The 72,089-nt window shown below is 36.4% G+C and overlaps 2 protein-coding genes and 1 pseudogene across 3 annotated transcripts; 1 reads left to right on the top strand and 2 right to left on the bottom strand.

The window, feature by feature from the left end:
- Positions 1–31,688: 31,688 nt before the first annotated feature.
- On the bottom strand, positions 31,689–34,570 carry LOC145952867 (transcriptional corepressor LEUNIG-like). Its single transcript, XM_083065931.1, has 7 exons — positions 34,452–34,570; positions 33,998–34,095; positions 33,752–33,861; positions 32,332–33,383; positions 32,104–32,239; positions 31,862–31,989; positions 31,689–31,737 (listed from the first exon to the last, which is right to left on the bottom strand). The coding sequence occupies exons 1-4, from the start codon at positions 34,481–34,483 to the stop codon at positions 33,192–33,194; spliced, it is 432 nt and encodes a 143-aa protein (XP_082922057.1). The 5' UTR covers positions 34,484–34,570; the 3' UTR covers positions 31,689–31,737; positions 31,862–31,989; positions 32,104–32,239; positions 32,332–33,191.
- Positions 34,571–53,250: 18,680 nt separating this feature from the next.
- LOC145952679 (uncharacterized) lies at positions 53,251–56,279 on the bottom strand. Of its 2 annotated transcripts, none has more exons than XM_083065571.1 (5): positions 55,563–56,279; positions 55,378–55,461; positions 55,098–55,182; positions 53,661–53,830; positions 53,251–53,551 (listed from the first exon to the last, which is right to left on the bottom strand). In XM_083065571.1, the coding sequence occupies exons 2-5, from the start codon at positions 55,393–55,395 to the stop codon at positions 53,420–53,422; spliced, it is 405 nt and encodes a 134-aa protein (XP_082921697.1). In that variant the 5' UTR covers positions 55,396–55,461; positions 55,563–56,279; the 3' UTR covers positions 53,251–53,419. The 2 variants fall into 2 exon arrangements, with proteins under 2 accessions (XP_082921697.1, XP_082921698.1); XM_083065572.1 differs by having other exon boundaries at positions 55,664–56,279.
- On the top strand, positions 55,713–57,688 carry LOC109794492 (NADPH-dependent aldehyde reductase-like protein, chloroplastic pseudogene; annotated as a pseudogene).
- Positions 57,689–72,089: the final 14,401 nt, after the last annotated feature.

The raw sequence follows: 72,089 nt of genomic DNA, 5'->3' as shown, positions 1-72,089 counted from the left end.
AAGATGTGCTCCCTTCATCTTTCTTATTGGCCTTCTTGTTGAACTTGTAGGGGAAACTCCTTTTCTTTCTTAGGAATTTTCTGAACTTCTTCACCAGCAAGTTGAAGTTCTCTGAATCAGAATCTTCGGAGCTTGAGTTTTTACATTTTTCTTTGCCTTTGACTAATTTTAAGGCTTTTACAGACACTCATTTTCCCTTTTTATCTTGTTGTTCATTTTCTTCAAAAATGTGCAGCTTTTGCTCATGCTCTCTTAGCTTTCCAAAGAGAGTTGCAAGGGTTAATGAAGTTAAATCCTTTGATTCTTCTATTGCAGTATCCTTTGCTTGCAAGATCTATCCAAGCTTTGTAGAACCTTCAAATTTAGTTCTTCTTCTTCAAATTTCCTGCCAAGATCAACAAGGAGATTTATCAAGTGTATAAACCGTTTTTGAAAATAAGAAATTTTATATTTTGAATCCCCACACTCACTTTGTACACAACAGAACCTCATGTCCATTGCATTTTACATCTTGAGTCTTCATGCTCACTCATTTTACATATTGGGTCCCCATGCCCATTATTTATCAAATCTTGACTTCCTGTACTCACGTTTTTTACATTTTGAGTACTCGTGTTCACTCATTTTACATATTAAGTCCCCGCGCTCACTTTTTATATTACGAGTCCCCGTGCCCATTGTATTTTACATATTGAGTCCATATGCTCACTTTGTTTAAATCTCAGGTCCCCATGCCCATTACATTTTAAATATTAAGTCCTCATGCCATCGTATTTTACATTATAGGTCTTCGCATCTATAACTTTTAACTTTCAAGTCCCCGTGCCCATTATTTTTTTATAATTTTGGTCTTTATGTCCAATACTTTTTACAATCTGGGTTTCTATGTCCAATGCTCCTACATTGGGTCTCCACACCCACAACTTTTATCTTTTGGAACCTCATGCACAATGTTTTTACTTATATTTTAATTCCAGAACGAGATTGGAGTTTTCTTTACTTATATTTTACTACAATAATATGAAAACATGAGTTGTTCATATTATTTGTTAAAATCAATTAAAGAGGGACAACTGTAGTAACCTAATTTTGTCTGAAAATATATCAAAAATTAAGTAAAAAGAATATGTAAAATAAAATGTAAAAAAATGAAAAATTAAGTATAAAATTATAAAATTGAAAATTAGAAAAAAAATGTGAGTGCGTAGATTTTTTTTCCAGATTTTGTGCGACAAATATCTTCTAACATGCATGCCTAAATCTTCAGGTCATAAATGTTTTAGGAAAAAAAATTGGAACGTTGTCCCTTCATCATGATTAATTTGACATTTAAAACAAAAAAAAATTCTCTCAGATTCACGCTTTAAAGGCAGGGACACACTGAGGGAAAAAAAAGAGGGGGGACACATGACTCTCTCCCTCACATTCATCACACTCACACCTAAGTAACATACGCGCACACCAAATGGGAGGGGAGGCTCAATCTTTCTTTCCCTTCCTATATTCTCCCCAACACCACAAGTCACAAATCATGCATATTCTAAGAATTTTCCAGCTTCCCTAAAGCCTTGGTAATGTACCAACTATATAGAACCAACCATTCCACATCCACTCTTTCCTCTTGCTGAATGAAAACCTTGTGTTTTTGCCCTCACAAACTTGACTTACATAAATCATGTAAGCACATCCCTGCACCAAAGTCTAGAACGTGCTTCACATAGTATAGCATAACCTTCCAACCAGTTGTGTACTGAGTCATATGACAAAAAGCACCAACACTAAATATATGACACTGAACTAAGGTGTTGCGCGTGTGCAAGGTATAATGACCATGTCACAACGTAAGTTTTTTTTTTTTTCTTTTCACTTCTAAATATTAATTTATTATGCTCATTTCCTTTGTTGTTGTTCGGTTTTATTTTACTTGTGATATTATGTTTCAGAGTTGAGCTTTGATAAATTGCTTTTGATTTGTAAAGGTTTGTTAGTCGTATCTCTTTTATTTGCGCATGCATTGGTTTTACTAGATGAACGGTCTAGTGTCTTTCTATTACCATCTATAATTTCTTTATTCTACTTTCATCTTATCATATATGTGTATAATAATAAAATGAAAAATACACTCCTTCCACCACACTCGAATCACACCTAGCATGAGTGCTTTTGGTTATGTTTTGATTCTCCTATTCTTTATCTATTTTCTTTTGGCAGGTGTAGTAGTATATTCAGATAAATGATTATAAAATGATAATAAATAATTATAGTAATCAAGATACAAATATTTTATAATTTTAAGGAAATAATTGAAATTAATTAGTTTTCTTGACTAATTATAAATATTACTCAATAAAAAAATTAACTAGATGTAACATTTTTTTGGCTTTTAAAATCTTTAAAACATAAGTTAAGACAACTTGATAGTTCTAAAACTCTTATAAATAAAATATAACTATTTATAATTCAACCGATAATAACAAAATTATAGTGAAATTTCTTAATAAAAAGATTAATTAGACGTAATGCTTTTTCATGTCTAAATTTTTAGGACAAATTCTGACAAATCCATGTCTAAGCACATAGAGATACATAGGAACAGGAAATCACTCCTATTGAGCCAAAAAAAAAAATAATATCTCATTTTTTTTATCAATAATAATAACAATAATAATAATAAATAATATTAGTATTCATTAAAATAAAGTAAATTGATGGAGGAGCATGGACCAAAGGTCCAACCACTAGAGCTATGGCAAGGAGGCTACTTGCAGATTTGACTGCTTCAGAGCTTAGTAAGCCCAATGGGCTTGGTGGGCCTAGGGTACTCTTCACATGGACTTTACATGAATGACCACCTTTTATTATATTCTTGGTAGTGTAGGATTTCATATTGTTTGGTCTTCTATTATGGGCCACTAGTATAAGTATTTTGGGCTTTAGGCTTATTGGGCCTAGTTTTAGGCTCCATAGGCCTTTGGGCTTTTGGTACCCAATATTGGGCTCATTTTAATCCTTTTAATTTTTCCTTTCCATTGTATTTGATCGGCCATTGTATTTAGGCCATTAGATTAGGAATATAAAAAGAATTCAATAATAGGACTATTAGGCTTAATCTAAGTTTAATTTAGGAGTCATTTGACTTGAATTTGGGTCACATGGTTTAAGCATTGTTGGTACTGAACATGTGCGCCCAAATTCAATCCAAATACACTCTAAATTAAACCTAGATGAGGGCTAGGAGCATCACTCATAGATTAGCACATGGGTGATACAAAATTTGAATTTCAAATCCCATTTGAAATTCAAATCTTGGCTCCTAAATTGCTTGCTTGAGTTGGCGCCACTAGCTAGCTTGATCTGGTCCTATATATTTCATACTTCACTCATTTTGTATTCACTTTGAACATTATAGAGAATTATTTTGAAAATTGCTTCAGCTTTCTCTCCTCTCAAAGTCATTTGGCCGAATAGTTCTTAGAACTCTTACAGGAACTAGGTATACTTTTGTGAGTAATCCTTTACTCACTCGGCATTGGTGCTTCCGGTTCCTTTCTTGTTTCATCTTCATCTTCATCTCTGTGGTTGGATCTTCATCTAACCTCCTCAAGGAAGTGATCAAGAAGCCGTGCAATTTAAGGAGTGAAGAACATCAATCCTCTTCACTTGGAATTGCCATCATTTTTTGTATCAAGAGCTTAGGTTCTTCTTTGAGGTTATGTGCTCATTTTCACCTTTTGAATTTTGTGATTTGTGTTCTTGATTGTCTCATATTGGTTTTTCTGTTTGCATCTAATTCTTTTGCTCAAAATTTGATAGATCCAATTGAGTGATTGTAATTTGTGTTCAATCCGCAATCACTAAGGTGTCTAGGCTTCTACTTGTATGGTTTTTGCTTTTATTTGAGTCTTATTCATTGATTTGATTCGGTCATCCTTTGAGTCTTGCATGTGTTTTTCCATTTTTGGATCTTATAATTGTCTAGAGTCATGTGTAGTTCATTTTGAATGTCATAAACTCAAGATATCCGTAGTTAAACCTATAATGTTTTCATTCAATTCTACTTGATTTGCTTTGGTCGAGAGCTTTGTTGTTGTGTGCCTTGCTTATGTGCTTTTCATTTTGCTACTTTGAGTTCATATCCATCACTAGTTCATTGGTGGATTCTTAGAGTTAGGTTTCTATTGTGTTTCATTTTTGTCTTGAATTTGTTTCTAAGACGTTTTTTTAAAAAAAATTGTGATCCATTTCCTAGAAATTTTGGCTAATTGTAGTAGTTATGTTTTGGTGCATGATTTGAAACTTATAAATCTGAAGAGAAAAAAAGTACTTAAAAAACAGAGGAAAACAGAACCAAAGGTGTTAAAACAAAATTTGAAGAAGTGTTGATTTGAAACAAGCAAAAAGTGACTTAGAGAGTGCACCAAAATTGCTACAAAAGTTGAACTACTTTTATCTGAAATTTTTTGTACTAATCCAGATTTGTTTCCCTGAATTAGTGGCTGGAAAATTATCTGGAAAAAGGCAAGAAACTCCTTAAGTGATTCAAGAAAAGAATTGATGGAAGAGCATGGATCAAGGGTCCAACCACTAGAGCAATGGCCAAGAGATTACTTGAAGACTTGACTGCTTTAGAGCTTAGTGGGCCCAATGGGCTTGGTGGGCCTGTAGACCCCTAAAATTGTCCGGGTCGGAAATAAGACTCAAAGACTCTCGAAGACCGAAGGAAAGTCAGCCGGAAGGACTCCTGGAAGACCCTAGGATGATTCTTTATAGGTCTAGAAGTCTTAGAGTAGCTTAGAATAAGGGTGTGTGAGGATTGGAGCTCAATATGCCCTCCTAGAGGTTCAGTACGACCGTACTGAGCCATTTGAACTACAATACGGCCATAATGAAATCAATACGGCCGTACTGAAGTTTTTGAACTTCAGTACGGCCGTACCGAATTCAGTACGGCCGTACTGTAGTTCAAAAACTCAGTACGGGCCGTATTGACTCCTTAGGCCGTACTGCGCCTCAATCCTATAAATAGGACGTCATTGGCTCGTCCTTCCACACATTTGGAGCATTTCTCCACCCTCTTGTTGAGTATTCTTGGGTTTTTGAGCTATTCTCTGCCCTAGAAATCTCTCCGAGAGTTGATCCGACTAAGTTCTTGAGTTCATGAGCCATTAGCTTGAGACTCGAACAAGTCGAAGGGAAATCTCTTTGATTTCCGGAGTTAATATTTATTTTTAGGGAAAGGAGCGAGCGAACGTGTAGTGGGAAGGAGCGCCAAAAAGCCTCCTAACTCCTTTTTTGAATATATAAAAGCCCGCTTCGAAGGTTTCTTTCCAAATCCTTTCTTTTACCGCTTTCATTTATCGCTTTTTGATTGTTGCATTGCACGTTTAAAGCTTTCATCATGTAGATAGTTTACTTATAATCGTTCTAATAAATAAGGGGTAGTTTAGTAATTTTACGCTATTATTTATAAAATAATCCGTCATAGGGAACCCGAAAGGGGCGTTGTGGGGTGCTAACACCTTCCCCACGCGTAATTGACTCCCTTACCCAACTCTGGTTGTAATGGCCAAAGTTGATTTGCGAAAATCAATTGCCATATGTCTTTTTCCAATGTTTTGAGTAAAACATTGGTGGCGACTCCAAGAACCCTTTTTTTTGCAAAAACCACCAATCCATGGAGGGTCCCGTTTGGGATTAACATGGATTGGTGAGAATCATTTAACAAGATTGTTAGCTCAATGAGGTCTCAGTTTGAGAATAAGTCGTTCTATCAATCCATCATTTTTCAAAACTAAAAAGAGTCCAACCATCGTCGCGAATGCCAATGTCCGTTTCGGCGGGTGGCGACAGATGGCGACTCCACTGGGGAAGCCTCAAGAGTCAGTCCCATTTAGTGATGGATTATTTCTAAAATGATAGTTTGAAATTACTTCATTACCCCTCGCTTGTATGATAATATGTTTTACCTAATTGGCTTTAATAACTGTTGGGTGTTTAAATTTTCGCAATTGTTTGAAATATAAACTGCACACGAACCTTTGCACACAACAGTTCCCTCTATACCCGGGGGCATGAGTGGAAAGCCATAGGGAGTGGATGTTAGTACGGCCGGTTGTCGAATGGGTCTATAGGTGCCCGTAGACCGTTGTCGGAAAGCATCACTCAAGGTGAAAACCATGAACTCAAGTCCGACAGTGCGTTGGAGTTTTCCATCGACTTACGACGAGAGGGATTGGGTTCCTATAATGGGGGCACCTTGGGGGCCTTAGACCGGTGAGAACAGTTAGAACCTCCTTGAATATGCACTTGTCTGCAGGATACCCCTACCTCGTGATTCGTTCGTGACTGTTCGTGGATGAGTGAATTGTTTGTGCATTGTTTATGTGACATTGTTTGAGCATACATTGCATTCTTTAAACATACAACATTCCCCTTTTAGAATAAGAATAAATAGGAATAAGAATCTTCCATTACATGGTGTTAACATCTACCCTCATCACATTCATGTAGGTAGTTTCCCTTTTCACCCAAAAAAAAATACAAAAAACAAAATACCCAAAGAAAAAAAAGTTATTTATCCAAACCAAGCAATATCATGCATCATCTTAGGAGCATCCTAAAAACATGATAATGCTTAGTTGAATAAACACAATGCATGCATATTCAACTCCATCATCTCATATCATGCATTCTTATCGAAGATCATGGAGGGATCTAGGGGAGTGCAAGGGCAGTTGAAGAAAGTGGACTTCTTGTTATACCGTGCCGAGAGGTTGGACCACCTCTGTTCTTTGATGCCACATGAGGCTCGTGTTGAGTTCGAGAAATCATATGGACGAGTCCTCGATTTGATGAAGATATGTGTGGATCCGGCCTTTCTGAGAGTATTGGTTCACTTTTGGAGTCTCGATCTGCATTGCTTCGAGTTCCCCCAGTTTGACTTAGTTCCTACTCTCGAGGAGTACGAGCTCATGCTGCGATGGCCCAAATCAGCAGTGGTCTATGTTTTTCATGGTAATTATGTGGCCGTGGAGAGGGTCGCTACTCAAGTCAAACTACCATCACGATCATCTGCCTTAGTGGGGAACGGCAGTATCAAAGGTTGGAAGCTCGCTATGATTGAGGATCACCTTTCTTCCTTAGCTGGTGAGGGAGATTGGTTAGCTTTCAACAAGACTCTAGCGTTAGCCGTGTTTGGGACAGTCCTATTCCCCTTTCACGCTAACACAGTGGTCCATACGCAAGCCGAAGCAATGGCCCATCATGTAGAGGAAGCCGAAGTTGAATGGAGAAGAAACATGAACCCGCCTGTGGGTTTCTATCGGCTTTTCTCATTTTGTAAAAATTTGCTTCGAAGCATTGTATAATGAGTTGTACACTTTCTTTGATTAATAAATCGAATTTTTGAGATCTATGAAATCTTTCAATTGCCTTTGCATTTCATAGTCATTCATTTGCATACATCTCTCCTAGTAATTCATTAATAACATTAATAAAAAGAAAGGATTAATCGATGCGTATGTTCAGAATGGATCGCACGCCGTTTGTTATTAAGTGTAAGCCAACAACCGCGCCAAACGAACGCACATCAACTCCGTTGCTGGTAATCAAGACGAATAAAGGGGAAGGTCCGACACCGTTGAAGATCACTACTCCAAGACCTTTTCCCTACGAATCGAATAAAGCTGTGCCATGGATATACGACATCCATTCTTCTGCCGACAGCGATATCTCTAACATCGCTGGACTTGGGGGCATGACTAGGAGTGGCAGGATCTACACTCCCGAAGATCTTCATGATAAAGCTCCCAAGAATAAAGGAAAGGAAAAAGAAAAAGAGAAAACCGAGGAAAATAAAGAATCCGAGGAGGAGACTGACGAGCTGTTAAAATATATCCGACAAAGCGAGTACTCCATCGTGGATCAACTTCATAGGACGCCAGCAAAGATTACTCTGTTGTCGTTGATCTTAAGCTCCGAATCGCATCGGCAAGCTCTGTTGAAAGTCTTGAACGAGGCGTACGTGTCGCACACTATCTCCCAAGACAAGTTTGAGGGGATTGTTAGTCACATCACGGCTAATGATCACCTCACTTTCACCGATGAAGAAATCCCCGCTGAGGGACCAAATCACAACAAGCCCTTGCACATCTCTGTAAAGTGCAAGGAATATCACATCGCTAAAGTCTTGGTGGATAATGGATCTTCCTTGAATGTGATGCCAAAAAGAACGTTTGATCAAGTGGCAATCAAGGGAATCCAAATGCGCCCGAGCAACATGATTGTCCGAGCTTTCGACGGTTCTAAAAGAGAAGTGGTGGGAGAAATCAATCTTCCAATCCAAATTGGACCCACCATCTTTAATGTCGAATTTCAAGTGATGGACATTACTCCCGCGTACAGCTGTCTCCTCGGCCGACCTTGGATTCATGACGCGAAAGCTGTTCCCTCTACGCTCCACCAGAAAGTCAAATTCATAGTGGGTGACAAGCTGGTGACCGTACAAGCCGAAGATGACATACTCATCAGCAAGCCATCTGCCATACCTTACGTGGATGCAGCAGAAGAAGCTCCAGAGACCGCCTTCCAAGCATTGGAGATTGCCAATGTCGAAACGTTTCCCCGAGAAATGAAGAAGGTAGCCTACATGCTCACCAAGAACGGATACTTGCCTGGACAAGGACTTGGCAAGGATTCCCAAGGAATTCCCGAGCTACCCATTATTAAGGATAATCCGGGAAAACAAGGGTTAGGATACAACCCTAATAAAGATCAAAGGACGAAGAGGAACCAAGATCCTTCTCGACGTTCTCTAAGCCAGATCTTTAGGAAGGTCGGTTCACAAGCGTCAAGGCCGGTCGTCGTCATCAAGTGCTCTTCTTCTTCCGATAGGGATGTATAGACCTGATGACTGTTAGAGATCACTCCTCGGGGACAGCCCGACCCCCGAGCCTCGATAGGGCACATGTTCCCGCTAGAATTATAATAAAATCGTTCTTTATTAGTTCTTATTGCTTCTTTTCTTGCTTGCAATAAATTTCTAGACTACATTATTTTTAACCCTGTTTGAATAAGCATGAATGAGGTTAAAATCGTCTTAATAACAATAAACCCGCATCATTTTTATGTGGAAGTGTGTGTGACAACTTGGAGCACCTTTCCTTGGCCTCGACAAGTGCCATCATGGATAAAAAAAGAAATCCTTTAAGGACAAAATCCTAAAAACAAAAAAAGCTCGGCAGGAAACCCAAAAAGGGGGCTGCACAAAAATAAGAGCAAAGAACCCGCTAGGAATCCCACGAAAGGGTGACCTAGGCAAAAATTAGGGTTGCAAAAATGAACAAAAACAAAGGTCCGCTGAGACGCCACAAAGGGGTGTTTTAGGCAAAAATAAGGACAATCAAAAAGCAAAAGAAATCCATGATGGTACCATGAACTGAATTCAAAAAGAAAGGTTCAAGGGAAACTATCTAAGTTGTCGAATCACAACGTCAATAACAAGACTTTATTAACTTCATAAGTGTTTAATCAAACAAAGCCTAAACACATGAGCCTACCTTGGCCAGCCATTCTTACAAAAACCGTTTTCAAAACAATAATAATCCCCTCTAAAACACAAACTTTTGAACAAAAATATCTTTCCTTTCTTTTCTCTTGTCCCAAACAATTTTAGAATAATCTAGTGGAAACATGGAGATATAGTGGTCAATAGGAAGGTTGATACGTCTTCTAAAGGAAGGGAAGGATCACTGGGTTGATGACACCAATCTCGATATAACACGCATCATTCCTCGGTTACAGAAATCGGCAGCGCACAGCCCGTCTAAAGGAATGGCAAAATCCAAGCAAAGAAACGCATCGGTTAATTCTTTTGAAAAATAAATCAAATAGAATTAGGTGCATCATACTGCATACATGCATACAGATGATAGGTGTACTGGAAGATCACTTATTCTCTGTTTATTCCAACAAAAAAAAAAAAAAAAAAAAAGACCTTATCATGAGGCAGTCCTATAAAATCCGTAATCTCCTGCGTAAGAGGCTCACAGAAATCCTCCCTCACGTCAACGACAGAAATTCCTCAAAGAAGAGGAGGATAGGGAGAGCCATTCATTTTTCTAAAAACATTAATAAAATGATTAAATTTGCATTTTGTGCATCACACACACATTAGTTGCGCATTCAAAAGACCTTATCATGAGGCAGTCGCATAAAATAGAAAAATAGGAAAAATTTCTTGTGTATGACAGCAGCCAGCAGAAAAAAGCTGAAAAATCGACAAAAAAGGCAAAAATTCAAAAAATCCAACAATCGTACAGAATAACTGAGCCTGGAGAGGCTTGCCGAAATAATACTCCCCAGAGACATCTCAGCTTGCACTCTTGGGCCGAATTCCCAGTGAAAGCTATCAGAGCAAGATCAGCAAGATTCCCCAATGGAAGCATGATCATCCAAACAAAATATCCGAGTCAAAGGACTTAGACTTCCTCAGCAGAAGATAGCTTTCCAACTCGAGCGACGAGTGAAGCTAAGCCTGAAGAGGCTTTCTAAATAATGCTCTGGGATACATAAGATCCTCAATCCCCATTCGCCTACTCAGAGGCACTCCTTCAAAAAGAGAAAATCCGAAAAGATCAATAACCATTCCCCAAGCGGAATTCGGTATTCAGCTAAACACCGAATGTCAAGATGATCCGCCTAACAGAAGAGGCCAATCAAGATCAATACGACAGAATCTCCCAGTGGATAACAGCCTACGCAGAGGCAACAAAACCAGAAAATCAAAAAAATCACCCGAATAAGGATAACCGGGATACTCCACCAACGTCGAAAGGACATCAGCCAATCATAAGGCATCGTTCACCTCAGAAAGAGCATCTTTGTGTCTGCATCCCCAAGGAATTAGAATTTCCCCAGTGGGCACCAACTATGCAATGGAAAGTTGGGACACAAGAACCTATGAGTAACTGCACATCCCCTAGACGGATCCCTGCGTTATCCAGCCCTCAGCGGCACCAAAATTAAAAACAACTGTCAAAGCAGCATCGTGGACTGTGGAGACAAAATCATCACAAGTCCCTGGAGAGGGCAAACTCACGCTACCAAAGTGACCAGAAGCACGGAGGTATGCAACCCTGGGGAGGGCAAACCGCAGACCCTGGAGAGGGCAAACTCACGCTACCGAGGTCGTCAGAAACACCGAGGTATGCACGAGCCTGGAGAGGCGACGACTAATACTCAGCTACCGACGTCGTCAGAAACACGGAGGTATGCAGCTGCCAACATCGTCAGAAACACGGAGGCATGCAGACCCTGGAGAGGGCAAACTCAGCTACCGACGTCGTTAGAAACACGGAGGTATGCAGCTGCCAACGTCGTCAGAAACACGGAGGCATGCAGACCCTGGAGAGGGCAAACTCACGCTACTGAGGTCGTCAGAAACACCGAGGTATGCACGAGCCTGGAGAGGCGACGACTAATACTCAGCTACCGACGTCGTCAGAAACACGGAGGTATGCAGCTGCCAACGTCGTCAGAAACACGGAGGCATGCAGACCCTGGAGAGGGCAAACTCACGCTACCGAGGTCGTCAGAAACACCGAGGTATGCACGAGCCTGGAGAGGCGACGACTAATACTCAGCTACCGACGTCATCAGAAACACGGAGGTATGCAGCTGCCAACATCGTCAGAAACACGGAGGCATGCAGACCCTGGAGAGGGCAAACTCACGCTACCAACGTCGTCAGAAACACGGTGGTATGCACGAGCCTGGAGAGGCGACGACTAATACTCATGCTACCAATGTCGTCAGAAACACAGAGGTATGCAGACCCTGGAGAGGGCAAACTCACGCTACCGAGGTCGTCAGAAACACTGAGGTATGCACGAGCCTAGAGAGGCTACTCAACAATTTTCCCACCTGAAGACACTACAAGTCGGAAGGATGGCTTACTCCCCGGACAATTGGGTCAACTCCTTTACTTGTCATCCGGTACACCAAAAAAGCCGTTCGACTAAGTAAAGGGGGGGCAGCTGTAGACCCCTAAAATTGTCCGGGTCGAAAATAAGACTCAAAGACTCTCGAAGACCGAAGGAAAGTCAGCCGGAAGGACTCCTGGAAGACCCTAGGATGATTCTTTGTAGGTCTAGAAGTCTTAGAGTAGCTTAGAATAAGGGTGTGTGAGGATTGGAGCTCAATACGCCCTCTTAGAGGTTCAGTACGGCCGTACTGAGCCATTTGAACTACAATACGGCCATAATGAAATCAATACGACCGTACTGAAGTTTTTGAACTTTAGTACGGCCGTACCGAATTCAGTACGGCCGTACTGTAGTTCAAAAACTCAGTACGGGCCGTATTGACTCCTTAGGCCGTACTGCGCCTCAATCCTATAAATAGGACGTCATTGGCTTGTCCTTCCACACATTTGGAGCATTTCTCCACCCTCCTGCTGAGTATTCTTGGGTTTTTGAGCTATTCTCTGCCCTAGAAATCTCTCCGAGAGTTGATCCGACTAAGTTCTTGAGTTCATGAGCCATTAGCTTGAGACTCGAACAAGTCGAAGGGAAATCTCTTTGATTTCCGGAGTTAACATTTATTTTTAGGGAAAGGAGCGAGCGAACGTGTAGTGGGAAGGAGCGCCAAAAAGCCTCCTAACTCCTTTTTTGAATATATAAAAGCCCGCTTCGAAGGTTTCTTTCCAAATCTTTTCTTTTACCCCTTTCATTTATCGCTTTTTGATTGTTGCATTGCACGTTTAAAGCTTTCATCATGTAGATAGTTTACTTATAATCGTTCTAATAAATAAGGGGTAGTTTAGTAATTTTACGCTATTATTTATAAAATAATCCGTCATAGGGAACCCGAAAGGCACGTTGTGGGGTGCTAACACCTTCCCCACGCGTAATCGACTCCCTTACCCAACTCTAGTTGTAATGGCCAAAGTTGATTTGCGAAAATCAATTGCCATATGTCTTTTTCCAATGTTTTGAGTAAAACATTGGTGGCAACTCCAAGAACCCCTTTTTTTGCGAAAACCACCAATCCATGGAGGGTCCCGTTTGGGATTAACATGGATTGGTGAGAATGATTTAACAAGATTGTTAGTTCGATGAGGTCTCAGTTTGAGAATAAGTCGTTCTATCAATCCATCATTTTTCAAAACTAAAAAGAGTCCAACCATCGTCGCGAATGCCAATGTCCGTTTCGGCGGGTGGCGACAGGGCCTAGGGTGCTCCTCACTTGGGTTTTACTTGTTTGACACCACGTTTTATTGCATATTCATAGAATAGGGATTTACTTTGTTTTGGTCTTGTATTTTGGACCATAGATTAGGGATTGTGAACTTTGGGCATGTAATTGGGCTTTTGACACCCAATATTGGGCTTATTTTCTTTCTTGTAATTTTTCCTATTCATTGTATTTCATTGACCATTGTATTTAGGTCATTAGTTTAGGATTTAAGGAGGAATACTTGATTAAGAGGATTAGGCAAAACTAGGTTTAATTTAGCTTGCATTTTGAGTCACATGGATGGCGCCACCTTGGCTGAACATGTGTGACTCAAATTCAACTCTAAATGCAAATTAAATCAAACCTAAATACACTTAGCACCCATGGGAATCTGGTGATGCATATGGGTTAAGATTTGAATTCAAATTCAAATTTTGAATTCAAATCTTGGTGCCATATGTGAAGCCTCCACAGTGGCGCCAAGTGTCTCCTAATTCCGAATTTATAAAAGGTTCCGTCCTAACCTATTGTAGACACTTTTGAATATATGAAATTTCTGAACATTCTTCAGCCAAATTTCTACAAGAGTCACCATGAGAGAGTGCCTTCAAAACCCTAGGAAATTCCCTTAGTTTCCTACCTTTGAAGTGAGCATTCCTTTGAGCCTTCAAGCTAGGATACTTCCTTCTCTAGCCTAGGCTTTCTTGCTTCGTGTTCTTCAATCAAACAAGCTCCATCTATTCAGTTCAAGTCTCCAAGAAGAGGATCCTAAGCTTGGTGAAGTCAAGGAGTGGTTCATCCATCACTTCTCCTAGCTTCTTCATCAATTTTGGTATCAAGAGCAAGGTTTCTTCATTGTTGATAAGTGTCTTGATTTTGGACCGTTTATTTTTGTGTGTTTTGGTGTTCTTGTTTGTCATACTTTGAGTTTCTTTTCGTATCTATAAATTTTTGAAAACATTTTATCCATAGATCCAATTGTTGATTGTATTTTGAGTTTCATTCCACAATCAACACACTTAGGTCCTATTTGCTTGTGCGTTTTTGTATTTGCTTGAGTCTTCTCCATTCCTTAACATGTGTCTGTGATTGGACTTCATTCACATTGCATTAGTTTTATTTTTGAATTACTTGTTTTGTCTTAGAAAGTCATGTGTAGTCCTTTGTATGTTGAAAATTCCTAGACTAGTTTGTTTAGCCTAATTTTGTTTTGTGTTGTTTGTGTCTACTATTGGTCACGGTTTTAGCTTATATTCTTTGTGCCTACTTATATGTGCTTTTGTTTTACATATTTGAGTTCATGTTCACTAGTAGATCATTGGTGAACTCTTAGTGTTAGGTTTCCTTTGTGTAATTAAGTTTTCAAATCACTTTCCATAATACTCTTGAATCAACTTTGTGTAACTTGAAAATTTAAGTGAATCATCTTACTTCTAGTGCACTATTTGTTTTGGATTCAAATTTTAAAAGTTTGGTGGCTGGAATATAGAGAAAATACAGAGCATTATCATTCAAAATAGTTAAAAAAAAAGAACAAAAGAATCCAACCAAAAGCTTAAAACTAGTGCACTAGTTCATCAATTTTCACTTGAAACTTTTCATTCTAGTAGATCCGGTTTCTATACTTTGGAATTGTGAAAATTTTGAAATCAAAAGGCAAGTATCTTCTCTGGAATATACATTTGAATTCAGAAAAAGAAAAGAATTAAAAAATATATATAAAAAGAAAATATAGTAAGCAAAAGCCGAGAAGAACAATTAAGAAAATACACTTGAATTCCACAAAATTTTTGAACTACTAGTTTGTTTGTACTTGTTCAATTTCTTTCAAATCTTTTTAGTTTTGTTAATCTACTCTAGTGCTTATCTAGGAACCTTCCTAATTGTGTGCTAGCTTTCTTTGGAGTCTTATTTTTCAGCTTTCATTTTTGGCTATCTTTGAGTCTTGTCTTAAACACTTTACTCTTCAATTTTTGGTATAAGCTTGTTAAATTGTGCTTTTGTTGCTTGTCTAGTTTTCTTTGACTAAAAATTTTGTGCTGGAAGTGGCCTCAAATCCTTGCTTAAGGACCAAACATTGACTCAACAAAAGTAGGAAAGGAATTGGACATAAAAGACTTTGAAACTTGACCTAATTTAGTGACCGAAAATTCCTAAACCTACCTTCACAAGAGTGATCTTTCCATTAACCTTGTGAGTAGCCTACATTCATCACTTTGTTGTGTTATTTGTGCAGGGTCCAGGAGCAACAATAATCAAGGATTAGTGGCGGATTGGAACTCTTAAACAAGTGTTAGAAAACTTGGACAACAAATCCGTCACTAATTGGTCACTAAAGCTGCCACAAATTTGTTTCTAGTGTAGTTTAAATTTTTGCAATTTCTCTTGTATTTTTAATCAATTTGTAAAGCTTGGAGGGTGTATTAAGAAGCTAGTCAGGTATATCTAACCCTGGGTAGTTCACTCACGTGTAGTACTAGTGGAAGTGGCTTGGAAATTTCATATGTTTCAAGCTTCCACTTAGGGCAAAACGACTAGTTACTTAACCTTGCTTCCTTTGAGTTGTTGGTTCTTTAAATTGTTTACTTTGCTGCCTTGTTTCGACTAGCATTGTGTAGAGTTACTTGTTCACGTATAGTTAGTTTCAAATACAATTGTGAAAAGCATTCAACATAAAAATCTTTGTGAAAATTTTTGTGGAATTGAAAATACCACAAGGGAGTTTAGTGATTTCCACTTGAAAAGGCTTGGTTATTAAGTGGCTCTTAGTAGCTCACCTCCCTTGATAGTGCAACTTGTACACTTAGACTTCCAAGTGTTATTTTTGTTCCTAGAAAAGACCAAAAATATTTTATCTCTTTTGCATAGCATATAAACTTTTTATTGCTTAATCATGAGTCACATTTCTCAAAGTGATAGTGACCTTGAATCTCCTAAAAGTTTTTCTCTAATTGTTAAGGAGGTTGAGGCACTAAAAATATGGAGACAACAAGAGGTACTTCAAAAAGAAAGATAAAAGATTGAAAGAGAAGTACAACTTGTTGCTCTTGAGGAAGAGATAAACAAGAAGCAAAACTTTTGCAAAAAACTTAAAAAGAAAACGAGTCAAAAGAGTTCCACTAAAAGTTCCAGTGGCTCCACAAGCCAAGAGGATGTGGGTAGCTTGAATGTAGATGCATATTACCAACCCATGCCTAGAAGAGTCATTAAGGAACCCAAAGTTAGGGAATCAAAAGTTGATCTCCCTTACTTTCATGGAAAAGAAGATGTAGATGCCTACTTGGACTGGGAAATGAAAGTGGAGCAAATTTTCACTTGTCATCAAGTAGGTGAGGAAAGAAAAGTTCCCTTAGCCACCTTAGCTTTCCAAGGACAAGCTATGTATTGGTGGAAAGCCTTGGTAAGAGAAAGGCGACTTCATAACGATCCTCTTATTGCTTATTGGAATGAATTGAGGAGTGCTATGAGAAGAAGGCACATACCTTCTTATTATAGTAGGGAGCTTATGGATAAGCTCCAAAGACTCCAACAAAAGAACATGAGTGTGGAGGAATATAGACAAAAGATGGAGTTGTATCACATGAGGGCTGGGATAAGGGAAGAAGAAAGATTGACCATTGCTAGGTTTTTAAGTGGTCTTAATATTGATATAAGAGATAGGGTTGAGTTACTCCCTTATAGGGACCTTGATGATTTGGTCCAACTTTGTATAAGGGTGGAACAACAACATTTGCAAAAAAATTCTTTTAAAGGTAAAACTCAAGCTAGCTCTTATATCATGAAGGACTACAAGAGGGAGGGTCAATATGAATCTTATAAAAACTTTAGTAAGGGTCAAGAAAAAGAAAAAGAAAAAGAAAACGAAAAAGAAAAAGATAAAAATAAAAATGATGTCCTTCTAGTAGTAAAACTAGTGACATCAAATGCTTTAAATGTCTTGGGAGAGGCCACATAGCTTCTCAATGTCCAACTAAAAAGGTTATAATTTTAAGAAGACAAGACATTTATAGTAGTCTTGATGAATCTAGTTCCACCACTTCAAGTGATAGTGAGACTAGTGAGGAAGACCATCAAATTGAAAGAGCTTATCCTTATGATGGTCAACTGTTAATGATAAGAAGGCTTCTAGGAAGTCAACCTAATGAATCTCACATTTCACAAAGAGAGAACATTTTTCACACAAGGTGTAAAATTTATGATAAAGCTTGTTCTCTCATTGTAGATAGTGGATCTTGTTGCAACTGTTGTAGCACAAGGTTGGTGGAGAAGCTTGATCTTACCCCAATTCCCCATCCAAAACCATATCAACTTCATTGGCTAAATGAAGATGGGGATATCATTGTTGATAAACAAGTGAAAGTCAAGTTTTCCATTGGCAACTATGAAGATCATGTGGTATGTGACATAGTTCCCATGGAAGCTTGCTATATTTTGTTGGGAAGGCCATGACAATTTGACAAGAAAACCATGTATAATGGCCTTACCAATGAAATCACTTTCATTCATAAAGAAAAGAAGTTTGTACTTCATCCTTTGTCTCCTTCACAAGTGATAGAGGATCAAGTACAAATGAAATTAAAAAGAGAATAAGAAAAAAAAAAGTTGAACAAAAAAAGAGAAGCATAAATCTTCAAAGAAGAAGAAGGAAGAGAAACCTCTTCCTATAGAAGGAATTCAACAAGAAGAAATTCTAAAACAAACTTTACTTGTTGAAAAGCCTTCTTACATTATTCTTTCTAGAGGTATGCTTAGTTGTCATAATTTAAATCTTGAACCTAGTTCTCTAGCACTTGGTGTTTCACAATTATTAAAACAATTTGATGATGTATTCCTTAGTGGGGGTCCAAAGGGCCTTCCACCTTTTAGGGGTATAGAACATCAAATTGATTTTGTGCCTGGGGCAAGTCTACCCAATAGACCAACCTATAGGACAAATCCACAAGAAACCAAGGAAATAGAGAACCAAGTTCAAGAATTGTTGGACAAGGGGTGGGTGCAAAAGAGTTTGAGTCCCTGTGTTGTGCCTGTATTGTTAGTGCCCAAGAAAGATGGAAAATGGAGAATGTGCAGTGATTGTAGGGCTATTAACAATATCACAATCAAGTACAGGCACCCAATCCCTAGACTTGATGATATGCTTGATGAATTACATGGTGCTACTATTTTCTCTAAAATTGATCTTAAAAGTGGTTATCACCAAATAAGAATCAAGGAGAGTGATGAATGGAAAACTGCTTTTAAGACCAAATTTAGGTTGCATGAGTGGCTTGTTATGCATTTTGGCTTAACTAATGCACCAAGTACATTCATGAGGCTTATGAATCATGTCTTAAGAGAGTGTATAGGGAGGTTTGTTGTTGTTTATTTTGATGACATCTTAATCTATAGTAGATCTCAAGATGATCACATAGGACATCTTAGAGAAGTTTTGATGATCCTTAGGCAAAACCACTTGTTTGCTAATGTTCAAAAATGTACTTTTTGTGTGGATCATGTGGTTTTCCTAGGGTTCATTGTGAGTAAAGAAGGGGTTCATGTGGATCCCAAGAAAATCAAGGCTATTCAAGAGTGGCCCAAACCAAAGAATGTTAGTGAAGTTAGGAATTTTCATGGACTTGCAAGTTTTTATAGAAGATTTGTTCCTAACTTCTCTAGCATTGCGTCACCCTTGAATGAGCTTGTTAAAAAAGATGTACCCTTTGAATGGACATTAAAGCATGATCATGCATTTCAACTTCTAAAAGATCAATGTAACGACCCACCCTAGGCCGTCACATCTAGAACCAACCAAAGACAAATAATATATATTAAAGAAAATAGAACAAGGGCCAGCTACGCTAGAGTGTAAATATACAATAACATATAAATTTTTTTTCCAAAATATATAACATAATTTTATAGCAGAGTCATCATCCTTAGTAAGATTATACAGTAATCCATAAAGATAATATAATTACAACGTCATGAAAACATCAAAATAAGACACCCTAGGTGCTGGTCAAGCTCTAAACCTAGCCACTTCTCAAAGCAGCTATCCAAAAGACTCCTTGCTATCCCAAAGCCTCATACCTGATCTGCTCCCCCACATAGTGAGATCATCACAGTCCACATCATGGAAATATAAGGGTTAGCACATATAAAACCAACCATAGTACATCATAATAAAATATCATTAAACAGATATTTATCCATAGTATTTATCCAGACAAACAAGTCATTTCCAAGCTAAATATAGACCAACCCAAAATATAATGTATACACATCCATGCCAATGTATACATATTTTATGATAATAAAATAATCCATAACCAATGTATACAATCCATACCATATGTATACATATTCCACATCCAAAACAAAGTCACACCACTGTATAATCCATGATGTAACCAACACATCCAAACCAAATGTTGGCCTCAACACCATCCAAACCAAGTGTTGATATGGTGAAACATGTCATCAACCCATGTCCCACGCCTAACCTCTCATGGAAAATATACAGTTGGATTACGTCGTCACGTAACCCTAGTGATCGTGGCCACCTCATCCATCGGTATGACTCGACCTGAACCCATACCGGTTGCAAATAGAATACTTAGAGGAGTACTTCAGAATCCACCTAACATCTGAAGTGGTTTATTATATAACCTTTGGAAAAGTTCCATATTGGAATCCTCATCATGGGATTCCCAAATTCCATATTTTTCCAAGATTATATCCTGATCTCACCAAGAGATCTCCCAATCCATACCATAACCTTACTCCTCTAAGTCCTATTTACTTTTCCAAACCACATACAGATAGCATATTCCATAATTATATATAAACATAACTATAACCATGCCAAATTGTCAAAATAATAATAATATAAATAATTAAATATCCAAAACAACCATCAATTGATCGAAATTATACTATGTGAAATGAAAATCTCCATATAAAATAGCATATTAAAATTATATGATTCCTATCATGCTCATATGTACTAGATTAATTTTATAAGCACTACCCTTACTTGGATAAACCTGAACTGAAATTCGGGCAGAACCTCCTCCTCTCTTTTCCTTAAATAAGAACCGAAACTCGGGCAGAACCTCCACCTCTCTCCTTAAACAAGGACCGAAACTAGGGCAGAATCTTCTCCTTGAGATTCCTCTTTCTCTCACTCCTCTTTTCTTTCCCCTCCTCTCTTTTTTTTCTCTCTCTCTCTCCTTTATCTCTCTAGAATTCCCTTCTCTCAAGTTATAATTTTTTTCACCCCCCTGCCTCCTATTTATAGGCAACCTGGGGTACCCGGGACGGCCGTACTGAATTCGGAATGGCCCGTTCCGAATCGTTCAAATGTACTCAAATTTTTGAACTGGAACGGCCCGTTCTAAAATCGGAATGGCCCGTTCCCAAAAAGCAGAATGGCCCGTTCTAAAAGCAGAACGGCCCGTTCTCAATCTCAGCAGAACAGCCTGTTCTCCCTCCGGAACGGCTCGTTCTCCTTCTGGAACGGCCCATTCCAAAATCAGAACAGCCCGTTCTCCTTGTTGGAACGGCCCGTTCTGGGCCCGTTCTCAATATTTAAATCTAGTTCATTTTTGGTGCTTGGAACGGCCCGTTCCGCTTTCGGAACAGCCCGTTCCAAGATACCAAAACACCTTATACCTTTTAAAAAAATTACGAAAATACCATTAATAAATAATAAAAAAAATGGGTATTACAATCAACTTACAAATGCACCCATACTAACTTTACCAAATTTTGAAAACACTTTTGAGCTAGAATGTGATGCATCTAGAGTTGGCATAGGAGCTGTGTTATTGCAAGGAGGACACCCCATTGCATATTTTAGTGAAAAACTAAAAGGTGCCTCCCTCAATTACCCTACCTATGACAAGGAGTTGTATGCATTGGTTAGGGCTTTACAAACTTGGGAACACTACCTAGTGTCCAAAGAGTTTGTCATCCATAGTGACCATGAGTCACTCAAATATTTAAGAGGTCAAGGTAAGTTAAATAACAGGCATGCCAAATGGCTATAATTCCTTGAACAATTTCCATATATTATTAAATTCAAGAAAGGAAAAGCTAACATTGTAGCTGATGCTTTATCTAGAACGCATACATTGCTTATGTCTCTAGGTACTCAAATTCTTGGATTTGATAATATTAGGGAATTGTATGAGAAAGATCTTGAGTTTGGTGATATTTATCAAAAATGCCAACAAAAAGCTGTCAATGGTTTCTATATGGCTGAGGGGTATTTGTACAAAGAAGGAAAATTATGTATACCCCAAGGTTCCATTAGGAAACTATTGATAAAAGAGAGTCATGAAGGTGGGCTTATGGGGCACTTTGGTGTTGATAAAACCCTTAGTTTGCTTAAAGAAAGATTTCATTGGCCCCATATGCGAAAGGATATCCAAAAGCATTGCTTTAGATGTTTGGCTTGTTTACAAGCCAAGTCCAAAGTGATGCCTCATGGTACATACAAACCTTTACCTATTGCTTCAACCCCTTGGGTAGATATTAGCATGGAATTTGTGTTAGGTTTACCTAGAACCCAAAGGGGCATGCATTCTATCTTTGTGGTAGTGGACCGCTTTAGTAAAATGACCCATTTCATTCCATGCCACAAAGTAGATGATGCAAGCAAGATTGCAAAACTCTTCTTTAGAGATGTGGTTAAACTCCATGGACTTCCTAAGTCTATAGTTTCTGGTAGAGATACCAAGTTCCTAAGCCACTTTTGGCGTGTCTTATAGTCAAGACTAGGAACTAAACTCCTCTTTTCAACTACTTGCCATCCTCAAACAGATGGACAAACTGAGGTAGTTAATAGATCTCTATTTACTATGCTTAGGGCAGTTCTAAAGGGCAATCACAAATCTTGGGATGAGTATTTGCCACATATTGAATTTGCCTACAATAGGGTAGTTCACAAAACTACCAATATTTCTCCTTTTGAAGTTTGTATGGGTTTAATCCTTTAACTCCTTTGGACTTGATACCTCTTCCTAATGTTGAACATTTCATTCATAAGGAAGGTGCTTCAAGAGCTGATTTTGTTAAAAAAAAATACATGAAAGGATTAAAACTCATATCCAACTCCAAAATGAGAAGTATGCTCAACAAAACAACAAAGGCAAAAGAACTATGATCTTCGAGGAAGGTGATTGGGTTTGGCTTCATCTTAGAAAAGAACATTTTCCTAAACAAAGGAAGTCCAATATTGGGCCATAGATTAGGGATTGTGAACTTTGGGCTTATAATTGGGCTTCATGGGCCTTTGGGATTTTGACACCCAATATTGGGCTCATTTTCTTTCTTGTAATTTTTCCTATTCATTGTATTTCATTGACCATTGTATTTAGGTCATTAGTTTAGGATTTAAGGAGGAATACTTGATTAAGAGGATTAGGCAAAACTAGGTTTAATTTAGCTTGCATTTAAGTTGCATTTTGAGTCACATGGATGGCGCCACCTTGGTTGAACATGTGTGACTCAAATTCAACTCTAAATGCAAATTAAATCAAACCTAAATACACTTAGCACCCACGGGAATCCGGTGATGCATGTGGGTTAAGATTTGAATTCAAATTCAAACTTTGAATTCAAATCTTGGCGCCACATGTGAAGCCTCCACATTGGCGCCAAGTGTCTCCTAATTCCGGATTTATAAAAGGTTCCCTCCTAAGCTATTGTAGAAACTTTTGAATATATGAAATTTCTAAATATTCTTCAACCAAATTTCTACAAGAGTCACCGTGAGAGAATGCCTTCAAAACCCTAGGAAATTCCCTTAGTTTCCTACCTTTGAAGTAAGCATTCCTTTGAGCCTTCAAGCTAGGATACTTCCTTCTCTAGCCTAGGCTTTCTTGCTTCGTGTTTTTCAATCAAACAAGCTCCATCTATTCAGTTCAAGTCTCCAAGAAGAGGATCCTAAGCTTGGTGAAGTCAAGGAGTGGTTCATCCATCACTTCTCCTAGCTTCTCCATCAAGAATTGAAAAGAACTATTATATATATATATATATATATATATATATAAAGAAGATCAGAGTAGAAAAAGCCAAAGGAGGAACTTTCAAGTGAACCGGATTGTATTATTTTGAATCCTCTTCTATTTCTTTTTCTTGTTTAATTTTGGTTTTGTTAATCCAACCTAGAGCTAATCTAGGATCTTTCTTTTGTGTGCCATCCTTGTAGGTGTGTCTTAATTTTTTTTAGTCTTTTAGTCTTGATTGGAATTTTTTGTATATGTCGCATCTTATTCCATTTGGTTTAGCCTTCTTCTAATTGTGCATTTTCTGTTTTTATCCTTGGATTCTTGGCTGGAAGTTGCGTCAAACCTTTGCAAAGGGAGTAAACATTGACTCACAAAACCTAGAGGAAGGACAAGGATTCTAAAGCTAGGCGGATTTGGAAATTAACCAACACCAAAATCCTTAAACCTCCTAAATAACCTTCACAAGAGTGATCCTTCCATTTTCATTGTGAGTAGGCCTTCAATTTTCTGGACTTAGTTTGTTCCTTGTGTAGGTGTAAGAAACCAATAAGCAACTCAGCTTAGAGACTGATTTAGTGACCAATTTTGGTTGCTGGAAAATCTATCACAAAGCAAATCCGTCTCTAAATCAGTTGCAATTTTCGTTGCAAAAATATGTTTTTAGGCTAGTTTATTTTCCTTGGCATTTTCATTGATTTTAATCAATTTTAATAGCTTGGAAGGAGTATTAAGAAGTTAGTCAAGAATATCTAAATCTTTATAGATCACTCAAGTGTAGATTTAGTGGAAGTGGCTTGAAAATTTCATATGATTTCAAGCTTCCACTTAGGAAACCGACCAACTTGTTAAGCTTTGTTCTTTGCTATTGTTTAGTTTTCCTTTGCTTTCTTTACTCTTGAAAATTCGACTAGATTGTGTAGAATTTTAATTGCTCACGTTTAGATAGAAGTCAAGAAAATCTTTGAAAATCATTAAATATCAAATTTTTTGTGAAAAGTTTTGCGGAATTGAAGCTACCACAAGGGGGTTTAGTAATTTTCACTTGAAAAGACTTGGTTATTAAGTGGCTCCTAGTATAGCTCACCTCCATTGATAGTGCAATTTGTATACTTAGACCTCCAAGTGCTAGTTTTGTTCCTAGAAAATCCAAAAATATTTTCTTTTTGCATTGGATATAAAAAGATTTCTTGAAAACTTAACGATGAGTAACCATTCTCCAAGTGCTAGTGATTTGGACTCACCAAAAAGTTTTTCTCACCTTGTTAAAGAGTTGAAATCACTAAAACTTTGGAGGAAACAAGAGGTACTTGCCAAAGAAAAAGAAAGAATAGAAAGGGAAGTACAACTTGCTATTCTTGAAGAAGAAATACAAAACGTTAAGCAACAAGAACAAAAACTTTTAGCTAAGCTAAAACGAAAAAAGAAAAGTAGCAAAGGTTCCCAAAGTTCCACAAACCAAGAGGAGGTAGGAAGTTTGAATATAGATGAATACTATCAACCTATCCCTAGAAGAGTCATAAGAAAGCTAAAGGTTAGGGAATCACTGATAGAAAAGAATGGTTCAATCCAAGTTTATTTCAACTAAAACTTTTCTAATATGAATTCTCAAAGAAGTTTCTTGAAAGGCTTGCCAATGGGAATGAGTCTTATATGCTTTCTTGATTAATCTTGATTAAGTTCAGTTTTAAGAACAACTATTATGCAATACTTTGATTCAGTTTAAATTAATATTAAGCATACAAACATATTAATCAAGATCAGCCATTTTATCACTCAATTAAGATTTTGCTCAATGTAAGAGATAAGGGTGAGAGAAGAATGCCCAAGTATTTGATCCTGGTTCAGCCACTCCATATGTGACCTACATCCAGTCCTCAATCATAACCTAATCAAGATTTGTTACACTATCTTAATGAATAAGTTTTACAAGCATACCACACATGCATATACTCCTACATTCAAGATAACCACTTTCTTGCCCCCAAGAAAGCACTTCTTGTAGAAACCCACTACAAGAATTCTTTATCACTTAAGACACCTACTCAAAATTTTCCTTACACATTACACAAAGAATTAAAGGAACGAATTCACCTGGAAGCTGAACAAATAAGATTGTGAATTCCAAACAAATCTTAATCTTTCTCTCCCAAGAATATAGTGATGATGATGATCTCTTTCAAAGCATTTCACAAAATGTTTCTCTTCTTGGTTTCACAAAGAAAACACTCCAAGAAGGTCATAAAGACTTCACAATATCAATTTTTCTCTCTTTTGTTTTAAGTTTATCTCTCTTCTTAAAATTTCAAAGTGTGAAAGCTATTTATAAAGTTTTCAGATCCAGATAATCGATTATTTTAGAGGATAATAGATTATTTCGTTCTTCATGATTTCTGGAAACCACTCAAGAACAGAATAATCGATTATTTTGCAGGATAATCGATTATTCTAGAGGGTACTTCCTGGAATAATTGATTATTTCACAGATAATCGATTATTACAGCAAGGCTCTTTTCACCTATTGCTAGAATAATCAATTACACTTAATGATAATCGATTATTTTGAGTTAGCTTTCAAAAACTCAATTTTATACTTCAAAAATCTTTCCAAGTATTTTAAATCAACATCACACTCACTCTCAGTCAATTAAGATTAAGATTAACTCATGCACAAAGCATACACATTCACGATAAACTAATCAAAACAATACAACACATAAGAACTCATGAGCTACTCCTATTACACATCATGATATTCATATCTTCCTTTCTTGACTAGTTTGTGTCCTTGGTCAACTTCAACTCCTTTGTTATCATCAAAACTCTTAGAATCCATCCTTTGTTATCATCAAAACTCTAGACTTCAGGGTTGAGTTGATTCATTACCCCATAAGTCTCAACAATCACAAGTTAATCTCCCTCCCTTTCATGGCAAAGAGGATGTGGACACCTACTTGGATTGGGAAATGAAAGTGGAGCAAATCATCATTTGTCACCAAGTAGGGGAAGAAAGAAAGGTTCCCTTAGCCACCTTAGCTTTCCAAGGACAAACTATGTAGTGGTGGACAACCTTAGTTAGAGAAAGGCGACTCCATAATGACCCACCCATTGAGTATTGGAATGACTTAAGGAGTGCTATGAGAAGAAGGCACATTCCTTCTTATTATAGTAGGGAGCTTATGGATAAGCTCCGAAGACTCCAACAAAAGAACATGAGTGTGGAAGAGTATAGACAAAAAATGGAGTTGTATTTAATGAGGGCTAGAATAAGGGAGGAAGAAAGGTTGACCATTGCAAGATTCTTAAGTGGTATCAATTTTGACATAAGAGATAGAGTGGAGTTACTCCCTTATAGGAATCTTGATGATTTGGTCTAACTTTGTACAAGGGTGGAACAACAAAATTTGAGAAAAAATTCTTTCAAAAAAGACAAAACTCATTCTAACTCTTATGCCAACAAAGATTACAAGAGGGAGGGTCAATTTTCCAAATATGAATCCTCAAAGAATTTTGTCAAGGGTCAAGAAAAAGAAAAATATAAAGAAAAAGAAAAAGGCAAAGGAACTATCACTTCTAGTAGCAAATCTAGTGATATTAAATGCTTAAATGTATCGGCAGAGGCCATATCGCTTCTCAATATCCCAATAAAAAAATCATGATTTTAAGAGGACAAGACATTTATAATAGTCATGATGAGACTAGTTCAACTACTTCATGTGATGATACATTAATCTAGTGATGAAGACCATCAAATTGAAAATGCTTATCCTTATGATGCTCAACTTTTGATGATTAGGATGCTTCTAGGAAGTCAACCTAGTGAATCACATGTTTCACAAAGAGATAACATTTTTCACACAAGGTACAAAATTTTAGACAAAGCTTGTTCTCTAATTATGGATAGTGGTTTGTGTTGCAATTGTTGTAGCATTAGGTTGGTTGAGAAGATAAACCTAACACCAATTCCCCATCCAAAACCTTATCAACTTCATTGGCTAAATGAAGATGGGGACATCATTGTGGACAAACAAGTGAAAGTAAAGTTTTCCATAAGAACAATTCATAATGGTCTCACTAATGAGATAACTTTCACTCACAAAGAAAAGAAATTTGTACTTCATACTTTGTCACCTTCAAAGGTGATAGAAGATCAAGTACAAATGAAATTGAAAAGAGAAGAAGAAAAGAAGTTGTAAAAAGAAAAAAAAGTGAAGCATAAGTCTATAAAGAAGAAGAAGGAAGAAAGCATTCTTCCTTTAGAACGATTCAACAAGAAGAAACTTTCAAACAAACACTTCTTGTTGAAAGGCCTTCTTATATTCTTCTTTTTAGAAGTGTGCTTAAGTGTCATAATTGTCGCAACCCGAAAATTTCCGATCTCACGACTAATGGTTTAGACATCCTTTTAAAGATCTCATTAATTAAGGAATGCCCGGACACCAGACTAATCCTTAATTAATGGTTTTGAAAAATGAGTTCATGGAGTCGCCACCAATATTTTACTCAAAACATTGGAAAAAGAAAAGCTTTTTAAAAATCCAATAATGGCCTTGATAACCAGAATTGGGTTCGGCGGTCGGTTACGTGTAGGGAAGGTATTAAGCACTCCTACAGCGCCCTCAATCGGTACCCTATAATGAAGTTAACGTGATGAGAATTAATAATTTAAATATTTAATCCCCTTTATTAATATATTTATTTACATGCTTAAAATTTAAATTATACAATTAACTCAAAAATGTCTACATGATTGCTTTTAATATAACAATATTTATTAAAGATAAACAAAATAAAATAGAGAGGAAGATTGATTGAAATACCTCTTGAACGAGCTCTATTGAATCTTCAAATATGAAAAAGGTGCTTTGTGGCGACCTTTCACACTATAATATGCCTCACAGATCTCAAGAAATACAATAGGAAGGAGAGAGAAAAAAGAGATGCGACACAAATCTCAAGAATTCCGATAGAAGGGAGAAGAATTTTTGTGCTCAAAGGAGTCTTATTCGAAATTTCTCTAGCCGCCCTTAGAACTGTGCCTGAGGCTTCTATTTATAGGAAAAAGAAGGGGACCAGAATGGCCCGTTCTGGATTTGGAATGTCCCGTTCTGGGCCAATCTTTTATGTGCAAATTATGCTCCCTGGAACTGCCCGTTCTGAAAACGGAACGGCCCGTTCCAGAGTGGAAATAAGCACAAAAATCCCCTTTCTGGAACGGCCCGTTCCAAATTTAACATTCTTTGGAACTGCCCGTTCTGGTACTGGAACGGCCCGTTCCAGCGTAGACCCTTTAGGCATTTTTGTCACATTGGAACGGCCCGTTCTGGTGTTCAGAACGGCCCGTTCCAATTTTGGAACAGCCCGTTCTGGGCTATTAAAATTACCTTATTTGGCCTTTAAGCCTTCTGATGTCCTGTCTTGTTCTTTGCCCGCTTCGGAAGCTCTTTCCCTTCATAACAAAGGTCTATTTCCTTGTTTGTGTGCCCCCGGGTGAAATTGGGTGTCTACAGCTGCCCCTCTTTACTTGTCCTTTGGAGTAGCTATGTGTTGCTTTTCCAAAGGCAAGTAAAGACGTAGACATTTCGTCCGGGTCTCCTCCTCGTCTCTTTGGTGTTGGCGCTTCTACGTTTCTTGTCTTGGATAGATGTATTTGCTCGTGTCCTCACCCTTTAGAGTAGTTGAGTGTTGGTTGCATACTCTATTGGGTAAAGGTTGACGAACTGTACACTTGATTCGGTCTTCAAGTAGATGCTCCAATGTTTATCTTGTGATAGTGCATTCTTTTATTTGTAGCTTGTTAAAGAGGGAGTATTTTCGTAGCTCAGCTTCCCTCACGACTTTGTCGTATACTGGATTGGGAGATGACTACAGTCTCTCCAGACCTTTCCCTCACGGCTTTGGCGTATACCGGATTGGGATGCGAGTACAGTCTCTCCATACCTTTCCCTCACGGCTTTGTCGTATACCGGATTGGGATGTGATATAGTCTCTCCAGACCTTAGTATTTTCATAGCCTCTCCAGGCCCTAGTATTTTCATAGCCTCTCCAGGCCGTAGTATTTTCGTAGCCTCTCCAGGTCGTAGTATTTTCGTAGCCTCTTCAGGCCGTAGTATTTTCGTAGCCTCTACAGGCCGTAGTATTTTCATAGCCTCTACAGGCCGTAGTATTTTCATAGCCTCTACAGGCCATAGTATTTTCATAGCCTCTACAGGCCGTAGTATTTTCATAGCCTCTCCAGGCCGTCTGCTGGTGCTAATGATGTGATTGCCCCTTGACGAGGATTGTTGGTAAGTGGTGCCCTTGTGCTGGTGGGCAAAGGAGTAGATGGTTGATAGAGATTCTAGTGTTGCCCCTGCCATGTGAGTATTGTGATGCCTCTCCAGGCGTCTGCTTGTGGTAGGTTTTTTTTGAATTTTGTTCTTTTGTTTAGCTTCGGCTCTTTCATGTTTGAAGCTTGCCTTTTTTGCTATTTTTCTAAATGCTTCAGCTTTTTCAACATTTGTGAAGCTTTCCTTTTTCTGATATTGTTTTTGCTTTTTTATTGTCATCATTGGTGGAGGGATCTATTCCCATGACGTTATTTGCTGGATCTTTATTAAGGAGTATTATTTTGGAAGCCACTCTTGGCTTTGGTAGGAAAACATTCCTGGTCTTGGCATTTTCATGAATCTTCCATCATTCGGTTGAGGAGTAGGGCGCGATGGCCTTTTCATGCTGATGGGTTTGCTTATTTTGTTGATTCTATTCCACTATTGATATGTCTTTGCTTAGTGGGCACATAGAATCACTTGGGGTTGCCATTTGACACCGCTTCGACTCATGCTTGGCTATTGAGCTTTTATGAGTGCTTTGTCCTGATGAGTCCTTCTGACCCATAGCAAGTAGAATGCATGGATGCATGGATGCAATGAAAATGCAAGACAAGAATGATTCTTTTATTTTTATTTTTTTTTTTATTTTTTTATTTTTTTTTTGTGTAACGCCCTTCCATATGCCCCTAACTCATATGCATGCAATGCAGTTTATGCTCATGTGTTTATTCCTAAAGATACAATTCATTTTTTTTATGTCGGGAAATTAACCTATACGCATTAAGGTTAATGTTGACGATTTCTTTCTATCCATGTCAATCTTGATTGCTGTCGGGATATATTCTTTTGAGCCCAAGCTTCAGTGGCTCTTTGACTATCCAGTCGATGTGTGGTCAAGCATCTCTAACCTCTGTTTGAGGACATCTCGACCTTCCCTCTGTGAGTATTCACTGTGCATTTTCCGTGTATCTTTTCAGTGTTATTTTAATGCCACAAGGGTCAAGAGACACTACTAGAAAAATTAAAATTAGAGAGGGAACAAATCCGTCACTAATTTTGATAAAATCCGTCACAAATCAATTAGTGACGAAATTTGTGACGGAAATGATTCCGTCACAAAATTTGGCGTCACAAAATATTTAGTGACGGATTATTTTTTCCGTCACAATTAGTGACGGAATTAAGGCATCACAAACAGTATAATTTCCGTCACTAATTTCTAATAAAAAATGTTTAGAAATTAATAAAAATCCGTCGCAATTTGTGAGGGATTAAATCCCTCGCAATTTGTGAGGGATTAAATCCGTCACAAACTGTGATGACTTTAATTAAGTAGAATCCGTCACAATTTGCGAGGGATTTAATCCCTCGCAGTTTGTGAGGGATTAAATCCGTCACAATTTGCGACGAATTTTATCTGTCACTAACTGGGATGAATCCCTCACTAACTGTTGATGACTAAATTTGAGGGAACCATTTGTTTTTAAGAGTCTGGTAATCGATTACCAGACAATGGAAAATCATATATTCGAAATTTACTTATTAAAAGGTTCTCTGGTAATCGATTACCCATTTCTTGTAATCGATTACCAGAGCCTGTTATTGAAACAATTTCAATCAAAACAAAAATATCAAGCCTTTTTTATGAAAATGCATGATATCATTTAAAATGAAGATAAAAGAACAATACAAACATCAAGAGGAGTTCCCAAGATTAATGATGTGCTTAATCGGCAAGACAACACATGAAAAATAATGAATGACCTCTATCAGTGTAACTATGACAATAAAGCTTCATTGGAGTATATCCATAGCCAAGATACTTTTCATCATTTAGAGATCAAAATCCACAAGGCACACATTTAGGCAAAGAAACCCCTTCAAACAATACACATGAAGCAACCTAATTTTACTAAGCTAGATTGCTTATATAGTGATGACCTTATACCTATCTACCAAACATACAATTAATAGAGGCAACATGTTCCAAATCAAATCATACAAAAATTCAAATACAGGGGAAAAAATTCTTAAAATTGATTACCTTTTTTCCCGGCCTAACAAGCATCAAGGCCACCTCAGCAGTAGTATTTGCAGTAGCAATAACATCAGTTGCCCTTCCTGTGACAGGACCTTCCTGAAGAACATGAGTGTGAGCCACAGCCGCGATGAAACCATCTATATGACAAGCCAAATCACTACAAATAACCAAAGAAACTACCATCAACTTCCCAGTAATAGCGAAAAACACAAATTTCATTCCCCCATCACTCATAACAAAATTCCTACTGAGAAAAAAAAACCCATGCTCAAAAATCTTACATTTTCAATATATCACCTTCTTCCAACACTGTCTCGTCACTGGCTAGTGGAGAGAAATGGCAGACCACATTGTTTACAGATAAGCAAGTTGGGAAAGTAACACCTCTCTCAATCTTCCTCTTCACGTTCTTGTACACATTTCCAGTTTGTTTGTACACACACATAAAACAAACTCTATAAGCTATAATCCAAAAATATTAAAAATAATAATGCTCCTTCATATATAAATAATAAAACCTTACTCTCTAATATAGGAATCATGTATGTTTACAGACATTCACGATTATTTTCTCTTGCTTGCCATGGTTTTTTGGGTGACAGGGGAGATCTTGGTGATGATGGTTGGTCTTCGAAGATTAAAGGACCCGGTTCACTATCCTGGCCATGGAGCAGAATGAAAAACATCAAAAAATCAACTGAAGTCGTCAAACAGTTTATAACAGAGCAGGATATTATAAAGGATTTCAAACCTTTCCACTACAATCACCAACAGCAAGCTTGACCTTCTCACACACATTAGATTTACAAGTGAAATAACCTCCATGTTCTTCATCATTTCCATCATATAAAAAGACAATCCCTCTATAAATGTGCTTGACAATTCCTTGTTTACCCTGCAAAATGACATAATAGATAAGATATCATGTGAAGCATGAAGATTCCAAATATACCACAAAGAAAAACCTGCTCATTGAGAGATAACAGACCTTAGATGGACCCTCCAGAACCTTGACAGTATCATTAACCAATATAGTTTTACAATGTTGATCTAGGGCAGTAAGTTTCAAATCAAATAGCCCACTCTTTATTTCTAACTGGGTCTGTAGCCACCATTATCACTGTGATTTCTAGGAAGAATATAGAGATAATGGAGGTTTATATGTGGCAGAAAGAAAAGAAAGTTATGTATATAGAAGAGAAAAGTGAAAGAACAAGATATAAATAAAGGTGGTGAAGAGAAAAAACAATGGGGAGTTAAGAATTACGGTAATTTAGGATGGAAATAAACCCGTGACCAAGCTGCTCAGAATTTATTGCTTTAGGCACACTAAAGTTTGCCTTTGCCAGCTCCAATTGCACATTTGATCCTTTACCGACAACACAAGGCTGCTCCAACTTTCTAGCATCAGTTGCACATGTTGCATCCAGCTCCAGCTGAGTTGTGGTTCCTCCTGCAGCAAAAGGCTGCTCCAACATGCCAGCACCAGCTTCACATGTTTGAGACCTAAGAGTAGCTGGAATAGCTTCATCCAAGCCATCACCAAACTGATTAAATAATGTTTCCACTAAGAAAATTCTAAAATAAAATCAGGAAAGAACTATAAGAATATTATACACAAAAAGGATATTTATGAACACATGAAAGTTTAAAGATAATTACATCTCCAGGCGTATGAGTTGAGGGTGTTGATGGTGCTGAACTTGGTGATGGACCTGTCGTATTTGTTGTTCCTGAACTATTGGCAGGACTTGAGGAGGATCCATGTTGCTTTCTCTTTCTCCCCATCTGGTTTTTTGAAACCTTAAAGTGCATTCAGAAAACGATGTTAGGAACCTATTTCATACTCTTCATAAGACATAAAAATCATGTCTTCAAATTCACAGACAGAAATTTAAAATCATGTGATTTAATTTAACAAAAGTAAATGTCAAAATCTTGTGGCAAGACATTGGCGTTTGTTCTGTAATTTAACAGCAAACCAAATCAGTCATTTATTAAGAGGTGCAGTGCAATTAGGTTAACAAAGAGACTGAAAAGTTGAACCCAATGGAATGCATAAGCTTCCTTATGGAATACTGGTGTAATTTTTTTCACAATACTACTCAAATGTAGCATGGTAGAAGGTTGCATAATGTAAAATTAACGAATCTTCTTTTCCAACCACCAACCTCAATATATGATGCAGCAACCTCAGAGTGTTTCTCATTAGTCCTTGCAATAAATATATCCCAGAAAACCGACCACCACTCGAACAGAAAACCTCCAGGGGCATCAATTGCTGCAACCCCACATCGCCATTCCACAGACATGCACACGCAAGCAACCAAATCAATAAAACAAAAACAATATAAAAATACAAAAGTTAACTCCAACTTCATTCTTTAACAAAAGAGTAGAGTTTTGAGACATCTCACCAACAGGGTCCGAGGATACTTTTCCCTCAGCTTGAAAAGCCTGAGCAGAAGCCTTTAAATCCCTCTTCACAAGATAATCATGGATATAAACATCTAACCTGAAACCTCAAAGCACAACAAGAGTTATGTCACCCAAGTGAACAGTGATAGGCTAAGATTTCACAATTTCAACTTCACATTCTCCACATCACAAAATCAAGTGAACCACCACACAAAAATCCAAGTCCGGCAGCCAAAATCAGTGACTCCCAATAAACCCCACCACAAATACTTGCGGAAAACCACAAACCCTAAAATACCCAGAAAGAAAAACTGGAACTTTAAAAGACACTAAACACAACACACGGACCTGGTTCACGAGAAAAACCCGGAGCCGGAATCATTAATTGAGCACAGTGCAGAAAACCTATATCGAAAAAAAGAAAAAGAAAGAGAAAGGAAAAACGAAAGTTACATCTTATCAGCTACCCAGTTAGTTTGAGACATGGTTGCGGAAGCGAAAGGTGAGAGAATAGAAGATTATGTTGTTGAGGGGTGCGTGAGGAATGAGTCAGGTGGTGTGAAACGCAGTGGGAAATAGCGACAAAGTTGAATTTTGTTGGTAGAGAAGCATATGAATGCAAAAAGAGTTGAGAAAGAGAAGGAGGCAATGGAGTAAAGAAGAAGAAGAAAATCCAAACATGAACGGAGAAACGCAAGAATCGTCTAAGAAACTCCACAAATGTTATTCACTACACGGAGAAACACAAGAACGAATGGGTTTAGGGTTTTCTCATTTCTTTGAAAAAGGGGATTCTAATTTTCCTTCAAACAAAAAAGGAGGCGGGCGCGGGTAGTTTTAGCAGAAAATTTTTTTATTTTAGAATAAAATTGGGATTTTAAATAAAATATATTAAAATATTATAATCAAAAGAAATTTAATATTAAATCAAAATATTATATAAATCATAACTAAAATTATAATAAATATTTTGATATTAAATTTATTATATATTAAAATTAATTACATATTTGTATCAAAGAAATTGCTCTAGATTCTAGATTTTATTTATTATGTTTTGAAATAAATAAAAATTAATTACATATTTGTATCAAAGAAATTGCTCTAGATTCTAGATTTTATTTATTATGTTTTATAATAAATAAAATCCAATATTAAATCAACAGATTATAACAATCATAACTCAAATTCAGGTAAATATCTTTCATAACCAAAAGAAAACCAATATTAAATCAAAATATAATAAAAATTATAACTAAAATATTTATAAATTTTCTAATATTAAATTTAGTATATATTAAAATTAATTAATTAAATATTTGTATTTAAGAAATTGTTACAGATTTTAGACATATATTTTAAAGTTTTTATTTTATTAAATTAATTAAAAGTTAATTATATTTTATCACTTTTTAATCAAGTGAATGAATGATAATGAATTAACTAAAATTCTAAAATATATTTTAATTAAAAATAATTTTTTGGTAAATACAGTAACTAAAAAGTATTATAATAAATAATTAAATTAAAAAAGAATAAATTTTATAATGATTATTTTTTTAATGATGTTAAATTAAATATTCTAATTATTTTATAATAAATTAAAATGAAAATATAATAAAATATGTTAACCAATATTTTAAATAAAATATATTAAAATATTATAATCAAAAGAAATTTAATATTAAATCAAAATATTATATAAATCATAACTAAAATTATAATAAATATTTTGATATTAAATTTATTATATATTAAAATTAAATACATATTTGTATCAAAGAAATTGCTCTAGATTTTAGATTTTATTTATTATGTTTTATAATAAATAAAATCCAATATTAAATCAAAAGATTATAACAATCATAACTCAAATTCAGGTAAATATCTTTCATAATCAAAAGAAATCCAATATTAAATCAAAAGATAATAAAAATTATAACTAAAATATTTATAAATTTTCTAATATTAAATTTAGTATATATATTAAAATTAATTAATTAAATATTTGTATTTAAGAAATTGTTGCAGAGTCGGATCTGCGAGCGGTGATTGAATTGGTGGATGGAGAAACACTGAAGAAGAAACACCAAACCCAACCACAATCCAAATGAATGCAGCGACACGCAGTGAAAATAAAAATAATTCAATTGAAAATAATGTTATAATTAAATTTATATTGACAATGAATGAAATAAATGAAAAATATAATAGATTGTGTGGCAAATTATAAAATTGTCTAAATCCTCAATTCTAGGAGATAAATTGACTATTTGTTTGAAATTTATTGTCTTGGAAACTTTTTCTTTGTCATATGAAAATATTTTGCACACATTAAAATTAAACACAAGATTTTCTAGTAAAAGTTTTTTTTTGCTAGGCAGATTTTCTACTAAAATAAATTATAATATGTGACCGCAAAATATTTAATCACTACATTAATTTATAAAGTTACTGTATTAGGCATTTTTTAACATCTAACTAAATCAAAAATCCCTAAGAATATTAATAAAAATATATTTTCATTAATTAAGGCTGAGTTTAGACATGTAGACTTCTAAAATTAAAATAGATATCTATAACCTATAAAGGTTAATATTTATAAAATAGATATCTAGAGCCTAATAATGGTTAATATTTATAAATCTTATTATGTATATACAAGTCAATAGTTACACATTTCATACATAGTTAATTAGTCACATATTTTCACTTGATCTAAAAATTAAATAATCACATATTTAAATAGCCCAGAACGGGCCGTTCTCAAACTGGAACGGGCCGTTCTATACTACTAAAATACCCTATTAAAATTAAATCGGAACGCCCCGTTCTAACACATAAATTTATGATCAATACGCAAATACAGAATGGCCCGTTCCCAAAGTGGAACGGGCCGTTCTAAAATACTAAAATAGCCTATTAAAACTAAAGCGAAACGGGTCGTTCCATACGTGGCTGTTGTACCTTAAAATTTGATTCCAGAACGCGTCGTTCTGGTGTAAGAACGGGCCTTTCTAGTTTCACAACGGACCGTTCTGGTTTCAGAACCGGCCGTTCTGGATATACATGTTTTTTTGTTGTTTTCTTATATTTAAATATAAATGTATAATTTTAATATCTCTATGGTTCCTATGAGAAACCTAAGAGTATGTTTGGATGAGGAATTTTAATGGGGTAATTCATTTGTTTGAAGAATTTTAAATTTTTGAGGTGAAATACTTTGTTTCGATGGAGAATTTACAAAGAATTTGAATTCCAAGCATTTGTCAAATTCTTTGAAATAATAGAATTTCAAATTCTCCCAAAAATGTAAGAATTTGAAATTCCTCATATTTTTTCCCCTTATTTCACTTATATATTTTATCTTATATCTTCATATTTTTAATTATTGAATATTAAAAAATAATTTAAAAATTATTAAATATTATCTAAATTAATTTTTAAAATTACTAAATATTTAAAAATTGGTTAACATTTTTTTATAAAATTTTATTTAAAAATCTCAACATATAAATATATTTTTAAAAGCAATTTTATCATGATAGAATCAAATTATCATATCCAAATTAACAATTTAAAATTTAAAAAAAATTAAATTGACTTATCTAAACAAAATATTTTAACAATGATATAAATTGAAATCAAAGTAATTCAAATACCAAGAATTTCAAATTCCTTAAATTTGTAAAATTACTCATCCAAACACACCATAAGGGAATGCAATTGTAAGAGACAATTATATGAGTAAGATGTTTATTGTATGGATTAGAGTACTATGTGGGTTCTTAAGAGAACCCTGAGAGAAACAAATAAACTATGCAAAAGTATAAATATAACATTATATATTAATATACTTTTACAAAAATATAAATATACATATCTTATCTACTATATTTATATTTTTGTAAAAGTATATTAATATATACTAAGTTATATTTATCAAATTATCAATTTATCTATAAATATACTAAAAATATTATTGATATTAATTTATTAGCAATATTAAATTATTAATAATATATAAAATTTATTTATTTAGTAATAATAAATATATATCATTTGTTACATTAATAAAAATTATAGTATATGTTAACTTAAATAAGCAAATAATTGTATAATTTTAAATTATTATATATATATATATATATATTAAAATTTTAAAATTATTAAATTTTTAATGGGAGAGATTCAAATTGCACAATTATGATTTTTGAGGGACTAAAATTGTTCAATTAAAAATTAAAGGACTAAAATTGCACAATTACAATTCTTTTAGGGACTAAAATTATCCAATTAAAATCTTAGGGATCAAAATTGCACAATTACAATACTTGAGGGATAAAAAATGTAATTAAGCCAAAATTAAACTAATATTCTTTTTTTTGTATTTCACAAGTTTTTTTAAAAATATTTTTAATGAATGTCTTAGTTTCTTATGTTCAAAATTGACAGTTTTTTATTTAATTAAATGAATTTCATAATTTTTTCAGTCCTTTAATGAAATAAAATATTTTTAATTTTATTATTTTTTTAAAAAAAATTTAACATATTTTCTTTAATTATGAATAATTCTTAAATATAAAATTTTCATAAATAAAATTTAATATTTTGAGAGGGAACAATTTGTCACAAATTTTTTCACAAAATATTTTAACCTATTTGTGACGGAATTTTGAGAGGGAAAAATCCGTCACTAAATTTTTTCATTTTAGTGACGAAATTTGTGACGGATTTTTTAGAGACGAAGTTCATTCCGTCACAAAATCCGTCACAAACATTTTTTTTTATTTAGTGATGAAATTTGTGACGGATTTTTAGAGACGAAAATTTTTCCGTCACAAAATCCGTCACAAATATTTTTTTTTTGATTCAGTGACGAAATTTGTGACGGATTTTTAGAGACGGAATATATTCCGTCACAAAATCCGTCACAAAAGTCAATAAATTCTTGTCCGTCACAAAACTTAAAATTCCCTCACAAAATGCGTCACTATTAGCGATGCTATTTTTTCCGTCACAAAATTCGTCACAAATATTAATTTTTCTAGTAGTGAGAAAAGAAGGAAGGAATGTTATTATTATTATTATATTTTTTTTCAAAAGGGTTGTTAGAAGGGATTTTTCAAAAAGGGTTTTTTTAGAAGAAGGGCTGGCCAAGGTAGGTTTTGGTGTTTAGGGTTATTAAACAAAATGTATTTGTTACAAGGAAGCTATCATTGTGTTTTAGCCTTTTTGGAAAGTGGAGTGATGACTTGGGGTCACGCTCTGATTGAATGATTCCCCTGAGCTGTCTTTCAGTTTTCAACTCAGGTTGCTACTTTAACGTCCTAACTTTTGCCTTGGTCACTTGAGATATGTTCCCTAGCGAACATTTTTCTTTTGATCTTTTCTTTTGCTTAGGTTACCCATTTTTACTTGTGGGTTGCCTAGCAGATCTTGCCCTAACTCTTGCGCAGCCCCCTTAGTGGGTTTCCTGCCGGGTCTTCATTTTTTGCAGCACTCATGAGGTATGTGATGTCTTTATTTTATCAAACCCTAGTCATGTTTGAATTCTGATTGTTCATTTGTTATCCTTTCCATGCTATTATTGAGTAACATTTTTGTTGCAAATACATTTTGTTTGTTAAGGGTTGATGGATGAGGCCAAGAATGGATATTTAGAGGGAGAAGAGAAACAAAAGAGTGTTATGGCATTTAAAATAGTACTTTCAATTTACACGTGCCCCTTTAACAAAGCTCGAAGGCCCAGGCATGCCCCGAGTTCGTGATTCATACACAGAGAGATAGACGAAGGTTGCCCCCTAGAAAGTCATGGATAATTTGATAATTTCAAAAAAAAACCGTTCCGCTTGCTTGGACGTCGGTGTTTCGATCTGGGAGTGAAATCTTTATGAATTCTTGCGTTCGAAGGGAATACTCGAGCCACCTTTCGATTTCAACTCAGAGAGACATTTTTATATATCCCTAACTTTTACATAGGACGTATCCTATCGGGATTTTAATTCTTTTTTCTTTTACCCTAATTTTTGCCTAGGACGCCTTTTATGGGTTTTCATCCTAGCGGGTTTTCGTCGCGCAATGTCTTTATTTCTCAATTGGATTTTGTCTTGTGATTCCATAGAAGCAAGGATTCGTCCATTCTTGAGCATTCCTCTTATCCCTGTCGCAACCCGAAAATTTCCGATCTCGCGACTAATGGTTTAGACATCCTTTTAAAAGTCTCATTAATTAAGGAATGCCCGGACACCAGACTAATCCTTAATCAATGGTTTTGAAAATAGGTTCTATGGAGTCGCCACCAATGTTTTACTCAAAACATTGGAAAAAGAAAATATTTTTAAAAGATCTAATAATGGCCTTGATAACCAGAATTGGGTTCGGGGGTCGGTTATGTGTAAGGAAGGTATTAAGCACCCCTACAACGCCCTAAATCGGTACCTTATGATGAAGTTAATGCGATAAGAAATAATTTCTTTAAATATTAGATCCCCTTTTATTGATGATTATTTACATGATTTAAAATTTAAATTAAACAATTGACTCTAGAATATCTACATGATTGCTCTTTATTATAAAGAATATTTATCAAATATAAGAAATAAAAGAGAGAGAAGAAGATTGATTAAAATACCTCGTAGAAGCTTTGTTAGATCTTCCAATATGGAAATTGTAGGTGCTTTATGGCAACCTTTCACACTACACAAATGCCTCACAAAATCTCAAGAAATACAAAAGAGAGGGGGAGAGAGAAAAAGAGAGAAATTTCGTGCTCTAGGGAGTCTAGACGAAATTTTGGAGTCCTGAAAAGTGAGCCCCAGCTGTCTATTTATAGACTTCGGACAGGGAGTCCAGAACGGCTCGTTCCAAAATCGGAACGGCCGTTCTGGATGTGGCCGTTGTGGGTTAATTTGGACCCTGGAACAGCCCGTTCTGAAACTAGAACGGCCTGTTCCGGGGAACCAAAACGGCCCGTTCTGATTACAAAACGGCCCGTTTTGGGGGTACCAATTAAACCCACTTTTAGGAGACTGGAACGGCCCGTTCTGGAACTGGAATGACCCGTTCCAGAGTGAAATTAGCACACAATTGGCTAGAGTGGAACGGGCGTTCCAGATAAGGCTGTTTAGGCTCTTTTTATAACTTGGAACGGCGCGTTCCAGTTTGGGAACGACCCGTTCCAGTTAAAGTTTTGGCCCTCTTTTGAAGAGTTTGGAACGGCCTGTTCCAATCTTGGAATGGCCCGTTCCAATATTGGAACGGCCCGTTCCAATTTAGGAACAGCCCGTTCCAAATTAGGGTTGTTGGCCATTTTTAAAACTTGGAACGGCCTGTTCCAAATTGGGAACGGCCCGTTTCAGTTTTTGGAACAGCCCGTTGCAGTCTTCTAAAATTAGCTTATTTGGGCTTTTGGGCCTTCTAAAGTCCTGTCTTGTCGCTTGCACTCTTCGGGAGCTCCTTCCCTTCATGATAGAGGTCCATTCCCTTGTTTGTATGCTCCCGGACGAAATTGGGTGTCTACAATCCCGACAATTGTCATTTCGTCATGGGAAAGTCTCGCTGTTTGAATCGTCGATTTGGGCGTGTGATGCCCCTAATTACTGATAAGTATTTCCCGATTTGATGTATCAAGTTCGCATTTGATTACAGTAATTTCCATTATCCGGCTAACACGCACAAATTAGATTTCCCTTTTTATTCGTATTTATTATTTACAAGGAAGACGTGTTATCTATATGAAAAGTAAAATAGGATGCAAAGACATATAAGAAATTCAACGGATATCATTCTCATTGATTTTTGTTTAGAGAACATTCTTTGCATATTATTACATATGTCCTCCATTTCTAATGAATGTATGCTAATGTGCTATCCTAGGAGATGCATGATATTTATTTTTTGCCTAAATTTTATCATGTTTTTAACTAAGAGTTATGATGCATGATTTTTTTTTGCTATATATATATATATTTTTTTATTTTGAAATAAACTACCCTATATGATGCTTTAGAGTTAGGGTATACAGAAGGGAGTTAAAATTTTTATCATATTTTTTTTCATTAATATCTACTTGTTTGTAATTCTTATCTATTTGAAATAAATAAACACAAATAAATGCAACACGCGTATGCTCAAACAAATGTACACCCGCGAACAGTCACGTTTAAATTCTTGGTCTGTGGTCCCTGCAAGAAAAGTGCATTGTATAGGACGGTTCTAATCTCACTGGTCTTAAGGCCCCCAAGGTGCCCCCATTATAGGGACCCAGTATCTCTGTCGCCGTCACCTGGCAAACTCTAAGGTCTGTCGCAGTATTTCGGGCTAGAGTAACCGGTTATCACCTTGAGTGTGATTTCCGACAAGGCTCGCAGAACTTCGGCCGGTCGTACGTCAACCACTCCCTATGTTTAATACCCTCATGCCCCCGGGTGTAGGGGGGACTGTTGTGTGCAAAGGTTTGTGTACAATTTTATTTCAAACAGGTGCAGAATTTAAATAAGCAAACAGATATCAAAGCCAAACAAAGAAAACAAACAAGGTAAAGGGGAAAAATATTTAAATTATTATTCTTATTTTATTAACTTCATCAGTTATTTGGGCCTGACCCTCTTAAAAAGTCCCCAGCGGAGTCGCCATCTGTCGCAACCCAAAAATTTCCGATCTCGCGACTAATGGTTTAGACATCCTTTTAAAGATCTCATTAATTAAGGAATGCCCGGACACCAGACTAATCCTTAATTAATGGTTTTAAAAAATGAGTTCATGGAGTCGCCACCAATAGTTTACTCAACATTAGAAAAAGAAAAGGTTTTTAAAAATCCAATAATGGCCTTGATAACCAGAATTGGGTTCGAGGTCGGTTACGTGTAGGGAAGGTATTAAGCACTCCTACAGCGCCCTCAATCGGTACCCTGTGATGAAGTTAATGTGATGAGAATTAATAATTTAAATATTTAATCCCCTTTATTAATATATTTATTTACATGCTTAAAATTTAAATTATACAATTAACTCAAAAATGTCTACATGATTGCTTTTAATATAACTATTTATTAAAGATAAACAAAATAAAATAGAGAGGAAGATTGATTGAAATACCTCTTGAACGAGCTCTATTGAATCTTCAAATATGAAAAAGGTGCTTTGTGGTGACCTTTCACACTACAATATGCCTCACAGATCTCAAGAAATACAATAGGAAGGAGAGAGAAAAAAGAGATGCGACACAAATCTCAAGAAATACAATAGAATGGAGAAGAATTTTCGTGCTCAAATGAGTCTTATTCGAAATTTCTCTAGCCGCCCTGAGAACTGTGCCCGAGGCTTCTATTTATAGGAAAAAGAAGGGGACCAGAACGACCCATTTCGGATTTGGAACGGCCCGTTCTGGGCCAATCTTTTATGTGCAAATTATGCTCCCTGGAACGGCCCGTTCTGAAAACAGAACGGCCCGTTCCAAAGTGGAAATAAGCACAAAAATCCCCTTTCCAGAACAGCCCGTTCCAAATTTAACATTCTTTGGAACGACCCGTTCTGGTACTGGAACGGCCTGTTCTGGTATTGGAACGGCCCGTTCCAGCGTAGACCCTTTAGGCATTTTTGTCACATTGGGACGACCCGTTTTGATATCGGAACGGCCCGTTCTGGTGTTCAGAACGGCCTGTTCCGATTTTGGAACAGCCCGTTCTGGGCTATTAAAATTACCTTATTTGGCCTTTAAGCCTTCTGATGTCCTGTCTTGTTCTTTGCCCGCTTCGGAAGCTCCTTCCCTTCATAACAAAGGTCCCACTACAAGAAAAAATAGAGTTAACGTGGGTTATTTTTGGCATTACCCGCGGTTAAAACCTCCGGAAAATGTATTTCCTGCGGTTGTGATTTTCGCCGGGAAAGCATCCGTGGCAAGCGATTTACCAACGGTTTTTGACAACCCCCGGAAATGCATAGCATACCCACGGTTTTGTAACCCCCGTTAACGACATAGTCTACCAGGTGTTATAAACCCCCGTTAACACCATCATTAATTTCGACTGTTTGTGATAACCCCGTAATTTACTACGGGCTTTAAACCCCCGTTAATGTCATCACATAATTTGCTGTTTATATAATCCGGTAATTTACCAGGGGTTGTAAACCCTCGTTAACGCCACACTATATTTTTAATATGTTATTTGTACTTGTAATTTTTAAATCCCTGTAGCTTATAAATGGTTTTTAACCATGTATAATATTTCAATCTATATATAAATTTTGAAATACACAAGTTATATAAATATTAAAAAATAAAATGAACAAACAATCCACAAATTTAATATATTAATAAGCAAATGTACATAAACAAGTCATCCAAAAAAATTCCTAACAAGCAACATCCATAGTTTAGTAATATCCAAAATGACTTTTAAGAAGTAATAAAAACATATCCAACAAAATATTGATTTTCCTAAAACAAAAAGATCAACATCTTTCCCTAACAAATATAGCCCTATTATCTATCTTGAGAATTTGTTGGAGAATGATTAGGGACATTAATTGGTTGTGCACTTCCTTGGTCAGATACCTACAATTAAATATAAAACTTAGTTAGAAATATAAAGTATATTTTAAAATATTTATAACTAATTTAAATTTAAAATATTACCGGTGAAGATTGAAATACAGGCAAGTCAGGAAGCCTTTGACCTTGATAATTCTGTGCAAAAAAATTCATCATAGTCTCAAATCTTTTATTTTGTTCTTCTATTTTCTGATTTTGTTCAGCCATTTGAGATTTCAATTCAATAACCTGTTTCAAAAGAAAAATCAACACAAATAAAAACATAAATAGAAATGAAAATCATACCAATATTAAACGTGACATTTTATTTGTTTTCTTCAAAACTTTAAACCACAATAAGGTTTTAATTATACAGATAATTGACAACAATTATATTAGCTTTGATGATATAATTAGAAAGAATAAGGAAGGAATACATAAACAATAAAATAGAAAGATTAACATATGCAACTAAATATAGTATTTTAGAGCCCTGAATAGTACAAGCTGGTGTGAAAATGACTTGATGGTTCAGATTCAGAACATGCAAAAGTACCGAAAGGCGTGGGATTTGATCTTAAGAGCCATGTCTAGAAATTACCTTTAAGATTGAAGCTTATTGTATTCCTCTTTCACTTTGCCAACCAAACTACAACTCTCGTAGAACTGTTGTCACCAAAACATCAAAAATATATGATATTGTTAACATAAGTTAACATAAACTTTGAGCACGTCTTCTACATCTATGTATCTTCTGTTTCCTCAAGTTCATTTTGAATTGCTGGTATCCCTCATAAAATAATTTGAAAACATGGATACATATAATATAAAAAAACTATAAATTATCTATTTCAGATTTGGTACACCTTCAAATATAAAAACGATTTTTCAGCAGTCTAAAATTTAGTAAATATACACTTTTTAGTGGTACACTAGTGTCAATTTTTTCATCAATAAGATTTATAATGACAATATCAAGATTAGAATTTATGACCTTGTTAATTAATATTTACAGGGTTTAATTTTGGTCTAATAGTCAATGACTCATTTCATTCCTCCTTGATCCACTATTCAATTTCTATCGAGTTGGCTGTTGTTACCTATGAGTTTCAAAAACTGTGTAGAAATTAAAAGCAATCAATACAGGCATTATGAAATGGAGTACTAAAAAAAGGCTAATACCTAGGAGTTTTGGATTATTAGTTTTTATGAAATAGAGTAACAACATGCTAAAATATGTTTACATATCACAGTTCCAATGCTTAATTTGAGAGTGAGAAAAAAATGCAAAACAAAATAATAATAATAATAATAATAATAATAATAAATAAATAATAAAATGGCACCTTTACTGAGTGGTGAGATGTATCTTACCAAGAAAAGGATCCCCCATTCTGATAAAACTTTAACATCTGTAATGTTTCTAATTAAACCAAATTGATTGAGTACCACACCAGCACAGAAGAAACCAAGTATCTGAAAATAGCAACCATCAAATTTATTGCAATTATTGATATAAGAAAGTAAATTGACAACACAAAGTCTTATTCTACTATTATGAGTGCGTTTGGAAAACCATTCAACACCTGTTGAACATATTTTTTCCACTTTTCAATGTAAAAAAGCAAAAGCAAGTGTGGTGTTGTTTTTTCAATTACGTTAAACATAAGTAACTGCAATACAAACACAGCCTATGTGTGTGAGGTTCAACGTGCATGTTTATAAACATTGAGTATCTTTAGATTTTTACTTTCATTTTTACAATTAAAAATAAATTCAAACTGATTTCTGCAGTAGAAAAGTTAATTTTCGAATTTCAATCAACTCCAAATCTAGACTTTTTCTGTGATAAAACTGTAATATTAAATTCACAGAATAGTAAAGATTACTCAAAAAAAAACTTATTAAGTACAATGATGACAACAAATATAATATTGATAACTGATGGGAACCAAAAGACCTCTTCTAATTAGCTATTTTGGTGTATAATAAGTACAACCGAATGACATTAGATATTTGCTGTAAATCTTAGTATCCCCATTATTACTGAAATGGTTATGTTGGTTCTGGTGGTGTTGAACACAACCTTTTATATTTCCAATCCTCTAGTATCCTACTTATCTATTCATCAGAATTAGACTCATTCATTATATATGTTACCCACCTGCCCTACAAAATTCAACCACTCCACTCTCATGTGTGTTGATTTTTTCATCAATTGACTACTATACTTTATAAAGTCAATAAACACCATTGGAATCATGATTCATGACTAACATCATGTATACATACAACTAATATCATAACAACAAAAGTCAAATGCCTCGCTCCTTTTGTAAAAACGTCAACCTTATGTCTCAGAAACACAACCCCCTTCAACGTTAGCTGCCACTAATGCTTCTAAAAGATGGCAAGTGAAGCTGAATAAACCATGACAAAATTATAAACCAATGAGCACTGGTTCTGTAAAATTCTTACATGGGAATATGAATCTTTTTATTCGGAAATTAACATCCAATCTGACATCAAATATGGTGGGGTTGTCAACATAGCCATTACCTGAAATTTTCGTTAGCCATGTTAGCTTGTTTAAAAAAAAAAAAAAAAAGAGGTTAAAATAACAAGAGGGATTAAAGTGTAACCATAAGATATTCTTAGAGAATAAAATTTATATATATTTTGTCATATGACACTAATTTGTCCAGTATAGAGAACAAATTATTATTTTAAAATAATAAGAAAACAGTAAGATTTTTAGACAAGGTCCACAATAGGGTCTAAAAAGAAAAAAGAAAAAATAGAGTACCCCTGTTCTCACTCCCCTGCATCCAGTCGTATATAAATGCATGTTGTGTTGCCCTTTAGGCTTATCTTCCTGGAAGCTACTCACTCATCACTTTCCACTTCTCAGGACCCAAAAAAAGTTTTCTTTTCTTTTTACATATTCTTTGGTAGTATTTAAGAAGGGTTATCAAATAACGGACACAAAGGTACTTTCTTCTGGAATCCACTACCCAAATCTGCCAGACTCTATGGCAACAAATCGGTAATTAATCGGTGAAGCCTGCAGACTCTATGGCTTTTTCCAGGCATGTTTCAACATTTTTCTCCATTTTTTTATTATCAATTTGATATATATAAGTTGAAAACACCTATTGATAAATATCTTGGAAAGTTACGTATTCTAGAATGATAATATAACTTGGAAATAATTAAATAGGTAATTAATCATGGGGTGGGTCTAGAAGCAGTGAAGGAAACGGAAGAGGTGGCACATGGATTCTTTAATGCATATCATCAAGACCAACTAATGGAAAGTGTAGTAAACAATAAGCACAAGACCAACTAATGCCAACATACGCAAAATAGTAGCTAACCTGAGACTTGGACCAACAAAGGTCAAGCACATCATCGAGATGGCCCTTAAAGAACAAACGGGTTTTTCAGTGAGTGCAAACACAGTTTCCGGTACCACTGGTCCAAGCTCAAGGATTTTCTGCTAACAATCTGAAAAAACCCCAAATGAACAACAATGAAGGAATTTTTCCAATGTTAAATCTCAACAATGTGAGTAATACAAGAGATAAATACAGTCTTCAAATGATAAAAGATGAGTGGAAAACATACATTGGTCAGTGCTATAGAAATCGTAGGCAGTCGGAGAGCGTCGGAGAGAGAGGCTAGGTCATTTGCATTTTTCTGATGGAGTGTTCTTAGTTAGTTCATGAGAGAGGGAAACCAAAAATAAGTGAGAGGGAAATGAAAAAAAAAATAATTATCATTAGAAAGATAAAAAAAATATATATATTATTAAAATATACCAACGGTTTTAAATTTTAACCCCTGTAACTTAATAATACTTAACGGGGGTTATTGAAACCCCAGTTACTTACTTATATTCCCGAGGGTTAGAATAACCCCCATTAAAAAACCCCAGTTAAATATATATTTTTTTGTAGTGTCCATTTCCTTGTTTGTGTGCCCCCGGACGAAATTGGGTGTCTACAATAATTTAAACCTTGAACCTAGTTCGTTACCACTTGGGGTCACACAACTTTTAAAAGAATTTGATGATGTATTCCCTAGTGAGGGTCCAAAGGGCCTTCCACCTTTTAGGGGTATATAACATCAAATTAATTTTGTGCCTGGGGCAAACCTACCAAATAGGCCTGCTTATAGGACAAATCCTCAAGAAACCAAGGAAATAGAGAACCAAGTTCAAGAATTATTGGATAAGGGTTGGGTGCAAAAGAGTTTGAGTTCCTGTGTTGTACCTGTGTTGTTAGTCCCTAAGAAAGATGGAAAATGGAGAATGTGTTGTGATTGTAAGGCCATTAACAACATAAAAATCAAGTACAGGCACCCAATCCCTAGACTTGATGGTATACTTGATGAATTGTATGGTGCTAATATATTTTCCAAAATAGATCTTAAAAGCGGTTATCACCAAATAAGAACCAAAGAGCGTGATGAGTGAAAAACTGCTTTTAAGATTAAGTTTGGATTGTATGAGTGGTTGGTTATGCCTTTTGGCTTAACTAATGCACCAAGTACATTCATGAGGCTTATGAATCATGTATTGAGAGAGTGTATAGGGAAGTTTGTGGTTGTTTATTTTGATGATATTTTAATCTATAGTAGGTCTCAAGATGATCATTTAGGACATCTTAGAGAAGTTTTGATGATTCTTAGGCAAAACCAGTTGTTTGCTAATATTGAAAATGTACTTTTTGTATGGACCATGTGGTTTTCCTAGGATCCATTGTTAGCAAAGAAGGGGTTCGAGTTGACCCCGAGAAAATCAAGGCCATTCAAGAGTGGCCAAAACCAAGGAATGTTAGTGAAGTTAGGAGTTTTCATGGGCTTGCAAGTTTTTATAGAAGATTTGTGCCTAACTTCTCTCCCATTGCTTCACCCTTGAATGAACTTGTTAAAAAAGATGTGCCTTTTGATTGGGGTAATAAACATGATCAAGCTTTTCAACTCTTGAAAGACCAACTTATAAATGCACCCATGCTAGCTCTACCTAATTTTGAAAAGACTTTTGAGCTAGAGTGTGATGCATCTGGAATTGGTATAGGGCTTGTGTTATTGCAAGAAAGACACCCCATTTCATATTTTAGTGAAAAACTAAAAGGTGCCTCCCTCAATTACCCTACCTATGATAAAGAGTTGTATGCATTGGTTAGGGCCTTACAAACTTGGGAACACTATCTAGTGTCCAAAGAGTTTGTGATACATAGTGATCATGAGTGACTAATGTATTTAAGAGGCCAAGGTAAGTTAAATAAAATACATGTAAAATGGTTAGAATTTCTTGAACAATTTCCATATATTATTAAATTCAAGAAAGCTAATGTTGTGGTTGATGCCTTATCAAGAAGACACACTTTGCTTGTGTCTTTGGGAAATCAAATTCTTGGATTAGATAATATTAAGGAAATGTATGAGAAAGACTTAAATTTTGCTAGTATTTATGCAAATTGTCAACAAAAATCCTTCAATGGGTTTTACATGGATGAGGGGTATTTGTATAAAGAGGGAAAGCTATGCATACCCCAAGGATCCATGAGAAAACTATTGATAAAAGAAAGTCATGAAGGTGGGCTATAATGGGGCATTTTGGAGTTGATAAAACTCTAAATTTGCTTAAAGAAAAATTCTTTTGGCCCCATATGTGAAAGGAAGTCCAAAGGCATTGTCTTAGATGCTTAGCTTGTTTATAAGCTAAGTCTAAGGTTATGCCTCATGGAACTTATACACCTTTGCCTGTTGCTTCATCCCCTTGGGTAGATATTAGCATGGACTTTGTGCTAAGGTTACCTAGGACCTAAAGTGACATGGATTCTATTTTTGTGGTAGTGGACCGTTTTAGCAAAATGGCCCATTTTATTCCATACCACAAAGTAGATGATGCAAGCAACATTGCTAAACTCTTCTTTAAGGATGTGGTTAAGCTTCATGGACTCCCTATGTCCATAGTGTCCGATAGAGACACTAAGTTCCTAAGCCATTTTTGGCGTGTCTTATTGTCAAGACTAGGAACTAAACTCCTTTTTTCTACTATTTGCCATCCTCAGATTGATGATCAAACTGAGGTAGTTAATAGGTCTCTATCCATTATGCTTAGAGCTGTCTTGAAGGGTAATCACAAATCTTGGGATGAGTATCTTCCACACATTGAATTTTCCTACAATAAGGTAGTTCATAAGACTACCAATATTCCTCCTTTTGAGGCTATGTATGGCTTTAATCCTTTGACTCCTATGGACTTGATACCCCTACCTAATGTTGTCCATTTTATTCATAAGGAAGGGGCTTTAAGAGCTGATTTTGTTAAAAAATTACATGAAAGGATTAAATCTCATATACAACAACAAAATGAGAGATATGCCAAGGCTAATAACAAAGGAAAAAGAAACATGATCTTCGAGGAAGGTGATTGGGTTTGGCTTCACCTTAGAAAAGAACGTTTTTCCCAACAAAGGAAGTCAAAACTTAGTCCCCGAGGAGATGGACCCTTTCAAGTCTTACAACGTATCAATGATAACGCTTATAGGCTTGATTTACCCTCTGATTATGGTGTTGGCCTTACTTTTAATGTTAGTGATTTAAAACCTTTTGTAGGGGCTAGTGATGATGAGGATGAGTCTTTAGATTCGAGGAAGAATCCTTCTTAATAGGGAGGGGATGATGGAGGAGCATGGACCAAAGGTCCAACCACTAGAGCTATGGCTAGGAGGCTACTTGAAGATTTGACTACTTCAGAGCTTAGTAGGCCAATGGGCTTAATGGGCCTAGGGTACTCTTCACATGGGTTTTGCATGAATGACCACCTTTTATTGTATTCTTCGTAGTGTAGGATTTCATATTGTTTGGTCTTGTATATGGGCCACTAGTATAGGTATTTTGGGCTTTAGGCTTATAGGGCCTAGTTTTGGGCTCCATACGCCTTTGGGCTTTTGGTACCCAATATTGAGCTCATTTTAATCCTTGTAATTTTTCCTTTCCATTATATTTGATTGGCCATTATATTTAGGCCATTAGATTAGGAATATAAAGGAATTCAATAATAGGACTATTAGGCTTAATCTAAGTTTAATTTAGGAGTCATTTGACTTGAATTTGGGTCACATGGTTTAACCATTGTTGGTACTGAACATGTGTGCCCAAATTCAATCCAAATACACTCTAAATTAAACCTAGATGAGGTCTAGAAGCATCACTCACAGATTAGCACATGGGTGATACAAAATTTGAATTTCAAATTCCATTTGAAATTCAAATCCTGGTGCCTAAATTGCTTGCTTAAGTTGGTGCCACTAGCTAGCTTGATCCGGTCCTATATAATTCATACTTCACTCATTTTGTATTCACTTTGAACATTATAGAGAATTATTTTGAAAATTGTTTCAGCTTTCTCTCCTCTCAAAGTCACTTGGCCGAATAGTTCTTAGAACTGTTCTAGGAACTAGGTCTACTTTTGTGAGTAATCCTTTACTCACTTGGCATTAGTGCTTCTGGTTGATTTCTTCTTTCATTTTCATCTTCATCTCCATGGTTGGATCTTCATCTAACCTCCTTAAGGAAGTGATCAAGAAGTCGTGCAATTCAAGGAGTGAAGAACATCAATCCTCTTCACTTGGATTTGCCATCATAAATGCACTTGTTAAATAAAATACATTTGGTTGTTATAGTCAATTTTGATTAATCTATGATGAGATAAATATTTTTAAAAAAGTTGTAATAGTTTGCTTAATTAATTAGTGGTAATCGTGTTTATGATGGATCTTGTAAAGTATTAATACCTTCCTTACATATAATCAACTCCCAAATTCAAAATCTGATTTTGTAGACTATTTTTTTTATATTTTATTTTATGGGTTTTCTAACATTTTTCTGTAAAAATAAATATTGGTGGTGGCGACTCCCTATTTTTCAATCTATTTTTATCATCCCATGATAACCTAGGTTGCTATAGTTTTCAATTGTAGATTTATTCATGCTGACGGAGAAGCTGGCAGCAATCCTAGAACCTTTTCTAAATTTACACTACAAGAAATTCGTCATTTTGCGGCGGTTTTTATTTTCATATTGCGGCGGTTTTCGCCCCCCTCAAAATAAGTAATGGCGTTTTATAAAAACGCCGCAGTTAAGTTCACCACTAGCATTATACGGCGATTTTTACCAACCTCCGCTACCTTTTCCATTCTGCGACATTTTGTTTAGCGGGGGTTTTTGACCTCCTCAATTTGAATGATGTTTTTTTTTTATATTTCACAATATATTTTATTTTTTTAATCTAAATTACATTTAACCTGTATACAAAAAAATAAGGAGGTACTCATAATATAATCCAAATTCCATTGGATAATATTAACTTTTTTATAAGAAAAAAAAGAAATTAATGGGAATACAAACTATCAATAGAAACCCATAATATAGACAACAAAATGTCAAATAAATTATTAAAGTTGTTCAAGATTAAAGTCCTAACCACTAAATTATTAAAGCTCCATAAACTAATTATTTCAGAAGCTTAAACTAAATACATAAAGAAAAATCTTTCAGACAAATTAATATAATTGAGGAGAATTTGATTATAGCTCATTAAGTATGGGTTTTCATATTAAGAAAGATTAAGAATTCTCACTATTTAATTTATATTTCAATAAAAAAATAACTATTTATATTTCAATTGTCTCGACTATAACAAAATTTTCAGAAATAATATTATTAACATCAACCACAAGGGTTAACAATCAAATCAAGGATACATCATACAATAATTCATCAAAACAACTGCCAAAATTCTACCTATTATGTCCACTTTGGCATCACAATCAGAAGAGTACTCATTATCACATGCAAATAAAGCATTCTTTGACTAGAATCCGCTATCATCCGAATCAACCCAGTCAACAAAATGTCTAGATTTCGCATTTGAATTTTCCAAACGCTGCAATTCACCTTCCATCTCTTGGATCTTTGACACATAAGATTTAACCAGGTCATAATCCTAGAAACAAGTTTGGACCGTGAGTCAGTGATGGATTGCTTCTAAATGATAATGGAGCATCATCCCAATGTGTGAGAAAAGTGATTCAAGTCAACAAAATGAAAATTACCTCTTTACAGCCAGGTAAAATCACTACTTTAAAAAGATCATATAATGATTTTCGGACCACTTTATCATCATCACAAATGCGCTCACGAAGTTTTTCTATAGCAGTATACTTGTTCAACCTTTGTTCTTCTGGATATCTGATGAATAAATCCTTAATACCAATCAATGCATCTGTAATTTAGCGAGTAGAAAAGAAAGAGTATTAATACAAGGATTACCAAATTTAAATGAAGATTGGAATGTTTAACAGGATTAAATAAAGCAATGGAATTAATTTATGATATTACAATTCAAAAAGAATAATAGAATATTAGGAATAGGAACCAGGTCAACACATTAAAGCAATAAAGACATGCCATTAGAGAAAATTCCATAGGATCCAAACAATAATTAATGACCACTCAATTTTATTTTTGACAGATTTGGAAATAGTGACTAATATTGACACAATGTTCATGGTCCTAATTTTTTGGCCTTAGGCTTAAACTCAAACCAACTTGACCTTTATCATTCCTGAAATTTTAAAAGCTAAACCAAAACCTAGGTTAGGTGTTTCAGCTCCGGACCAAGGTTCATCAATATTTCAATACATAAAAATGTTCTGTTAATTATAATAACAAAAAATACATTATAATTGTAATAAATAGAGAGAACTATTTAAATAGTTCATACATTAGTCATATTCCCCCCTCATGTTAGTAGCAAGTGCACAAGTATAACCTGGCTTCTAAATTTTAAGGTTAATAAATAACCTAACAAGTTAATATCTACTGTGCCGATAGATAAGTAAATAAATTGCACTTTCACAGATAAGTAATAAGAACACATTCTCAAGCACGTCATTGTCAGCAGCTACACACTCGTGGTTGTTCACAGATAAGTAAATAAATTGCACTTTCAATAAGTACTTGGTCAGGAATCCAGAATCCAGGAATGCCAAAAGAATGAAGAAGATCAGAACCATAGAGAAGCATGACCTTGAGAGATTCTACACTAATCAATACAAAAGCAAGTTATTCTATTGTTACAACATTGACCGAAACAAGTGTAGTAAGAAATGAAAGCCTAGCAGACATTTTTACATAATGAAGGGAACTATTAATGCTCCATTTAGACTAAGTCAAATTTAAATCGCTGAACATTTATGAAACATGATAGATCACTTTTGAAAGCTTTATCACTATACAGAACCAAATTGCCCATCTAATTATACATCCATATAGCACTAAGAAATTTCACAAAATACTAGAGTCAATTGAGCACCTAATATCAGAGAAAGGAAAACATAACCAAACATTAAAATTAATTCATTAATCATTTTAGTAGCAAAGTATTCCTAACAAGTAACACCAAATCCTTAGCAATTAGCACCACATTTTTAAAAAGTATATAAGCAGTAGGGATTAGCATTAAAACTAGGCTTATTTGTCGTGCATACCTCTAGATACCAACCCTGTCTCACAAACAGAATTGTGGACTCTGGAGAGAACAGTTAAGGTCCGTTGATATGTGCTCTGATTTGCCTATAACAGTTTATAGCCAGGTAAAAATGCAAAATATTAAGAAATCAGGTTAGCCAAAGAGCCAAATATTTCTTGCAACGCACATGACATCAAAGCACTGTTTCTCAAATTCAAATCTTTGGATAATGAAACTTTAACACATGCAAGAGAAAAAAAAATACATGTGCAATCTAGCAGATGGAAAAGCTGTTTTACCTCCCATGGATCAACCATTACAAAATCTGAACTTTTGCAGGCTAAATGACACAATCGTATTCAATGTTCAGCAGATATTAGGCTCTACATAAACATACAAGCAAAATACAATTAGACCGACATGTGGCAGTGAAACTAATAGCAAAACGCTTGATTAATAAACATCATAATTTCATGAATAGTACCATTAGATTTTTTCTACACAATAACCACATTCTGTAGCGAGGAAGAATCCTTTTATGGTTTAAAACATTAAACCCTAGACTAATTCAAAATAGGGGGATACCCATCTGCGCCAGTTCCTATTCTTATCAAAACAATGCTTCCTTGGATAATGCTTCCTTGACCTTAGTTGCTGCAGGCTTCTCCATTCCCAAACCCACTCCGTCGCGGCCCAAATCAACGCCAACTCCGCCACGCCGCGCGCCGTAGTGGCCCAGGTCAAGTCCCTCTTCGACTCAGCCCAACGCGCCTTCGACTCGCCGCTCCACATCCTCGTCAACTCCGCCGGCATCAACGACGGCGCCTACCCCTCCGTTGCTGACACCACCGTCGAGTCCTTCGACCGCATCTTCGCGGTGAACGCGCGAGGCGATTCGCCTGCGCGAGGGAGGCGGCCAACTGCTTGAAGCGTGGCGGCGGGGGGCGGATCAACCTGCTGATGACGTCGCTGGTGGCAGCACTGAAGCCTGGGTACGGCGCGTACACAGCGTCGAAGGCGGCGGTGGAGGCGATGGCAAAGACCCATCGCGACAGAGCTGTTCTTCGAGGGGAGATTTTTCGCTTTCTTCGAGGGTGTGGGGAGAGGTGGGGAAGGGTTGGGAGACGAGGAAGGGTGTTCGCGGGGAAATGTAGACAAAATTGGAGGGAATTGGTGAAAAATAAATTGGGGGGAAAATGGTGAAAAATTTTCGGGTAAAATTGTCTCTGAATTTGGGAGGGCATAAACCTCCTCAAAAAATGATAAAAACCGCCATTATTGTTACAATTTTGAGCATTCCCCCAAGACGCCGCAACTCATGTTAATTTGAGGGGGTTTTTAAAACCTCCGTAAAATAACCCCCACTAAATAGCATTTTTTTTTTGTGTTACTGCAGCCTCGAGAAAGAATCTTTGGGAAGTCGGTTTCTGATTTTAAGCTAGGGAACCTGGTAGAAAATTTAAGTCTGCTGTTGTTCTTGAAACAGAACCGGAGTGGTAATCTTGGTGCAGTTGTGATTGTTGATAATCTGGTCCCAGAATGCCTGATGCAGCAATTGTTTCAGGTGATGTTAATTCTGCCAGTTTTGGTTCCTGGTTTAGACCAAGGTGTAAAGGACCTTGGTGCCTTGCTGTCAGCCCATGAACCAACTGCAAAGGCTAATAATCAAGTCAATCCAGGAGTGGCTGATATTGGTGCTGCTGCTACGGCTGAATTAGTTTCAACTGTTGACGCTGGTCCAATCAATCCAGAAGTGGCTGATTTTGGTGGTCCTGCTACGGATCGGATTTCTGAATTAGCTTCAATTATGGTTGCAGGCTTTAAACCTGGTGTTGATGCAGCTTTACATAATTCTGCTGCTGGACCCTTGTGAAATGGGACAGACTCGGTGAATGTGGCAGTTGGTGCAACTGAACTCATAGTTGTTGCTGTCGGTGTAGTAAATTCACACGGTGATGATCCAGCACTTGCTTTTTGTGTGGAACAAGCAGCTGCTTCTGTTGATAAGCAAAAATTGGTTGATCAGCAGTCAGATCATGATCCTTTGATGGCTGATTCAGAGTTAGAAGTTGCTAAAGAATTGGATTTGATTCAACTAAAGGATAATGTCACGAGTTTTGAAGGAATGTCTCCTCTTGAGAGCATTTCTGAATTTGAAGTGCAGCAGGAAATGCCTGTTGAAACTGCCCCTGTTGCTGCTGTCAAAACTACAAGATCTCAAGCCTTTGGTGTACAAAAAACTGCATATGCCGATTCTGGTTATGAATCTGATCAGATTTCATCTTTCCCCTAGAATATCAGGATTTGTCCGAATTTCCTCCATCAGTTCAACAGGTTTTAGAGTTCTTATTGAAAGTGATTTTGCTTGGAATGAGGTGGCTCAATCTTCTCAAAAGCCTAAAACGCAAAAGCTCAAGATAAAATTGACTCCAAGACCTCATAATAGAGCCTATATGGAAAAGCCCCCTTAGAATTCGTAGAAAGGGGAATTCTAATAATTCATCCTTTCCAATGATGAAGTTTATGTTTGATTAATTATCTTTAGCAGAGTGACTGTTGTTTATATGCTAATATGTTGACTCTTTATCTTATTGGTTGTTTCCCTTCTTATATTACTCTTTGTTGGTGGATTTTGATTTGGTCTCACCACTTTTTATTTTCTCTTTTTCTTTAATGTTTAGCATCTTTTCTATGTGCATATGATTGATGTGGAGTGGAGTGCTAATCTAGTATGATTAAGAAAACTGGATATTACTTAGTCAAAGATAATCAGTCATGGACATGGCAAAAGTTAGTATAAATTAAAGAAAAACTAAATGAATATATAATTTACATTTTAAATTATAAAATAATTTCTCACAAAATGACACTAAATACTATCAAATGTAGAAGGAATGTAATTTTCAAAAACTAAAATCTAAATTAAAAAATCATTATTTTTTCTTTTAAAAATGATACAAAAAATCATTTTAGCTTCATCTTATCCAAATTAATATGCATTTTGTTTTGAAAATTTCATTTAAACCCAAAAAAAAAAAAAAGATGCATATTTTTTTTTAATCTTATTATATTAGAACCTTAAGAATTAGACTTAAGATTTAAACTATCAAAGTAGATGTAATCCTCTAAGGGTTAACTAAATTAACATAGAACTTAATATGTTTAATTGAATATAATTATCATCAGACAATTTAATTAGATACACCTTTGAATCTTGAGAGGAAAAGAAAAATACCTTAGATTAATTCACTTTCAAAGACAACAAATAAATACAAAATAAAATGATATTTAAATATATGAGGACTCCTTGAGTCAATCCTTAATTCTAGAAATTTCTTTTATAATTAATTACTTTAATCACCTTAATTTCATTCTTTCTCAAATTTATTTTTAGATTTATTCTTAACTTGTCTCCAAACATTCATTCTCATTTGTTTAATTTAACTAAATACTAATAATAAGCTTGCGGTTTTCTCACATCAATAGGCATCAAGCCCCTATTTGAGACGTCGTTCAATACTCACCAAACTCGATTACCTCAAACTTCCCAAATTTGATACAATTTCGCCACGCCTTATATATGGAATATCTTAATAAACTCCAATGTAGCCTAACTAACTTTTCACATTTTATGTCACACCCTACCCCTATATAAATGGCACCACCTTCAGCTATTATTTGTAGGTTCTATAATTACCTTACTACTACCCTCGTCTTCCTCCCTTGCTAAAGAGCTATATATCTTGCCAGAATTCAATGTCAAACCCTCAATTGTTGTATTTGAACATGCTATAAACTGTTGTTCTGTTTTATTTTATGTTCATATTCTTTTAAAAAAAACTCACATTTTTACATGAATAATATGTATTTTAGAAAGTAGAGCTTGGACACTCCGTCGGTCAAGGTGAACTGTACAAGCTCACAAGAAAAAAAAAAAAAAAAAAGATGGATCCTATATTAATGAGATAGCAAGATTTGTTGGGATAATTTATAGGGACTTAATAGTACACCAATATCTCTTTGAACTTTTGTCATTACAGAGAATTTAGTTAGTCTATATATTATTTTCTTGTGATGTTTTTTTTTCTTTACAATTTCCCCTATTATTGAATATTGATGGTCCATATTATCGGTATTTCATGCATGTTTGTAAATGTTTGTTTGGAAAGGTGAGATGCTTATATTTAGAACTTGTTTTCTTTTTTCTCTTGCAGGAGAAGATTGCACAAGAAATGAGTCAATTCGAAAATTCTACAATAATTTCATCTAGTGATGCACTTGCTAAAGTTTTGGGGGAAAGATCATTGTAGATGTGTACGTTGCTTAGGAAAATTAAGGAGGGCTTCATAGTATTGCCTTTAAGTCTAACACAAGATATTATGATGTAGGATCTAGTTATTTAATAAATCTGGTGAAAATTCTAATTAAAAAAATAAATTAATAGTTTTAAGGCTAATCTAGCAACAACAAAAGAAAATGTCAACACATTATTAAAAACTGTAATGCTTGCATTCATTCAACTGAAGGAAGACTATATTCCCCCAGAGTTAGTTTCTATGATAATGATAGTATATGAGTACTTGCCTTGATTTCGAGGATCAAGGACCTCCTAGAAAAATAAAAGAGAGAGAATAGATAATACTTTTTCTGCCTTTTTCATTCATACTGTGCTGAATATAAAGTTCTCATGACACCACATGATTGGTTGTACATGATTTGGTAATAACAGAAAAATATTCCATACTAGGAAATATCTAGAAAGTACACCTCAGCAAATAAGAAACTAAATAACAATCCCTATTTGGTGACAAAGTCACTGAGATAGCTCGGTTTCTTGTACTCCCTCTTGGGCCTGGTACTAATGGATCCAGCCTCATTTATACTAGAGCTTGAGTCAATGGGCTTGCTGCTATATACTAGGAAATATCTAGAAAGTACACCTCAGCAAATAAGAAACTAAATAACAATCCCTATTTGGTGACAAAGTCACTGAGATAGCTCGGTTTCTTGTACTCCCTCTTGGGCCTGGTACTAATGGATCCAGCCTCATTTATACTAGAGCTTGAGTCAATGGGCTTGCTGCTATCAATACCCACAGCTGCGGAAAGCACCTTGTCCTCAAGGTGATAATCAGAGAGGAGTGTATCCCAGTGTTCCCAAGAAGTATCCTCTGGAGACAATCCTGCCCACTGAACCAAAACAAGCCTGGTAGGGGGATCAGTAGAGGCATCCATTTTGGTGTCAAGGATTGCCAATGGCTCAATGATAGGCATGTGATCTTGAGCAAGAGGAGGGAGCGGGTCAGGGGTCGAAGGCAAGGGTCCCTTGTGAAGTTTCAGCAGCGAGCAATGAAAAACGGGGTGTATCTTTGAGTTTGGGGGAAGAGACAAACGATACGCCACTGGTCCAATGCGAGCCTCAACCTGAAAGGGCCCATAGTATCGCTTGGAAAGCTTGGGGCTAGTAGCAGCAGAAAGTGATCGCTGCCGATAGGGTCGTAAGCGGAGATAAACCCAATCACCAACCTGAAATTCAAGGTCACGACGCTTACGATTAGCAATGATTTTCATATTCTGTTGTGCCTTCTCAAGTTTCTTGCGCAGCATAGAGAGGAGATCCTGTCGTGCAGTGAGGAGAGAATCAACAGCCTCAATTGCAGAAGAACCTGTCAAGTAAAAAGGAATGGAGGGTGGAGGCTTGCCAAAAGTAACGTGAAAAGGGGACATTCCAGTTGCAGAGTGAGTGGAGGTGTTATACGACCATTCAGCCAGTGAAATAAACCTGCCCCATTGAGAAGGTTGAGCATGGACAAACGAACGCAGGTACTGCTCCAGCGTACGATTCAGAACTTCAGTTTGCCCGTCGGTTTCAGGATGATAAGAAGTGCTCATGCGCAGCTTCGTACCGCTCAAACGAAACAATTCACGCCAGAATTTACTAATGAAAATCGGGGTCCCTATCTGAGACGATGCTGCGAGGCATGCCATGGTGTTTACAAACCATATCAAGGAACAATTGGGCCACTTTGTAAGCAGTGAAGTGGGTTGGTAGCGTTCCGAAATGAGCCCCCTTTGAAAAGCGATCAACCACAACTAGAATAACCGTCTGCCCCGAAGACGGAGGAAGCCCTGTGATGAAGTCAAGTGAAAGGTCCTCCCAAGTGTCATTAGGAAGTGGAAGTGGCTGCAGCAAGCCAGCAGGTTTCAGAGTCTCATATTTAGTTTGTTGGCAAGTACCACACTGAGAGACATATTTGTGAACTGATGCACGCATATCCTTCCAATAGAAATTGCCATGTACCTTCGCCAAGGTTTTGGATACACCCATGTGACCTCCCAGTGGAGTTTTATGGAATTCTTCCAAAAGAAGAAGGATGAGTGGATTATCAACATTCAACCAGAACTTGCCATTGAATAAAAGGAACCCATTGTGAATGTTGTAACAAGGGTAATCGGAGGGATTGGAGCGAACAGCGGCCAATAAGGAAACAAAAGCTTGACTCTCTTGAAGAGACTTACGGAGCTGATCCAAGAAAAGTAATCTTGGCATAGAGAGGATAAAATAGCTGCCTTCTGTATGTTCTGCAGGTCGTGAGAGAGCGTCGGCGACTACGTTTTGTTTCCCAGCTTTGTATTGGATAGTGTAGTCATATCCCAGAAGCTTGGACAAATAGATTTGCTGCTCAGGTGTTTGTATAACTTGAGACATGAGCGCCTTAAGACTGCGGTGATCAGTCAAGATGACAAAAGTGTGTCCCAAGAGATACTGCCGCCATTTCTTAACAGCAGAGGTGATGGCATGCAATTCGCGGACATAAGTGGATGATCGAAGGAGCTTGGGGCAAAAAGGCTTACTGTAGAAAGCAATTGGGTGACCTTCTTGCATTAAAACTGCACCCATAGCAGTACCCGAAGCATCTGTTTCAAGCTGAAAAGGCAAGTTGAAATTGGGAAGGGCAAGGACCGGGGCCTCAGTCATGGCCTTCTTAAGATGCTCGAATGCAAGTTGGGCTGGAGGGGACCAACAAAAGGAATCCTTCTTAAGTAATGTAGTAAGAGGAGAGGCAATGGATGCATAACCCTTGATAAATCTCTGGTAAAACCCTGTCAAGCCCAGAAATCCCCTTAGTGACTTAACAGAAGTTGGGGTTGGCCAATCCACCATGGCTTGGACCTTAGAGATATCTACTGCCACGCCTCTAGAGGACACAATGTGACCCAAATATTCAAGCTGCTGTTGGGCAAAGAGACACTTGGAATCCTTCAAAAAAAACTGACCTGCAAGAAGTGTTTTAAAGGTTAAATCCAAGTGAGTTAAGTGATCATCCAAGGAAGGGCTATAAACCAGGATATCGTCAAAGAAAACGATAATGAATTTGCGTAGGTAAGGCTTGAGCAATTCGTTCATGGTAGCCTGAAATGTGGAGGGTGCGTTGCAAAGGCCGAAAGGCATGACCCTGTACTCATAGTGCCCCAAGTGAGTACGAAAAGTTGTCTTATGAATGTCAGATTCGTGCATACGAATCTGGTGAAAGCCCTGTCGTAAGTCCAGCTTGGAAAACCATTGTGCACCACCCAATTCATCTAAGAGCTCATCAATGGTGGGTAGTGGGAATCGGTCTTTAACCGATATGGAATTGAGTGCCCGATAATCGACACAAAAACGCCAACTACCATCCTTCTTCTTGACAAGGAGAACAGGGGATGAGAATGGGCTATTGCTTGGTTGGATCAGACCAGAATGCAGCATCTCTTCAATTTGCTTTTCAATCTCACATTTCTGGTAGTGAGGATATCGGTAAGGTCGTACGTTGACGGGGGAAGAGTTGGGTAAGAGGTGGATGTGGTGATCAGTGTAACGGGTGGGTGGAAGGGAATGTGGTGGTAGGAATAATGGTTTATATTTGAGGAGAAGGGAAGAGATGAGTGGAATGGGGTGGGTAAGGGAGGTCGTATGGAGAGTAGGAGATGAAGGCAATACCTGGATGTGGTAGTAGGCAGCCCCAGAATTAGTTTGAAAGATCCGTTTAAGCTGTTGGGCTGAAATATCACTAGGCCCAGAAGGAGAGTTGGCTTTGAGTTCGATCATTTGTCCATCCCGAACAAACCGCATGGACATTTTGGAGTAATCAGTGACAATTGCGCCCAAAGGTTTAAGCCACTGAATGCCTAGAACCACATCAGCACCACTTATGGGTAGCACGTGTAAGTCAACAGCAAAAATATGACCTTGGATGCTAAGCTGGACAGCTGGACAAATATTGGTGCACTCAATAACACTGCCATTTCCAACCATTACCTTGAGAGTGGTTGTGGGCTGCATAGGTAAGTTGAGGAATTTGGCAATACGGGTCTGAATAAAGTTGTGAGTGCTTCCCCCATCTACTAAAATAGAAACGTGTTGTTTTGCAATAAGGCCCGGTAACCGAAGTGCTTCAGGGGCAGGAAGGCCCGAAAGAGCATTGAAACTTATTTGGGCTGAAGAGAGCTCTGGAGGTGCATTATCTAATAAAAATGGATCCGGGTCTGGGTCAAGTGGGGATGGTTCAGGTGTGGTAGAATCGTCATCTTCCTCTGCAACCAAAAGAAAGAAACGTGCCTTACATTTGTGACCGGGGTGGAATTTCTCGTCACAATTGTAACAGAGGCCACGCTCGCGACGGGACAACATCTCTTCATGGGTGAGCTTTTTGTAGTTAGTTTTAGGTGGTGTTGGGAGGAGGGGAGGAAGAGGACGTGGTGGTGGGGTGGTAGATTGAGATGGGGAAGGAGAGAAAGGACGAGATCTGAAGAGGCGTTTCTGATCCAGGAACTTATCTTCCTGTAGTTTGGCCAAGGCAGCAGCTTGGTTGAAAGTAAGAGGTTGTAAGGCGAGGACCTCTCTTTTAATGTCAGGAGATAGACCTGAAACAAAACAACTCAAGAGGAATGAAGGAGGAAGACCCACGATACGGTTAGCAAGCCGCTCGAACTCGGTGAGGTACTTATTGACCGATCCTCGTTGAGTGAGCTTAAAGAGTAAGCCGCGAGGATCTTCGTAGTAAGAAGGGGCAAAACGGGTTTCAAGGGCCTCAATGAAACCGTTCCATGACTTGATCATGCCATTTTTGTGCATCCATTGATACCAGCTCAAGGCGGCGCCGTCCATGTAGAAGGAGGCCACTTTGAGGCGGTCTTCATCAGGTGTGGAGTGGTACTCAAAAAATTGGGTGATTTTGAAAATCCACCCGGTTGCATCATGGTCATCAAAACGGGGAACATCGAGTTTCATATGGGGTTTGAAGAAGGTAAAGGAGGGTGGATCTGATGGCGGTGAAGAGGGTGTGGCGGTGAAGGTGGTGTTGGCTAGTTGTGTGAGGAGGGAATCAAGCTTGGTGTTGAGGTCTGTTTTGGAGGCAGTGAGAATCGACTGGTTTTGGGTAAGCTTGAGGATGGCATCATCAATGGTTTTGGAACGTGTGTTGTGGTCACCCATGGAAAAGGAAAGTGCAATGAAAGCACCAAATTGATAGTATATGAGTACTTGCCTTGATTTCGAGGATCAAGGACCTCCTAGAAAAATAAAAAAGAGAGAATAGATAATACTTTTTCTGCCTTTTTCATTCATACTGTGCTAAATATAAAGTTCTCATGACACCACATGATTGGTTGTACATGATTTGGTAATAACAAAAAAATATTCCATACTAGGAAATATCTAGAAAGTACACCTCAGCAAATAAGAAACTAAATAACAATCCCTATTTGGTGACAAAGTCACTGAGATAGCTCGGTTTCTTGTACTCCCTCTTGGGCCTGGTACTAATGGATCCAGCCTCATTTATACTAGAGCTTGAGTCAATGGGCTTGCTGCTATATACTAGGAAATATCTAGAAAGTACACCTCAGCAAATAAGAAACTAAATAACAATCCCTATTTGGTGACAAAGTCACTGAGATAGCTCGGTTTCTTGTACTCCCTCTTGGGCCTGGTACTAATGGATCCAGCCTCATTTATACTAGAGCTTGAGTCAATGGGCTTGCTGCTATCAGATAAACAATCTTAATAATCTAACGAAAATAATTATATTAACTAGAATGAAATTTGTCTTATATATATTTTTATTAATTATGCTAACATGATGAAATTATTTTTTTTTTCATAGGATGAAGAGTGAGCAAGATGTTCTAATACCATATTCCCCCTTGTACTTTTGCCTTGCACAAAAGAATTTTCACAAAAATATTTTTCAAAGAAAAATAACAAGAAAGTGCCTAAAGTGTACAATTAAACAATGCTTGAAAACATAAATGGCAAGAAAACATAAATTGCTTGAAAACTTAAATTGCTGAAAACATAAATTGCTTAAAACATAAACTAGGCGTGGAAAGCAATTTAAACCTATGTGAGAGCTTGAAAGGCACCAAAGACCTTCAAGGACCACTCTCACTAGTACTAAACGAAATTACTATGAGAACACTTAAGGAGAGATGGAGATACACCAAAGGCACTCCAAGACACTCCTTAATAAAGGCCTTGTACAAAAAATTGGGAAATCAAAAATTACAAGAAAAATTGAAATGCAAATTTACTTCAAATGAAATGCAAATTCACACTCCAAATGAAATGTAAATTCACACCAAATGAAATGTAAATTCACAATCAAATGAAATTAGTGGCTGCACTTAATTTCAAAGAAAACAAATTAGCCACTAATTAGAGACAAATTTTAGAGACGGATTTTGTAAGGAAAATAGGTTTAGTAACAAAAATTTCCGTCACTAAAATTGGTCTCTAAGGTTCACAAAAATTTTCAAATATTTGTTGCTCCTTATCTTCCAATTCAGCCACCTAGCTTGCAGCCTCACAATGTGTTTCACTCCTCTTTAGAAGCAACCTTGATGTTGGTTACTCCTAGGTGTTTGAATTTCCAAGAATCCAATCCAATGAGAAACAAGCTCCTAGGTCACCACCAAAATCCTTCAATATTGGCTATCCTTAAGCTTGGCCTTCAACACCTTCCAAGAGGCACTCAACACACCTTAAGATGCTGGAATATTAGTACAAAAACTGAAAAGGAACAATTTAGAAATGCTACACCAAATGGTAGAGTAAAAGGTGACAAACTAGAAAGAGTTCCACAAAAATGACAAGCAACAATTAAGGAAAATTTAGAAAGCTAGCACACAAAAGATATCCTATCAAAGGCACTAGAAAGGATTAAAAAATCAAAGCTAAGATTAGAAACAAAAATAAGACACAAAATATGTGGCTGGACAGAAAATTTTTAAGGCAAAGCTTCACCAAAACCGAGAGCTAGTTACACTAGGTTTTTCACTCCTTTTGGCTTTTTCTTTTGCTATTTTCTTTCTTTTCTTTTTGCAAAATATTTTTCACTTCTTTTTCTTTTAATGATCAGGAGTTCAAATGCCTTTTTAGCACATATAAGTCTCGGTTTTAGGCTACTAAAAACTGCTGCAAAAATTTCATACAAAACAAGAGGTGTTCACATGCATTTTGTAACTAGTGCTTCACAATTTTGTAGTGTTTTTAGGTCAAATTTTTAAGCACTCATTCTTTTGTTTTTCTCATGCATTTAGAACACATGCACCTCTATTTTGTCTCTGTTTTAATGTTTTAAAAATTGCAATAGGTTTCAGCCACACATAAGACTCAAGTTTAGGAACGACCCGTTCCAGTTTAGGAATGGCCCGTTCCGGTTTTGCAACAGCCTGTTCCAGGCTACTAAAACCAGCTTGTTTGGGCTTTTAGGCCTCTTGATGTCTTGTCCTGTTAGTTCCATGCTTGGGAGCTCCATTTCTTTGATGATAGACGTCCATTTCATTGCTATTGTTGGTCCGTACGAAATTGGGTGTCTACAGCTGCCCCTCTTTACTTGTCCTTTGAAATAGCTATGTGTTGCTTTTCCAAAGGCAAGTAAAGACGTAGACATTTCATCCAGGTCTTCTCTTCGTCTCTTTGGTACTGGCACTTCTGCATTATTTCCCTTGGATAGGTGTATTTTCTCGTATCTTCACCCTTTAGAGCAGTTGCGTACTCTATTGGGTAACAAGGCTGACAAACTGTACACCTGATCTTCAGTCTTCGAGTAGAAGCTCCATTGTCTCTCTTATGATAATGTGTTCCTTTATTTGTAGCTTGTTTCACTTTAAGGTTAGGTAACCCTCTTCAATCTTGTACTAGTTTTGGGGATCTAGCAACCCTTTCACTCTAAGGTTAGGTAACCCTTTTTCTACTAGTTTTGGGGATCTAGCAACCCTTTCACTAAGTTCAGGTAACCCTCTTTGTACTAGTTTTGGGGATCTAGCAACCCTTTCACTAAGGTTAGGTAACCCACTTTGTACTAGTTTTGGGGATCTAGCAACCCTTTCACTAAGGTCAAGTATCCTTTTTTGTTCTAGTTTTGGGGATCTAGCAACCCTTTCACTAAGGTCAGGTAACCCACTTTGTACTAGTTTTGGGGATCTAGCAACCATTTCACTAAGGTCAGGTAACCCTTTTTGTTCTAGTTTTGGGGATCTAGCAACCCTTTCACTAAGGTCAGGTAACCCACTTTGTACTAGTTTTGTGGATCTAGCAACCCTTTCACTAAGGTCAGGTAACCCACTTTGTACTTGTACTTGATGTCTTCTCATTGTCGTTATGGGATGAAAGACTGCCCCTAGGTGGATGGGCAGGAGAGGTTTGATGTGTCCCTGTGTTGGTGGGCAAAGATAGATGGATGACAAGAATTCTAGTGTTGCCCCTACCATGTGAGTATTGTGATATTTCTCCAGGCGTCTGTTTGTGGTAGGTTTTTTTTTCTGAATTTCATTTTTTAGCTTCGGCTTTTTAATGTTTAAAGCTTGCCTTTTTTGCTATTTTTCTAAATGCTTCAGCTTTTTTCAACATTTACGAAGCTTTCCTTTTTCTCATGTCATTGCTTTTGGTTTTTTATTGTCATCATTCGTGGAGGGATCTATTCCATGATGATGTTATTTGCTGAATCTTTATTGATGAGTATTATTTTGGAAGCCACTCCTGGCTTTGGTAGGAAAACATTCCTGGTCTTGGCATTTTCATGAATCTTCCATCATTCGGTTAAGGAGTATAACTCGGTCGAAGATAGAATAAAGCTTAGTGCTTTCTTCATGCTTGTTGATTATTCTTCCTCTTCTAGTTCTATCCGGTCTTGTTGTTGACGTGTCTTTCTTTTCTTGGTGGCTATATGAAACCACTTGTATGGAATGCCCTTGTTGGGGCTAGGATTTTTGACATGATCTTGGCTCTTAAGGCACTGTCTAGCTGTTGATCTTTTTACGAGTGCTTCAGCCTCTTGATTCCTCCGACAAGTGATGGATAGACACACACAAAGAATGCAAGAATGCAAAGCAGGAATGGATTGGATTTTTTTCAATTTTTTTAATGAACTTTACCCTTTTATGCACACTTGTGCCATATGCATGTTATGCAATGATGCTTCTATGCTAATGCTTATTTATGCAAGATTTATCTATTTATTTTTTTGAATAATTCCCATTGGATAAAGAAAGTTTTCTAAGTGCGTGGAATGCTTGTTGGATGCATGCAATGCATGTTTTGATTTTAGTGTTTTTTAGAAGGTGACTTTCCTTTTCTCCTTCTCACGAATAAACTGCTCTGATTGATGCATAACTTTTGTTGTATTGGCCACTTGGTATCAAACTGCCTTGAGGTTTTCTCTTTTTCTTTTTTTCTTTTTTTGTTCAAAAACCCTAACTTTTGCCTAGGATGTATCCTAGTGGGTATTTTTGCTCTTTTTATTTGCCCTATTTTTTGCCTAGGATGCCCTTTACGGGTTTTGCATCCCAGCGGGTCATTTTTATTTTCTTGTTGACATGTTCAATTTTGACAACCATCAACAATATACGTCATTATGATTGGACAAGACAGAAAGGACGGGAAAGGATGATTTAGAATGGGTGGTTGAGGTAGGTCAATGTTTAAGTTTTTTTTTTCTTAAACAAATATTTCCTTGGATAATTATTATAATCATTCTCCTAATTATCTTGGACTACATGTCTGAGTCTTGGGCAAAGTCTTTGTATTTTAGCCTCTTATAGAAGTATTTAAGCCACCTTTTGGATTCTAGCTTGGAGAGTTGTCACTTGCTATTTTTTTTCTTTTTAGATCCCTAATTTTTTCCTAGGACGTGTCCTAGCGGGAACTTTTGATTTATTTATTTTTATTTTTTTATTGAGGACGCCCTTTGCGGGTTTTCATCCTAGTGGTATTTTGCAAGTGATATTTTTCAGGCATAATACTTCTTTGCTTTGACAAAACTTCTTGTCATCCATATTTGGGAAGACCAGTGCCTTCTACTCCCGTCCCATACATCAAGGAGAAAGATATTGCCCCGACCTTTGGGTGTCGAGAGACCTTTCATGCACCAAGATTTGTGCTTCCTTTGTCGGTAAAAGATGAGTTGAAGTTATTATTATTTTTTGTGTAAGACTCCTCTTATGCCATGAGAATATTATAGTTATGCATTTGATCACTTCCTCATCTTTGTGTGTTTTAAGGAAGTTATCTCCTTTTCTGCCTCAGACTCAGACAATGCGTCGTAGATGTTTGGAGTTTTGATTAATTTTATTATCTTCAGTCATGTTTTTTTTCATGGTGATTGATTTTGGGATTTAATGTGTGACATAAGAGAGAAAAGAATAGATGCAAGGGTTTTATGGAAATGACGTATGTTATTGATGAATGTAAAAAAAAAAGCACTTATCTTGAACTCATGATCGTGGGCGAAGGTCATGAGTTAAGCATGAACAGAAAGTAATTTTTTTTTTCAAAAGGAGAACCCCTTGACAGCTTTCTAATAGACCATCCCAAGATTGCTACTTATCTTGGTCATTTAGCGATATTAGATACACTAGCCTCAAACTTGAGCCATCCGGCGTCTATATGCCTTTGTACGCGAAACTTCAAGGCTCTACAATCTTCGATGGAGTGCCCTGCTGCTCCCGAATGCTAGTCGCAAGTTTCTTCAGGCCTATACCATGATGGGTATAGTGGTTCTTTCTTTCTTGGCGGTAGGATTCTCACCAACATTGAGGCCCTCAATAATTGAGGAAGCAAGTTTGCATAGCTCATAGGAATTTCTTCAGAAGTTTTTTTTACTTTTGAGACTGTTTTAAGCTTTCGAGGGAAGACGGGGAGAGTGGTAGCACTAAGTTTCTCCTCTCTTTTTCTCCCATAACCGTGGGGGTATTGTGGTATCGCATATGAGTGGATCTCCTGTGTTGGGTAGGTTTCAGCAGCTTCTTTACCATCAAAATTGTATGTTTTGACGACTCTCAATATTTCTTCTAGAATGTTCAGACATCCTCTAGTATGGTCGATGTCGTGTTGCATTCTGGTCATGGCATCGATCATCTTAGTCATTTGTTGTTTGAGCTGTATGAACTCCATAAAAAGTACACGACTTCCTTCTTGTAGAGATTCCATGACTCTTTCCCCTTGAGCTTCGTGAGTATGGAGTGTTTAGGAGACACCTTCGAGTGATAATGAATAGTTTTCTATTAAACTATTTGGATGTAAATGATGAAAGGGAATTCCTAACAAAGATTCGATGGCTCATCCTTGTCGCGAGGTGAGTTATCGGTGTTCCTCTTCATAATATTTTATGATGTCACAGAGGTCACACTGATTTCTTGTCTTTGATACAAATCCCCTGGAGATCCTAAATATATGATATGCATGTTCCTTTTTTTTGCCTAATCTTTTCCATGTTTCTATTATCTAAAGGGGAATGATGCATGGTAAAGATGAGATTTCTTTCATTCATTTTTTTTTTTACAAAAGGAAACTACCTATATGATGTTAATGAATACTGACCTAAGAATGTACAAAGGGGTATAAATTTTTTATTTTTTTTATTATCTATTTTCTTATTTTAAAATTCCGATCCATTCTTATTAGAAGAAATAATACAAATAAATGCACACACATGCTCAATCAACATACACCCACGAACAATCGTATTCAAATCCTTAGTCTGTGGTCCCTGTTAAGAAAAGTGCGTTGTATAGGATAATTCTAATCTCACTGGTCTTAAGGCCCCCAAGGTTCCCCCATTATAGGGACCCAGTATCTCTGTCGCCGCCACCTGGAAAACTCTAAGGTCTGTCGCAGTATTTCAAGCTAGAGTAACCGGTTATCACCTTGAGTGTGATTTCTGACAAGGCTCGCAGGCTCCAAGGCCAAACTTGGGCCGGTCGTACGTCAATCACTCCCTATGTTTATTACCCTTATGCCCTCAGGTGTAGGGAGAATTGTTGTGTGTAAAGGATTGTGTACAATTTTATTCAAATAGGTGCAGAATTTAAACAAACAAACAGATATTAATGCCAAACAAATAAAACAAACAAAATAAAGGGGAAAAATATTTAAATTATTATATTTTATAATGCTAATTTCATCATTTATATGGGCCTGACCCTCTTTAAATGTCTCCAGTGGAGTCGCCATCTGTCGCAACCCAAAAATTTTCGATCTCGCGACTAATGGTTTAGACATCCTTTTGAAAGTCTCATTAATTAAGGAATGCCTGGACACCAAACTAATCCTTAATTAATGGTTTTGAAAAATGAGTTCATGGAGTCGCCACCAATATTTTACTCAAAACATTGAAAAAGAAAAGATTTTTTTAAAAATTCCAATAATGGCCTTGATAACCAGAATTGGGTTCGGGGGTCGGTTACGTGTAGGGAAGGTATTAAGCACCCCTACAACACCCTTAATTGGTACCCTATGATGAAGTTAGCATTATAAATGATAATAATAGAAATATTAAATCCCCTTTTTATTAATAATTATTTACATGCCTGAAATTTAAATTATACAATTAACCCTAAAATGTCTACATGATTATTTCTATTATAACAATATTTATTATAGATAAGAAATAAAAAAGAGAGAAAAAGATTAACTGAAATACCTCTTGAATGATCTCTATTGGATCTTCAAAATAGGATGATTTTAGGTGCTT

The sequence above is a fragment of the Cajanus cajan genome, chromosome 10 (genome assembly GCF_000230855.2).
Source record: "Cajanus cajan strain Asha chromosome 10, NIPB_CcT2T_4, whole genome shotgun sequence".
NCBI classification, from domain to species: domain Eukaryota; kingdom Viridiplantae; phylum Streptophyta; class Magnoliopsida; order Fabales; family Fabaceae; genus Cajanus; species Cajanus cajan.
Note: the sequence above shows the minus strand (reverse complement) of the source record. Positions and strands in the feature narration are given on the sequence as shown.

Bases quoted from the DNA above. Each gene is read 5' to 3' on its own strand.
- LOC145952867 (XM_083065931.1), bottom strand. From the start codon at position 34,483: ATGTCTCAAACTAACTGGGTAGCTGATAAGAT. The intron at 33,862-33,997 runs GTGAGATGTCTC...GTGGGGTTGCAG, and splicing joins AGTATCCTCGGACCCTGTTG to CAATTGATGCCCCTGGAGGT. The intron at 33,384-33,751 runs GTTGGTGGTTGG...ATGCACTTTAAG, and splicing joins TTGCTGCATCATATATTGAG to GTTTCAAAAAACCAGATGGG.
- LOC145952679 (XM_083065571.1), bottom strand. The intron at 53,831-55,097 runs GTATGCACGACA...GCTAAATTACAG, and splicing joins GACAGGGTTGGTATCTAGAG to ATGCATTGATTGGTATTAAG. The intron at 53,552-53,660 runs GTAATTTTCATT...ACTTGTTTCTAG, and splicing joins TTTTACCTGGCTGTAAAGAG to GATTATGACCTGGTTAAATC.